The sequence below is a fragment of the Hypomesus transpacificus genome, unplaced genomic scaffold (assembly GCF_021917145.1).
Source record: "Hypomesus transpacificus isolate Combined female unplaced genomic scaffold, fHypTra1 scaffold_412, whole genome shotgun sequence".
Taxonomy (NCBI): domain Eukaryota; kingdom Metazoa; phylum Chordata; class Actinopteri; order Osmeriformes; family Osmeridae; genus Hypomesus; species Hypomesus transpacificus.
This window is the reverse complement of record NW_025813930.1, coordinates 1-60,863: the sequence shown is the minus strand read 5'-3', so window position 1 is coordinate 60,863 and position 60,863 is coordinate 1. Positions and strand designations below refer to the sequence as shown.

The following is a 60,863-nucleotide window of genomic DNA, read 5'->3' as shown; positions in this document are numbered from 1 at the left end:
CTCTATCAATAAGTCCTGACTAGAGTTCCAGACTAGAGGTTAGAATGAGTGTTTTTTTGTGTCTTACTGTAGTGTACGGCCTTCAAAACAACCTGGCCACACTAACAGCAGTATCCTGGCGCCCAACGGACTCAGCGCACACACAGGTACAGGAAGTAGGAACACACACCCCAAACTGTCATGAAGTTGAGTTCACACAGATTTAGAACCAAGCAAACCAAGGGGCAAATGTACTGTACATATTTACAGTTCTGTATCTGTGTTTACTAGTCTATGGTGTGCAGAAGAACGTTACCAGTACTGGAGTGTCTGCAACTACTGGTAAGTCTAAAGGAAAACAAACAGTTTAACAATAATAATACCAGTTTTCAATCAATCAGTCAGTCATAAAAATCTGTCATCAGTGATCATCAAATAGGAGTACATTTTGACATAAAAAAACATACGTATCTTAATTGGTTGGTTTATTGGTTCATTGCATACATACATATCTTAAGATCTCCATATAGTCTCAGACCAAACTCAGGCCGGTACTAATGCCAGGTATTTACATTAGAAGTGTCTCTGAGGCAACAGTCCTCCATCTCTGTGTACTGTGGGGACCATGTAACACCCCCTGCATGTCTACCCACTGTGTACTGTATACCAGGAGAGAATTTTGCTCTGTTGGCATTTGCTTATTACATTTTTGATTGGACGATGCGTGTTCGATTCCTTTATTACATTTTGATTGGACGACGCGTGTTCCGTTCCTCCAGTGGCGCCCGGCAGTCCGACAGGAAGTGACAACGTCTTTGCCAAGGACTTCAAGTTCATGCTGCTGGAGAAGGAGAACGCTCCGGTCAAGAAGGAGACGGAGAGGATGGTCTTGAGCAAAGACACGGGCAAGCAGTTCTCCAGCACAGCCCCCACTACTGGTGAGACTAGGCACTGCACGCAGGCTCCAAACAGGCACCACAGAGACAAGTGTTGAGGGGTCACCACCACGCGTGTGCTTTCGTAAAGGGCGTTTGGCATGGATAGTTTGACAATTCTCGTCTTGATGAAGACGCTTTCTTAATCCATTCCATCCAAACTGCATTCCCCAAATTTCTGATCCATCCAGTCTTCTACTCTGAGGACTCTCTGAAGAAGGAGAAGAAGAAGATGGTGTCCAGTGTTGTCGACACCACCGTGGATGTCTGCGGTGAGGCGTGGAACGGATCTATCTTACTTGTCGTGTCGCACCGTGGTGAATGTGCCGTTAAGACGATGTCTTCTGTTTCCCACAGCCGGGACATTGAGGGCGTCCACCAAGGACAAGGCTACCTACGCAGGTGGCCTCTTACTTTATTTTGGCGATGGACATAACAACTGTGCTGTATTTGTAGTTGTGCTTGTTGTGACGAGTTGTGCTGATGCTGGTGCTCTCTCTCTCTCTCTCTCTCTCTCTCTCTCTCTCTCTCTCTCTCTTACCCTCTCTCTCTTACCCTCTCTCTCTCTCTCTCTCTCTCACTTCTTCTCCAAACCCTCCCTCCCTCTCTCTCAGAGATCCGTAAGGATGAGTCCGGGATGGGTCCAAGTTTCTGTTCCTGCTGCAGCTGGTGGAAGTGGCTGTTGGGTCTTCTCCTGGGCCTCCTCTTCCTCCTGGGGCTGCTGTTCGGGCTCATCGCCCTGGGTAAGGAGACCCGAGAACACCCCTGGGCGTGGCGGAGGCCGCCCGACTCTAATACATCCCTCCTCCATCGCTCTCTCTCCTTTCTGTCTCGTCCTCACGTTCTCCATCTCTCGCCCCCCTCTTACCCGCCGCCCCTGCCTCCCGCCCCCCCCCTCCCCACCGCCTCCCCTCTCCTCCTCCCAGCTGATGAGGTCAAGCGTCTCAAGGCTCGCGTGGACGCCCTCGAGGGCTCCTCCGGCAGTACCAGCCGCTTCTCTTCCTCCTCTGCCTTCAACATCATCGACCCGCTGGAGTCGTCCTTCATGGACAAGACCTCGGCCGGGTCCACCCTGACCCGGGCGGATAACAGCATCAATCTGGGAGCGGCAGCACCGCGCGGAGGAGCTGGGACTGGGGGAGCCGGGGAGGGTTATGACAGGGCTGACCTGCAGAGGGCAGTGCAACAGATGGTCAGGGCTGAGCTCCGCTCGGACGGCGTGCGAGGTAAAAGAAGAAGAATGGACTTGTTTTCTTTGTTTGTTTTGAAGACAGCGACGTTAGATGTTCGTGTAGTGGTTTTGAAAAGGGGGTAGAGGTTTTAAAAATTGTGCTCCAAATTGGTTGTTTTTAAACGTAAAACTGTTTTTTCTGTGTTTACGTCTGTGTTCTGAGATACATTTTCTTGTCTGTGTTACAGAAACACTGGCATTCTCCATACAGGGAGAGCCAGGACCTAAAGGTACAGAATCTATCCAACATCCACTAGTATTATTAACAGACATACTTACACATCTCTGAGACTTATTTTATATTTCATGTTTACTTACATGACTGTTGTCTCACTACAGGCGACCAAGGGCCTCCAGGGGTCAAGGGTCAGTAACACGTTGTTTCCTGCTTCCTAGCCAATTGAATAGTTTCTCTTAGATGTATTATTTATTTATACACTCTCATACTGAAGGCACAATCACTGTAAGAGAATCACATGATAAAATAAAACACCACTTGTGCTTTCTCAGGTGATAATGGTTTCCCTGGCCTACCAGGTAAGATTTGAATGTGAATTCTGCTGGACACTTCCATTCTGTTGAAACAACCTTAGATTTTAGTTTATTAGTTAGTTAGTTAGTTAGCTAGTTAGCTAGTTATGTAGTGAGGTGATGTAACAGTCCCACACAACTCATGAATCCATGTCAGTATGTTATCATTGTTCTGATTGGCTCTGCTCCTTCCTCTTAGGCTCTCCAGGTCAGATAGGTCACACAGGATTGGAGGGGCCCCGAGGACCCAAAGGAAGTGCAGGTGAGGATCAAAGAGATGGACACCATTTTGTTTTCAGCCAATACAACTAATCTAGTCCAGACCAAACATGCCAGTCCCCTCTCGATGTGCCCAGGTGAGCCTGGTACGGAGGGCCCGGCCGGCCAGAGGGGCCGCGAGGGGGCCATGGGCCCCCGTGGAGAGACAGGACCCTCAGGATTAGGAGAGAAGGGGGACAAAGGTGAGGTGATGTGGAAGCTTTCATGCACGGTTCTCATGAAGCCACCCTAATGTGATCTGGGCCATGGATTGGCTGATTATCATGATGCTCTAGAGCTCCAATGACAACGACAATGTTTTTTTGTTATTGGCCTGAATCTTCTCCAGGCTCTCCTGGGGAACCAGGAAGTCCTGGACCTTCTGGCAACTCTGGACCTGTGGGACCCAAAGGTGAGTTGAAGTGATGCCTCATTACTCTTTGTAATGAGTGTGTTTAGTCCAGGAACGAACCTATTGATTCCAGATCACCTGGACAAGTTTTGCTGTGTGTTTCAGGTTCCATGGGGGCCCAGGGTGCCACTGGAATACCAGGTAAACCTCACTGTTCTTCTTCTTCTGTCGTTCACCCTTCGGGCTTCATAGTGGTAGCCCCTTTTAAACATCCCATAATACTGCCCCGAAGAAGGCCCGTCATCGTCCCGACGTTGCTTGTTTCTACTGAGCCGAGACCTGAGCGTCCTCCTCTGTCTTGTCTCCCCAGGCACTCCCGGTCCTCAGGGCTTCAGAGGAGAGACGGGGGCTCCTGGACCTAAAGGTACCGTGAGATCAACTCAAGATAAGATCATCGTCCTGAGTGTGGGAAGATAGTATTTGACGTCAGACGCCACTGAGTTGATAGGCTTGAGAGGAACGGTTAGAATACAAGGCCACACAAACTCTTAAGTTTAGGATACGCCTTTGGTTTGAAGTAAGGGTTCTGTTGTTTAGGTCTGTTCTCGGCCATTTGCGATTGTTCTCTCTCTCATCTGTCGTTTCGGTTTGTCCTGCCGTTGTTCCCCCAGGTGAGAGAGGACCAGTCGGACCCGCTGGGAACAAAGGAGAACAGGGAGAGACAGGACCGCGCGGAGCTGCAGGTGAAGACTCCCCCCTCTCTGACCCTCTCTGTCCCTCTCTGTCGCTCTGTCTCTCTCTCTTGCCTTCCTCGCTCCCTCTCTTGCCACCGCCTTGTCTCTCTCTCTCTTTCTCCTCCCTCTCACCTTCTGACCCTGACTTCCTCGCTCGCCCTCCCTTTTTATCTCTCTCTTTCTTCCTCTCACCCTACACCCCGCTCTCCCTCTTCCTCCCTACCTCTCTCTCTCCCCACACTGGCCGTGAACAGGCTGACTGGGGTGCATGTCATGTGTGTTTTGGGGTGTATCTCTGATGTGTGTGCCGTCCTAGGTGACCCAGGCCAGAGAGGAAACCCAGGGCCTGCTGGAGAGAAGGGTCCCAAGGGGTCGACAGGTGAGCGGGCAGACCTGTGCTGAGTGTCTCCAGGTAAACTGAACCCCAGTCAGTGTGACGTTCTGACACCTGTGGCTTTGTTGGACAGGTTCTCCAGGTGCTGATGGGGAGAAGGGCTCTCGAGGTAAACACAACCAGAACTACTAGAATGAGTCATCAATACAGTTGGTTGATTGATTGATTACATTGTATTTATTTAGCAGATGGTTTTATCCAGTGTAACATACACATGTGCACGGTAGAAATTATGAAGTGCAAAAGTACAGAAAGTAAAGTGATTAACTGATTGATTGATTGGCTGGTTGATTGATTGATTTGTCTCCCCTACAGGTGAGCATGGGCTGATTGGGTTGCCAGGTGCCCGAGGCCCCCCGGGACCCCCTGGAGATCCTGGTCTCCCAGGTAATCATCTCATCATCTCACCGTAAAGATGACCTTCATAAAGTTACACTGGAGTCATTTACAATAGGATTCACATCTGCACTTGCAGTAACATTATGTTTACATTCATTCCAGGAGTACCTGGTCTTCAAGGGCCACCAGGTATGACTTTCTGGAGGATGTTTATTAGATATGATGATTGAAGTGTTTCAATATCACATACTGCTTCACTGTTTTGTAACCCTTGTCTTAGGTGTACCAGGGAACCCGGGTGTCTCTGGAGCTAAAGGTAATACAGGTTCAGTCCATCAAGATTTATATCATATCCTTGACAGCATGGAGAGTAATGGTATGAATTCCCCCTGAAACTGTTTCAGGTGAAGCCGGTGAACCTGGTCGAGTCATTAATGCAGGTGAGAGATAGTCAACAGAAATGGCCGAGCGACACTGTGTGTGTGCGCTTGCTTAGCGAAATGCTTAGCTGCCATAATCATGTGATTGGACAGGATTTGAACTTGTGACCTTTTGATCTGTAATCCACTCCACCACTAAGCTATTCCTATAAGAGGTGAACATAGGGATATCCATATTGGACTGGTACATCCTCATCGGGGTTTGATTGGCTAACCCCTCTACGTTCTCCGGTGTGGTGTTTAGATGGTGCCAGTTCGGTTGGCATCCCTGGCCCCGCCGGTAGCCCTGGCCCCCCCGGCCAAACTGGCCCCCCCGGACTGTCTGGTCCAATAGGACCAGCTGGACTTCCGGGTCAATCCGGTCAGAGACTTCACTCTGCACACACTGTCACATTCATACAGTTAACATACTTAACATGGACTTAAACAGACTTAAATAGACCAAAACAAAGTAGACTTAAATCATGGAACACGTGACAGTATATGTAACATAGTTATAGATTTACAGACCTGTTATATAACATTTGGGATAACTTTGTTTTTCCATACTGGAGTTCATTACTTGATGCTTATGTTGTTTATGATGTATTTGTTATTGTACTGTAGGTCCTAAGGGTGACAAGGGGGAGGATGGAGCTAAGGGAGAGAAGGGAGCTGAAGGAAAACAGGGCGAGCCAGGTGTCTCTGTCAAGACGGTGGAGCCCGTCAGTGTCAGTCAAGCTGAGAGTGAGTCCCTCTCTCTGCCAGAGGGGAACACTCCCCCTGGTTCATACAAGTCCTTCATTCCAATCTATGCCTACATTAACATCCGCAAGCAACATTCTCTCCTCTGAATCTGTTTTTCCGTCATACATTTGTACACGCAGTTTTGAGTTTGCCATTAGGCATTCCCGTACATTGTCTCTTCATCGTCGCTTGTTTTTCACGGCTCAAACAGAAGTTCCAGTCGTGGCCGGCCCCCCAGGTCCCCCTGGGCCCCCTGGGCCCCCAGGAGAGCCAGGTGTTGAAGGTCCGTCAGGTAAGACATCAATGCACGCGCATGGTCCACGCACAGACACATATCCCAACCAAAACCACCAAGAGATAAAGAGATCCATATAACGGGGCCTGAATACTGATTGATTTTTCAGGCAGATGCTCTCTCATCTGTTCATGTTATGCTTCTTGATGGACAATTGTCCTTGTTTCCCTCCAGGTGATCCTAAAGAAGGACCCCCAGGGCCCCCAGGACCAAAGGGTCCACCCGGGGCTCCAGGTGAGCCACAAGTGTCCACTTGAAGTGTTCCTTCCTGTTGGAGTGTTCAGGAAGTGTGTGAGCTAAGCCCCTCCCCCATGTCTTCTTTTCTATCAGGTGTTGGCACACCTGGGCCCCCTGGGGAGAAGGGAGAGCCAGGCAGCTTTGTACCCACCTCAGGTAGGTGACACACACACACACACACACACACACAACAAGGATCTCCCGGATGTTGAACTGATCTGAAAAAAAGAACTTGTTTGTCATTTGGGTTGTGATCCATTGGTTTTTTGGGTGTTCCATCAGAAACCTTCTTCTCCGGACCACCGGGACCAGCTGGTAAACCTGGTCCTCAAGGATCTCCTGGTAGGTCAGATGCACATTCAGGACCACTTGAATCTGCTTGCAAAGCAATGCTTTTTTTTTAACACTAGTAGCTCTCTTAAACTCATCAACTTGTCTCTAGGTGAACCAGGACCACTAGGGTACCAAGGTAAGCAGGAAGGGGGACACAGCCCATATCTTTACTGTGCTGTTCGAAGATGTGTAGACCTTTGAGCAAAACTGAGAACTATCTTTCATTAAGTGGTTTTTATTGATAGCATGGATCTTGACTGGCTGTTTCAGGTGAACCAGGCCAGCCAGGTCTCCCAGGAGTCCCCGGTGATCCAGGCGTCGGTGAGTCAGTGTCTTCTGACAGAAAAGCTGCCATAGATGCAGAACATCCGCATGTGTTCTGCTCGAAACCGGAATTTGATTTCAGAACCCGGAAGTCGATGGTTCCGAAGTGTTATCCCAGTGTGATGTCAGTGTGCTATCAGTGTTGTGTTTAATGCCCCCCCCCCTCCTCCTCAGGATATCCAGGCCAGCCTGGCCCCCAAGGACCTCCTGGAGCTCAGGGCCCGAATGGGGAAAGTGGACCCCAGGGTCCCCCAGGGGAGGTGGGGTCGGAGGGGCCACAGGGTATTAGAGGTAGACAACACTCTCTTCTACACACCTGATGGGTTATTAGAGAGCTTTTTTTCCTGATCATATGTCGCTTTTGTGTGTTTAGTATTGCAGTGAGTGTTGTTGTAGGGATTTCGTTTGTGTGTGTTTTCAGGTGAAGCAGGAGTTCCGGGCGCACCAGGAATCCCTGGCTACTCTGTTGGTAAGATCCATCCATCCATCTCTACAGTTATCCATCTCTACAGTTATCCACTCATCCATCCATGCAGTTCCGCAACCCTGACCTTTTCATAACTTTCCATCATCCAGGTTCCTCCAGAAGTGTTGCCGGATCTCCAGGTCTCCCTGGAGCCCCTGGCCCCCCCGGGGCCCCTGGCAGAGACGGGTCTGGACCCCCTGACATGGGCCAGTACATTGCAGACTACCTCCAGAGTGAGTAGTGCAATACTTTAGCCTCTGAAACACAATGCTACAGTGACTTGGTTTTGTGTTAAGAGTGTTGTTTCGTAGTAAGTGTAACGTTGTGTCGTGTTTTCCTGAGCTGCAGGTGACAATGTCAGGCAGTTCATGAGCGGTCCTCAAGGTCCTCCTGGCCCTCCGGGGCCACCGGGTCACCAGTCAGTAGATGACTTGGCCAACCGTGTCATCTCCTACATCCAGCGTACGTCTCCTCTTCTGTCTAAGCAAACCCCCCAAAATTGGCAGCATTTTGAGCATCTCAAGACCATCTATAGATATACTTTCTAATGATTGTTTTACTCAACCCTGTTCCTTATCCAGGTTCTGGAATAGGCAGTGGCACCCCTGGATCCCCTGGATCCCCTGGATCCCCTGGGCCCCCCGGAGCCCCTGGAACCAGCTCTGTGAACGACATCATCAGCTTGATGCAGAGTACGTCAGCTCTTTGACACAAAGAAGTAGGAACGCAAGTGTTCATTGAAACCTAAGTGGGTTTCCTTCTCATAACCTGGCAACCCCGTTCTCGAAAGACTGTTCCCACTGTCCGTATTCTCAACGCATGTCATTAGGATTAGGGTTAAATTACATATGGTAAACAGGCTAACTGCCACAGACTTCTTCCCTGGAAAGACTACAGACATGGGATGAGATGTGATCAGGAACTGTGCTTGTCTTCCTGTAGGAGAGGAAGTGCGGAGGTTCCTCATTGGCCCTCCAGGCCCACCTGGTGCCCCCGGTCACCCCGGTAACCCCAGCGCAGGTTACTATGACTACAACCCTCGGGATGTGGCAGGCAGAGTGCTCACTCTGCTGAACGGTGAGCAACAACCTACTTCCTTCCACTTCCTGTCACCTGGTCTGATGAAGTGCATTGTGGTTCGTCATTTGGATTGTTGGAGTGTCTTGTGATTTGTTGATTGGTTTGTGATCAGACAGTAAATACTATATAGTATGTATATGTGTAGTTAGATAACTATAGACATAAAGATCCTTGTGGAAATTGCGGATTGTGATTGGTGGTGGTCTCCACGTGTGTGTCACCAGAGCAGGGGATGGGGCTACCTGGACCACCGGGGCCCCCGGGCCCGCCAGGACTACCTGGAACTTTCTACGGCGACCTGGCCGCTCTGCGGCAAAGTGAGGACGACATTATGTTTTCATCTCCTTTAGCTGTTTACTCTGGGTTATACAGACACAAAAAATAACTACCCAACTATCCAACCAATCCATCCATAAAACGACTAACATCCAAACACAGGTTGACACGACTGCTGTGCTGTGTTTGTCTGCTGTAGATTCTGAGTACCAAGGTTTAGCCGGTGTTCAAGGGCAGCCGGGGACCCCCGGGATCCCGGGTCCCCAAGGCCCCCCTGGGCCTCCTGGACAAGGCACCTCCAGTGGCTTTGGCTACAGGCTGGAAGACATACGAGACTACCTACAAAGTGAGTTTAGGCTTAAATGTGTTTTTAATGTGCAGCACTGCAGTGTTGTTCAAGTGTGTAAGTGTGTATGCAAGATGTATAAACGTGACACGGTTTAAATACAGAACTGGATGCCATACTGTTAGCTACTGCGTTGATTGACAATACGACAAATCAACTCAAGTCTATTTTCCTGCCCGTTGCAGATGTTGGTTTCCAGGGTCCCCCAGGCCCCCCGGGGCCCCCGGGTCCAGAGGGCTCCAGAGCTCTGGTGTCGTACGCAGAGAACACACATCGAGACGCACTCCACCCACAGCTGCAGGAATACGTCAAGAGTAAGTTCATCAGTCTACCACCCAGTGGACTGACAGTCGCACATACAAAAGATGATAAACATAGATTAATGCAGGGGTGGCCAACCCTGGTCCTCGAGAGTCTCAATCATGCATGTTTTAGATGTTTCCCTGCTCCAGCACACCTGATTCAAATGAATGGTCGTTATCCAAGCCTGAGAATGACCGTTCATTTGAATCAGGTGTGCTGGAGCAGGGAAACATCTAAAACATGCAGGACTGAGGCTCTCGAGGACCAGGGTTGGCCACCCCTGGAATGTGTTATTCTTAACTATGTAATGCTATCGATAGAATGTGGCCATTATAAAAACATGATGAAGATGTAGTGGCCGATGACTTTGATATTGATACCATCTTTGATATTGAAAATACCATCCATCTCTGCACGAGGACCTTGATGGAGCCTGACAGCCTAGATCAGAGTGTCTCCAGCCCCACGCCTGGATGTTTAGTCTCCCTGGTGTGTCTCCAGGCGATGGTGGTCTGAGGGGGGGGATGTTTGGCCTCCCAGGCCCCCCAGGTCCTCCTGGACCTCCGGGGCACAAAGGTGAGCAGGGGGACCCAGGCAACAGGCACCTCCTCGGCCACAGGACCGGCGAGGGACGGAGGCCGGCAGACGTGGAAGACTTCTCCGACATGGCGGTCAAACTGACCGATTACATCAAGAGTGAGTGCGCACCCAAAACGGTGACAATGTGGATGTCACAAGGGTTGTATTTCATATACCCATCATCCTCTTCCTGCCCCTGCAGCCCATGACTTGCTGAAAGACACTGTGCCGGAACGTTCTGAGCATGTTGTCCAGGGGCCCCCCGGCCCCCCTGGCCCACCGGGACCCCCCGGGTTTAGCCATGGGCTCGGTTCCCATGGAAATGTCACTGAACTGGTTGAATACATCAAAGGTTAGTTCATAATCTAGTGACACTTTTGATACTGGAGCAAATTCATTGTCTCAGAATAATGTATGGTACAATAAATTTGGGGGTTAAAAAAACCCCATTGATTTCTGACAGGCAACAACACTACTACTTCACTCACTGCATTGTGTAAGGGGCAAACTGTATTTTCTTCTTTATCCTTCCCCAGCTAATGGAGCCATTATGGGACCCCCTGGGATACCAGGCCAGAAGGGAGAGATTGGATTTCCCGGACACAAAGGTTATTTCATTCAATATCTTGTCTCCATCATCACATGTCAATGTCTGGGCAGGCAAAACCCCAAGTAGGCAGGGTTCTACAGTGCAAAATACTGCATCATAAGACTCCACCTAGTTATGCAACAATAGACATTCTAACTCCACCCTCTGGACACAGGTGAACCAGGACAGCAAGGCATCATGGGAAGGTCTGGCCTCGCAGGGCCTGAGGGGCGGAGAGGGGAGAAGGGCGAGAGAGGTAGGGAGAGACATCCATTACTCATGTGAACACTGGCTACACTTAACCTTTAGTGTGAAGAAGTCATGAACATCTTGAAGTCAGTTTTCTCCGTTGTCATGCACTAGGTGTATACACACCGGCGACCCACAGAAGACGCAGGACCGTAGGTGTCTGAAAAGGAGAAGGGTTATCAGCAGGATACACCTTGGGAAGCGACCTTTGATCGATCAAAGCCATTTGAGAAATGTAAAGATTATTCACAAACCTATGAATGCAATGCGTGTGTGTCAGTGTGAATATACTGGCTGCAGGACCGATGTGAACTCTAGTTTTCGACGGTTGAACGGGGTTGTCCTCAGCTGACGTATACAGTATTGATGAAGTCAGGGATTTTGTATATTGTGAATTATGTTTTTCTTTATGGGTGAAACTGTGTTTAAGGTCCTGGGGGTTTTCAACTTCCCCTCTATGCATGCTGATGGGGAAACAGAATTGGTAAAACGTTGAACTTGAAAGGGATTGTTTAGTTTTTTCTTCTTATGCTTTGTACTATTTTTTTTACACAATAGAAGCCATGGTGATGATGTCGTCTGAATGTATTTTAGTGGTACAACTATGTAAAATAAAGTGATATTCTTTCTAGTTTGTTGATGTTGGGATCAGAACAGACACATTTACAGGAAATTGTTTATTTACAATACAATGCCAATCTACAGTACAGGCATACTAAAAACTATATCTGTAACCTTCAGCTTAAAAAAATCATATTTTTAGGGTCATTCTTCAATTTCCTCAAACATTCATTTCAATTATTATACATTTCAGAAATCAAACTGCAATCATGGCAAGATAAACATAACATACTGACATTGATTTTTTCCAATTATACGTTTCCTTCATTTGAGATTTAATATTGCGCAAATTTAAAACCTACAATACCGATTTATAATGGGCTTTAGTAGATATGTTGTATCCTTATAAATAACTAGTGGAACAGTATCTTCATGTAGTGAAAGGTGCACAGCACCCCTTCATGACATCAGGATTTCTGCTTTGTTTACATCAAAACAAAAGACCAATTATAAAATACCAATCGACTGACAGTTACTTCCTGCAGCCAATCAGAACAGAGTGAGATGGGACCAATCAGAGGTCATGATGGCCCAAACCAGTCAGGTCCATTTTTTGGAAGTACATGATTGCTATACAACTTTTTTTAAAACCTCATTAGAATTGCATTTAGAGACAAACATTTCCATGATGTATTTTTTCCCATAATGTTTTGAAACATCAAGTGAAAAACGGTTAAGTGTCAGAACATCTCCTTCATCTTTGTTTGATGAAAAATATTTTGTTAATTCTGGACATGATACCGTCAATGAAAGTATAAAGGCCAAGAGAGTTGTCCAACTCCGAAAGGTAGGAATACAGTTTCTTCATATGCATCGTCAACGTACTAAGGCTATTAGCTAGTTTGATCAAATATTTATTTAATGAAAATAACTTGACTGCTATGCAGGTATATTGTGCAGTTGAACGTCTCAAGATCCTGCATTTTAGCAGAATTAATGATAAACACGATTTGAAAATCAAACTAACTGCCTGTTTTATAACACAGACTTTTATCTACTGGTAACGCCACAGAACACAGGCATTCTGGAACCACAGTGATACCTTGTCTTTGCATATATAAACACAGTTTCAACGCTTTCTCCGCAATATGCAAAAAAGAAAAGATGAATGTCAAAAAAATATCAAATTTCAAGAGTTGTTAAGAAGTCTGACAGAAAGGCATGCTAATAAAATAAATCTGACAAACTACTGTAATCCTACTACTGTGACTATTCAATGTACAAACTAAAAAAGTATTCCAGAAGATAATCATGTAAAACGTTTTAGAGAGCTGCATTCAAAACCATGCATTACAATGCGGGCACTAATCCCCATTGAGAACTGCAATTGTTATTCTACTGAGCTAATTATGATTGCATACAAGATATAGGATTCCTTCATCAAGGTTCATCCTAAAAACCTTCCAATACCAGAAATGGTCAATTCTATTCAATAATATTATTCTTTGTCTCTCACATAGACCTGAATACAGAAGTTTAAAATAAGTGGTGTATGACTGCCATCCTTTATTATCGTACAAATACTTAGTCGGACCAAAACTAGGCAGCAAGTGTGCTTTGTCAGTTACTGCTGAAATTCAAATAGCCAAATTACCCAGGCACTGGATTCTTCAAGAAAAAAACGCAAATTAAAATGAAAAAGGACAGCATCACTGACATCACTTGACAAAACACTGAGAGTTCAAAGCAGTTAAGAACCACCAGTCAAAGCAGTTAAGAACCACCATCACAGTCAACAGTCTGACGTTAAGGAGAAGAAAAAAAAAAAAACCTGTAATGAGGATGAATCCAAAAAAGGGGGTGGACTTGAAATGGAAGGGCCAGCAGGTCACCTGCAGCTTCTTGAGACTCCTTCTCTGGGCCTCCAGAGAGAGACACACTGCAGGAGCACGTCACATGACGCCTGAGGGCCCTCTGGGTCCCCAGAGGACACGGGGGCAAGGCAGCACAGGTTCAGTCTCTTCACTCACTCATACTGTGTGTGTGTAAGCATGTGCATCTACTGTCTTGTAGTTGCACAGTGTGTGTGTGTGTGTCCACTGTCAATTGTGTGTGAGCATTGTGCATGTCAACAGTGTATGGAAGCCTCCTTTATCCATGTGAGCATCGGAGTGTGTGTGTGTATATAACATTTACATTTAGTCATTTAGCAGACGCTCTTATCCAGAGCGACTTACAGTAAGTACAGGGACATTCTCCCCGAGGCAAGTAGGGTGAAGTGTCTTGCCCAAGGACACAACGTCATTTTTCACTGACGGGAATCGAACCGGCAACCTTCTGAATAAGAGCCCGATTCCCTTACCGCTCAGCCATCTGACCCCCTATATAACCTTGTGTGTGTGTGTGTGTGTGTGTGTGTGGGGGGGGACCCGTGCCTGGCACCAGCAGCTCCCTCAGAAGCCTGTAGAGTGGACACTGGGGATGGGGTAGAACTTGGATATGCGGCTCTGGGACGAGGGGTTAAGGCATTCGGAATCTCCACTCATCTTGAAGAAGACTTCCTGTTCCTGAAGCTTCCGGGCAAACTCCTCCTCCAGCGCCTTGAACAACAACAACCGCAATCACAATGTGGGTCAGCAGCCAATCGTGCCGTGGACGAGCTCTAACAGTGGGTCAGTGTTGGGTCTCTCTGTCCAGGGCAGGGTTCTCCAATCCTGGTCCTGTCCTGCACGTTTCAGATGATTCCCTGCTCCAGCACACCTGATTCACCTGACCAATGAATGGTCGTTATCCGGCTTCCACAGAGCTTGATGACGACCCGTTCATTTGAAACAGGTGTGCTGGAGCAGGGAAACATCTTAAACATGCAGGAGAGCGGCCCTCGAGGACCAGGATTGGAGAACCCAGACCTGGGGGCTAACAGGCAGACGGGGGGACGGGTGGGGGGACGGGTGGGGGGACGGGTGGGGGGACGGGTGGGGGGACGGGTGGGGGGGTGGGTCACCTTCTTCCTGGGCCGGAGCCTCTCCCTCCACTCCCTCAGCTCCTGGCTGTGCTCCTCATCCAGCTCCTTCAGCTTCTGGGTCTCGTGCTCGATCAGGAGGTGGCACTTCTCGTTCTGACGGAACACGCACGCGGGTGCACACACACACACACACACGAGTTAGAGGCCGCTTCTTCGCGATTCACAGAGGTGTGTGTAAGAGAGAGAGACAGAGAGAGATTGAAAGTGCTCATATGTGTGTGTGTGTGTGTGTGCACCAGTGTGAGTGTGCGTCCTGCCCAGGCCTACCTGCAGCTGCTGCAGCTCCCTGACATTGGCGTCACACTGCAGCTGCAGGTCTCTCATCTGGTTCTCATGCTTCTGCTGCTGGTGCAGTCGCTCGTTCTTCTGACGCTTCTCCTCCTGGGTGGCAAACTAGAAGACAAACACACACTATTTTCTATTTTGTCAAATCTTCTTTCAGTCTTGAAGGTTGGGAAGTAGGAAGAAGGTAGGAAGCCATGACTGAAGGAAGGAAGGAAGGAAATGAAGTAAGGAGGGAAGGAAGGTGTAAAGGAAGAATAAATGAATGAATGAATACTAAAAACAAACTTTAAAAGCTAAAGGAAGGAAGGAAACAAAGAACCCAGTGGGTCAGGAAGGAAGCTAACATGGATGCCGTCTCCCCTCACCTGTTTGACCTTCTCCCTCTCCTGCTCGGGGGTGATGACAGCCCCGGTGATCCGCAGGCTCTTCTTGAACATGGCCATGCGCGTCTTGGCCTCGCTGCGCTGGATCTTGGGCAGGCGCGCCCGCTCCTGGGTCTGACGGCTCTTCAGCTCCTCGATCAGACGCTGGTTGTAGCGCTGCATCTGCTCCATCTCCTGCTCCGTGCACACACACACACACACAAAGAGAGAGAGACTTCATATTATCCCTGTAGAAACATCCATATTAACTCTAACATCTCACTTTGCTTGTAGTGCTCTTCAGTTCGTAAATGGAACTTGGAGAGCAATTAAAACAATTGTTTTGTTATCGTATGAATGGACTTTATGTGCTTTTCGCTAAGTAACGTTATCATTTGACATGGGACGACTTCTTCTTCTGTTCTGTCTGTCAGACGGGACTTACCTTCTCATGCCTCTTGAGCAGCTGGTGTCTCTGCATGAAGTACTGATCCTTGAGCTGCTGTTTCAACAGTTGGTGTTTCTCCTGCAGGTGGCGCTCCTCCAGCTCCCACATGGCCGCCTCCCGCGCTGCAAACACACACACGCACACACACGTTAGTATGTGTGAAAACACACCGAACACGGAAATACTGCTCACATTTTAAAACCACAGACATCCTTATCACATATTTGTGGTCGTCAAACTGGATCAACACCATAGGTACCTCCTCTCATGACCTACTGACTACTTTAATACCTAACTGAACTTCCTCCGACACTCTAAAGTAGGAACATCTACATGAGCTCCCACAACTCTGGCTGAGTGGGTCTTCTGGAGGGTATGTTTAGGGTAAACCCAGGCCAACGTCTGAGCTCTGGGATCAGGAGTGGGCCCGAGTTAGCGTGCAGCAGCTCTGCGTTCAGTTCAGTTGAGGGTCAGGGAATTGGGGCCTGGGTCCGTCTTAGCAGGAATTAAAACACAAGACCCCCTCCCCCGGCTTCAAAGAGGCCGTTTGTCCTTTTGCTGTGTCACTGTGAACAGCAGGTGCTGGTTGTGCCTTGCATTGCCCTGTAAGCCTACACTTCATGTTGCTTTGTTCGCAGTGAAGGAAAAGCAGGAGCCTTGTCTCAATGCAGCTGGATGGTAATAGCCAACCCGCCTTTGGCTCACAGGTAGAAACCGTTTAACTCCACTATAGGTGAGGTACAGCTGGTGGCACCAGTTAGTCCACCTAATTATACATTTGTAACTGAGCTAGTGTAACGGGTGTGAATCCGTGAAACTCACTCCTCAAGTATATAACAGGTCACCCGCGTCAATGAAGAGCTAGCTTTTCGTTGGCATAGCTGGTAGTGGTCGCGCTTGGCAAGTCAGAGGTAGCATGTTTGAGCCCAGCGAGTGGCGAACATCGGCCTGCAGACCTAGTGACGGAGCGTGGCCACGTCTGTTACGTACCCGTCACACTAGCTACAGTATACATTTGTCTTTCAGCGAGCATGCGCTCCGAGCCGTCTGTACCTCGGAGGAGCTGCTGCTTGTGGTTGAGGCAGTCCCTCTCGATGGTGGCCAGCTCGTGCTTGTGCTGCTGGATGATCTTTTTCAGAGCGCTGTCCAAATCCTGCTGCTGTTTCTGGAGGAACTCCTGCTCCTGAGCACCGAGGGAAGGAGAGGGAGGGGTGTTAGTATGAAGGAGCATCACTTCCTGTTTGTGTGGAACGGCACACCTGGGAAAGTTAAAACGGCAGAGGCCAGAATGATCACGCCAGAGAACACGCACACCAAAAGGAGATTCTGGCCGTTTGATTGGCTACACCAGTGTTTGTTAGCTTGGATACCTTGTAGGAATATTGAAATTAACCAAAGAAAAAGGTGACAGGAGAGATACCCATGACAGTGGCAGATCAGCAAAAAATGTATAAAAGAAAATGTTGTCCAGAACCCCAACAAGGGAATAGTAAACCTCCCTTTTCCCCTCATTACTGGACTTTGAGATCCCCAGACAGTTTCATCCCATCGTCCGTATGGGCAGGAAGGTTTAGCATGGCCATGAGTTAGTATCAGGCTAGCCACACTTCAATTCACCTGATAAGATGCTAAGTAGCTAAACACCAGTGATCAAGTCAACAGTAAGTGTTTTCTTTACAGGTTAAGAACACAGTCTGATGCTATAATCAACACCATCTGGATCAGTCATGTATGGTCGGATGCTAACTATAGATAGCTTTGCAACGTCAAAGAGGTAATACGGATATTTTTAGTATGAGTCACAGGTTAGCATCTTTTTTACCCCGGTTCCAGTTTCATTGCATGGAGATTAGCACTGAGCTAGCAGGACAGGGTGGCAAGATCACCCAACCATCTGTGTAACAGGTCCTTGAGGGGCTAAATGTTAACATAGGAGTTTACCTCAGGGTAAGCGTGGCTTTATCTGGTGTGCCAGAAAATCTGACAACATGCTGTCGGTTAGGCTACAGTAAGGTGGTATTTTTATGTAGACCGAAATCCATTAAACTCGTACTGGTTCTATATATGAATTTTAAATATTTCCACTTTGTGACTTTTTAGCTGACTCAATATATACACTGTATTTTCATTCAAATCAATCACATTCTATGACCAACATCGGGAGCTCTGGAAAATAACAAGGACAGAAAGAGAAAGATCACCCACACAACAACACACTTCAAAAACACCCAAGAAAAAACATCTCTCCCTCAATATCGATGAGTCGGCCCACTGACAACAAGGAGAGCTCTGAAGACGTCCGTCAAACCCACCAACAGGCCTGGATCAAACACACAGGGTGCGTTTCATTTGAATCAGAATTTGGCACTGCGTACCTTTAGCACCGCTGCCCAGTGGTTCCGTATTCAAGAAGTAAACTAAATAAAGTTCACCCAAAGTATTGGCGAATAGTATCTGACCCAGGTCTGAAAATGAAGATGAACAGTTGTTGGGGGGGGGGGGGGGGGGGGGGGATTGCTTGAGTTACATCCTGTATGGGAGCTTTGACAAGGGTACAGGAGGACTGGAAAGACTGAATCATGACATGGGCCACTCCCTAACCCTTCAAGCAGGAGCAGGTTACACTCCTATTGAACAACACCCTCTGTGGGCTGCATACTTTTCACCCAGAAAACCTGGATGGCCAGGATCAACCACAGAAAAGCCCTTAGGCCATAATCTTTGAAGGTGAATCAATATATTCATAGATGGATACTTAAGAGGCTGGAGGAGAAGTTAAGTCATAAAATGTAGGATTGTTTCGAGGCGTTTTATAGTAGAAAAGGAGAGAGGAGGTCATTTCCTGGTATTCAATGCTTTGCTGCTATCCTGGTCGACACAGGAATACAGTTCCCTTTAGAGAAACAAGTAGTGGGTAATTGACGTTCTAAGAACCACAACAACACCACAAGTCTACTAAGAAGGGAATATCTTGAATGACGGAAACGTATGTACACCAGACTGTTGGTAAAGTTAGTAACCTGTAGCAGGGAACTCAGTCCAAGTTGGAAAGCCACACCGGAGTTTAGTGCCAGCTCATGTTACCTCTTCAGATGGGGTAAGGATCATGTCCTCTTTTATACGCCTGATAGCGTTTCTCCGCTGCTTGGAGAACTGCTCCACTACCTGTTGTGAATGCCAGCAGCAAATGGACGACAGGGGCGTGAAAACATGCATTAACAACACCTAAGGCTCACTTGCAGTAAACCAACATGTTGCCAAGTAACCAACCTTAACCTTTACCATCACCCAACAGGGCATATGAATGGAGTTTCAGAACTGGACGCTTTGTCATAAGCAGCTGTTGCGTAACACTTGTAGTTAATCCATATCAGAGCGCGTCAGAATAACACAACCCTAGTTCACCTTCCCAGAGCCCTGCTGTGATACAGTTGCTTAGAGTGATGAGAGTTGGCAGGGCTGGACTGATTAGGGTTACTCAAGGTCTATTACATCATCATTACAACATCTAGAATCGAGCAGCTCAATGGGTTCCCCATCAACACCAGTGTCTATGAATAGGTCCTGAGCTGTCATGGTGGCAGGCTTATCCTCTCCCTCTTTATTAGACTTGTGGGATTTTGGTAAGAGAGGTGAGATAAATACTGTGTCCATGTCCATATTGGTCATTTAACTTTCTCTCTTTTTTATTTATATTTTTGTTCTCTCAATCACAAACACACACACACAACCTTCCCATCCAAATCCTCCCAACCACACGCTCTTGGTTTCCCACCCCTCTCCCTCTCTCTCCTCACCTCCTTCTTGCGGTTCTTGAGCACGTTCTGGAACTTGGACAGCTCCTTCTCCTGCTCGGCCTTGATGCGCTTGGCCTCGTCCCTCAGGCGGTTGGTGTGCTCCTGCTCCAGGCGCTCGATGGTCTGCTTCTGCTGCCTCTCCAGGTTCTCCACCTCCTGGTCGTACTGGCGCTTCTTACTCTGCGGGGGGGAAAAGAGGGTGAGGGCGGGTTGGGTCCGGGTGAACGTGAAGGAGAGCTTGCGTTTGCCTTGCTTCCGAGGTTTTCGATCGAGTGAGGACATTTTTGGTTTGAAAGTCATCGGCTTTTTCCCGCTGGGGCTCGCAAAAACGTGGCTCCTGATTCTGGCTGATGCTGACGGATGGATTACGTTCCTGCTCCGGGGGGAAACCCGGCATAAAAATCCTAATATCGCGATTCTGTCTGAGCACAAAATCTCATGTAAAAGATATTCACCGTTGCCTTTCGGTCGGATCCTGGGCAATGCATCCCTGCCTCTCCCTCTGTAGAGAATACATGCTTTCTCCGGCTTGTGGCTAGCCTCTAGTTTAAACTGAGTTTGACTGACAGGTCGATTTAAGCAGTGGCCAGGTCCAGGAATAGGTCCTGGGGGAGTGACGATGCAAGAGCCGCCTGGGAGGATTAGAGGCATGGAACTCCTGGACTGGCACAAACTGGTAGAAACACAGACCGGCTGGGCATCAACTGGGCAGAGCTGAGGAGGGTCACACTGGGTAACTCCAGGAATAAGGAGCGTGCTGGGCAGGACTGAATCTAACAAAGCAGAGCTGGGTAGGAGCGGGTCAAAAAATACCATACCAGAGGTCATGCATGGAAATAGAACCAAAATGTAGGTCTATTTAAAAGACTCATTATGACTCAAATTACAGGGATTTAACAACTTGGCTTCAGGCTATTAACTTGACTATTGGTGAGAGAATCCCTCCTAGTTTTCCAATGGCGGTGTCCCGAGCTCTGCCCACACACAGGGCCCCTGAGGGAGGGAGGAGGGACTCACGGTGGTTTCCTGTTCGAAGCGTCGGTAGATCTGCTCCTTCTGCTGCTGCAGCTTGTTGCTGAGCTGCTGCTGGGCCCTCTGCTCCTCCTTCTGAAGGAACCTCAGCTCCCGCAGCTCCTGCCGCCTGGAGGGGGAGGAGGAGGGGGGGAGAGAGGGGAGGAGGAGAAAGGGGAGGAGGAGAGGAGATGGATGAGAGGAGATGGATTAGGGAGAGAGGGGAGAAGGAGATGGAGGAGAGGAGATGGGTTAGGGAGAGAGGGGAGGAGGAGAGGAGATGGGTTAGGGAGAGAGGGGAGGAGGAGATGGAGGAGAGGAGATGGGTTAGGGAGAGAGGGGAGGAGGAGATGGAGGAGAGGAGGAGATGGAGGAGGGGGAGGAAGAGGAGATGGATGAGGGGAGATGGGAGAAGGAGATGGAAAGGTGGGAGCGGAAAGAAGGGGTAGGTTGAGGAAGGGAGAGAAGAAAGGAGGACATGAGGAAAAAAGGACAAAGGCAAAGATGGAGGATGGGAGTGGAGGAGCGAGGGAGGGAGGGGAAGGAGATGAACGAGGGTGGTGAGGAGGTAGAAATAGAAGAGGAGGGGGAGAAGGAGGGGGGTGAAGCGTTAGAGAAGCAAGTGATGGTGCAGGAAGTAGCCTCAGTGTAATCTCTGCTTTGTTTGTCAGAGGAGGGTATCAAGCCACACCACATTCTCAGTAGAGCTTATGAGATGCACACAGCTGTAAAAATAGATCCCTCATAAAGGTAAAATAAGGTATGTGTAAAACGATGAGTCATGTCCTGATTATTAAAATCGAGTTAAAACATTTGCACCAAACATTTGCATAGTTTTGCATGGAAAATTCCCATTGTGTGGAGACAGGCAGTTTACCTGAGGAACCTCATCTCCTCGTTTTTGGTGTCGTTGTCGGTGACAATCTTCGAAGTGGTCACGCTGACCTCGACCCCGTCCACCATGAACTTCCTGGTCTTCTTCAACGTCTTCTTCTGGCGTTTGGTGTCCTGGCATGACAAAATGGAGGCAATCGACGCGGTGTATATACACATTGTATCTGTGGTATTCTTTTCGGGAAGGTAGAGTAGCTTTGCTAACCTGTATGGACACAGTTCCAGGCTCCTTGGTTTTGGTGAGGAAACTAGAGATGGAGAGGTTGAGGTCTACGCTGCTGTTATCGGCAGCCGAACCGCTCCCCGAGTCCGAATCCCTCTCTTTCTCGTTCTTCGTTTTCTCCGGAACAACCTTCTCCACCTCCACAGGTGGTTTATCTTGCTCTCTCTCCTTCGCCCTCTCTCCCTTCTCTTCTCTCGGGGCCGCTGGTGATGAAGGGGACGGCTTGTGCTCGTCAGGCAGCGTGAGGGTGACCCTCAACCCTCTGGTGAGCTCCTCGTCGGTGGGTTGGGCCGGATCTTCCACGGTGTCCATCTTTTCTTTCGTGACCTGCGACCCTTCAGCCTCGTTGGTCTGGACCTCGGCCGTGTCCAACTCCTTCTCCTCCTCACTGGCTAGCTCCAACTCCTCCATCTCCTTTACCGGTGGGACCGGTTCCTCGGGTTTGACTGGTTTCTCCCCTTCTTCCGGTGAGGCGACTTCTTCTGCTTCCACATCCATCTCCTCTTCTTTCTTCGTCTCACCCAGCTTCGGTGTCGCCTCTCCGTCCTCTACTGGAGTGCTCGGGGTCTCCTCCACCTTTACCACTTCAGCACGGGCAGGAGGAACCTCCACGGAACTTGTATCTACAACATGGTTGCCTGCTGGTACGCCGATGGATGAGGGGAGAATCACCTCAACCTTCTCAGGGACAGACTCCAAGATGGAGGGAGACAGGGGAGTCTTCTCATCTTCAGAACTTGCCACACTAGTGTCTGATGGGGCGCGCTTATGACCCTGAGGTAAAAACACAGGGGGGGATTTCGTTTCACAAGTTCAACCCACTCGGTTGACATAGTTGAATATTCAAATATAGCATAACATAGCAGCGATTAGAACATCTCTGGCGACAGAGAACACATTTGACAAAATTCAGGAGTCAAATATAAACGTAGCGTGAGCTTAAAAGCCTTTTCATCACGTCAGGTTGTCACGACAACTCTGTTCCAACCCACCAGCTGTGTCTCCGTGTCCTCCTCCTCCTCCTCCTCCTTGTGCTCCTCAATCTCCTCCGTCACCTCCGCCTTGGCCTCGGCTATCAGCTCCCTCAGGGGTCTGCTGTCCGTCACGCTGCTCACAAACGGATGCTGCACACAGCACAAACCAGACGCCATACTGAGCACACGGAATAAGACCCTTTTTTTATATTTTATTATTCTTTTTTGTGGCGTTCATCGGTCGATTTTATTCAGAGTGATGTGCAGGGGGGATTTGGACCTGGGATCTATTGATCTGTCGTCAAATGGGATACTACTGAGCTGTACCCATTCAATTTTTTCCGACATTATCTAGGCTATTCTGATTCAAACATATGCGCAAATGGCATTTTTCTTTCATGCCTGTTCCATTCGCTGAATGAAATAGTGTTGAGATCAGAACGGGAAAGCAGACAGAATGGTGCTGACTCCACAAATCTACTTACAGTTTGTTGCACAAATGATGTTAATGCCCAGCTTTTGAAATCTCTACAAAGACTTCTCGAAAGAAAACAAAAGCAACCAACTACAATGCAACAGACCTACCTTCTTGGGCTTGGACGCCTGTTGCACATAATATATCGCCGGCCTGAAAACATGCAGCTTCTTGGACATCAAAACAGAAAAGGGTGGCAGACTGGTGTTCTGTACTTTCAATCCCATTTAGATGTTTCGCTTTTCTACCCAGAAAAAAATACAATCCTCCTATTGTATCCCGCTGCCGCAGAGGCACGACTGTGAGGGCTGACACTAGGAACAGACTCCAAACACGACTTATCTCTTCACTGTCCCTCCTGTCACTCTCTTAAGTCGGTAAGTAACCTGGCCCGCGTCGGCTGCGGCACCTTAAACCCTCTGGAAAAGAAAAGCCTGTTGCGCTGACGTAGGCAGGTGAGAGGATAGGGAGGGGTGAGCCGCGGAGGAGGGTGGGAGAGGGAGGGTGAACGAGGCGTTAGCCCGAGGTGTCCAGGCAACACAGATGTCCACAGGGTGAGCAGATGTCGGCTCAGGCGGGCCGTGGGGGGGGGGGCGGGGGGGGGGGGGGGGAGAACGGCTGGTCACTAGGGAGGGGGAGGAGTGGAGATGCGGGGGGGGGGGGGGGGGGGGGTGAGAAGGGGGGGAAGGGTGCTTGGGCGAGGCTGGGGGGGCGCTGAGTAAAGGCCGACTTCACGCTAGCTACGTGTACGCATACGCACATGTCTTGCGTTTGTTTGGTGCGTACCTTCTGCACATCTCCCTAGGTCTTGAGTGTTCGAGTGTGTGAATACCAACAGAGCTGTACCTCTATACTTGCAGTAGCTTGTGAGACGGTTAAGAGAGGAAGAAAGTGTGTACAATGGATGGAGAGGGGGCAGGTGAGGCGAGGGTTCATTTACCTGTAGAAGCTGAGCTGTGTTCCACCTGTTGTCCACGTTCTTATCCAAACACTTCTTCAGGAAATCGCTGAACTCTGGAGACCTGAGGAGCAACAATGGAGACATGTTTCATTTAGTTTACATCCAAGTCATTTTTACCTGACACTCTAACCCAGGGGTGTCGAACTCCGGTCCTCGAGGGCCGCTGTCCTGCATGTTTTAGATTTTTCCCTGCTCCAACACACCTGATTCAATTAAATGGTTTGTTATAACGACCCTTCATTCAAATCAGGTGAGCTGGATCAGGGAAACATCTAAAACATGCAGGACAGCGGCCCTCGAGGACCGGACTTCGACACCCCTGCTCTAACCTGATGGTTTGTCTACACAGACATCAGAAACAAGTTACATGCTCACTCTCTCACGCTCCCTCTCTCCCTCTCTCTCACTATGTCTCACACACACTCTCTCACTCACTGTCTCACACACACACACCTGTCCTGTGACACTGGACTCACCATCGTGACGGCTGCATCAGGGTAGGAGGGTCGGCCTTGGCTATCTTCAGCAGGACTCTCATGGGGTTCATCTCGTGGTTGGGCGGTTCGATCTGGGCCAGCTCGATCAGGGTCACCCCCAGGGACCAGATGTCAGCCTTGTAGTCATAGGGACGGTCCTTGGACGTTTCACACATCACCACCTCTGGAGCCATCCTGGGACCAATGAGAATTGAGGATTTTAAGAATAGTTTTTGTAAACGTTTTCTTTTTTTTACTAATGCAGTGCATTTTTTACATTGTGCAGGTTTCTGTTTCGATATGTATCCATGAAAAAGTGTGAATCTTCTAGAACAGTGGTCTTCAACCTTGGTCCTCAGGGACCCCTTGTCCTGCACATTTTAGATGTTTCCCTGCTCCAACACACCTGATTCAAATGATGGGTCGTTATCTAGTTATGCAGAAGCCTGTTAACGACCCATTCATTTGAATGTTTCTTCCTTTGTCGTGGGTGACTCACCAGTATGGCGTCCCAATGAAGGAGTCTCTCCTCTGCATAGTTTTTGTGTTTTTGGCCGACACCCCAAAGTCAGCTGGAAACCACATGTAATTACAGACAAACAAATAAGACACTGAAATGCAGACAAAGCTAATTTCATCAACAACAAACCCTGACAAAGCATTACCACCGATTAAAGCAAACAGGCGACTCTATGCTAATCTCGTTAGCGTAAAACAGAGAGACCTATGCCGTAACAGTGCTTTCATAACGCCTACATCTGGCCGATGACGCCAGGTTGCGTTCACGCTGACCGCCACTAGTCACAGAGTTTGTCCCGCCGGTGCGTGCTGACATGCGGACGTCAGCCATTTGTTTCGCAACCGCCTCGGTGTCAGGTTGCGGGAGGACACACTAGCCCCCCCCCCCCCCCGTGTGTGTGCGTAATCACCCTGTTCCCTCCATCAGTGATGACTCACACCGGGAATGATCTGGATGCCTCACGGCAGCATCTGTGGCAGCTTACTGTGCACAGCACTTTGTGAGTCAGGGGAGAATACAATAAGCTGCCTCATGCTGTCCAACCCAACAAGCTGGCTGTCTCTACACTCTAATATGATGCTGCAGGGGTTGGTGGGAAGTTAGACTGTGGCACATGCACTGTCGTTGTGATTAATATACTTAGTGTTATTCCCTTAAATGTTGACAATGGGCAGTGTGTTCAGGGCTTGACATTCTGTGTATGTATAACAAGTTTCATCTAGATATCAGTCTTGTACACTGAGAACACAGGGGGAACAGATTTTCCTGGAGACCTAAGGAAAATGGACCCCCCCCCTGTAAATTACAGTCTGGCCATTTATAAAGCACTATAGTGATGCTGGTGATGTATGTTACTGTTATCATTATGTATAAGGCAAGTTTCATCTATACATCAGTCTTTTACACTGAGAATACAGGGGGAATATACGTTTCGATAGTTTCTGCATGACATTTATAAAAGTGGCCCATCAAAAACAAATGCTGGAGTTGCTTAATATACTGATGAAATCTGGTCATCCTAAAACATTCTGTCCTCTGTCGTCCCGCAGTGTTTCAAGCAAGTAGGATTCAACACGTGTGTGTGTGTGCTGTGTGTGTGTGTGTGTGTGTGTGCTCTGTGTGTGTGTGTGTGCTCTGTGTGTGTGTGTGTGTGCTCTGTGTGTGTGTGTGTGTGCTCTGTGTGTGTGTGCTCTGTGTGTGTGTGTGCTCTGTGTGTGTGTGTGCTCTGTGTGTGTGTGTGTGTGCTCTGTGTGTGTGTGTGTGCTCTGTGTGTGTGTGCTCTGTGTGTGCTCTGTGTGTGTGTGTGCTCTGTGTGTGTGTGCTCTGTGTGTGTGTGTGTTCTATGGCTCCTCTCTCTCACCCAGCTTGACGTCTCCGTCCAGAGAGACGAGGATGTTCCCAGCCTTCAGGTCTCGGTGGATCACCTTGTTGTCATGGAGATAGACGAGGGCCTGGAGAGTCTGCTTGCACACCACTCTAATTTGAGGCTCCGTCAGGGGCCTCTCCAGCTCTGGACACACACACACATTCTTAGAATTCCTTGCTCAGTCACACACACACTCTTCCTCGTAGGCACTAATAAGACTGAAGATCATATTAGGACTAAGCTGGTTTACCATTTAGAAATGATCGAATGCTGTGCGTGGGAGGTCTTTTTTTTGGGGGGGGGGGGGGGGGGGGGGGGGGCACTGTATGCCCACGCCACGGGCGGCATATCAGCATCCCTGACGTCGAGTTTCGGCTTTTGCTGATTCGTTTGAAATACGTTCGCGAATGTTTTATTTTAAGTGTGGGCGCTGCAAAGAATGCTGACTCACCCAGCATCACTGCGTCCACCGCTCCACCTGCACAGAACTCAATCAGGATCTAGAGAAAGAATGAGAGAGAGACACAGGAAGAGAGAGAGACACACACAGAAAGACAAAAATGCTTTGTTGATACATCTCCAACATGACTGTGAGCTGTATTTCCAATAGCTAAACCACAGAAGGGAACAACAACAAGCATTGTACTGAGCCTGACAGGAACAGTGTCACACCATGTCCACTGTTGGCATGGACACGAGTCAGCGGCGCGATACCACGTACAGTAAGCCGCCGTGGGAACAAAGACACAAACAACATTTGCAGCGTTAATAAGCGTACGGGGCAGTAATCCCTGTGTTTCCCCCTCAACACACAGGTATCCATGTTACAGAGTTCCTTCCTTCCCGTCTCTGATCTGGCTTGCCGGCCTTCCAATCCCATTCACAGGGGTCTTACAGGTTCTCAAGGGGCATGCATCCACTTAACTCTACCCATCCAATCAGTTACTTTACAATCAACAAGCTTAGCCAGAGACTTGATCACATGACCTACAGCACCAACTTGACCAGTAGCCTGTCTGCTACCCTACTTTTCAGTCCCATTCAGAGGCTGTACATGTGTCATGACAAATTCTTTAGGGCCGGTCATCTCTTTTGGCCCTGCCCTAACTATCTGAGACAATTCAGGAGTTACTGCAGAATGCTGATCCCTTAAAGGATTTTAGAAGTTCTCAAGATGGCCGCTGGTATAAGAGGATTGGCCAGCAAGAAAGCCGGCCGCTTTGAGGAAGGGCTTGTCCGTAGCGCCTCTAGCCCCTGGACAGGAACGTATCCCTTATCGTCAAACAGATTTAGGAGGCTTAATGCGCAGTGCATATAGTTAGCGGGTTAGCCTTACAGTAGCTACAGTTAGCTAGCTGGCTAGGTACTTGTGAGAGCGTGTTAGCGTAGCCTAGCAAGAATCTCGAGCCATTGCTGACAACAATAACGTAATAATCAATTGTTGTATGATATCTGGCATGGGATGAGTCATAAAGGGCCATTAGGTTGTTTTTATTTTACATGATCTGTTGGCACAGGAATACTGACAGATGCGATTGACAGTTAACACTTTACTTCCTCATATCACATCCTGCAGGCTGGTTGACCAGTCCCCCTCTTGAGGTTTAGACCTAGAGTTCAGGAGGTCACTGGGTCCAAGCAGCATTCTGTGAACGTTTTTATTTACACCCTTATCGTTCCCATACTATCTTACTGATGCACTTCAGTGGAAACAAAAACATCCTTCAATAGCGTTCTGCCTTCCGTGAAAAAAAACTAAACCCAAGAGACTGCTAAGAGCCATGGTCCTTCAGACAGTCTGGTCCATTCACAAGGGGCCGGATCGTGTTGTCTCTCTGTAGGCGTGCTGTTGTTTTAACACTGCTGGCTGTGCACAATAGGCCCCACAGTGGAGTCTGTACAGTGGTGGTATACACAGAGGGACCACAGAGCAGCGACTGCACATGTACACAAACACACATACATACACTGAGGAGCCATTCACAAGGTACCGAGGACATACGTGTGAGAGTACCCACTAACAACAAAGGTCATAGGTCAGTGATATTGCGGACGGGAACGCGTGAAGTGCGATCATGCGTGAGCCGTGGTGAAAAGTAAGGGCGGGAGGGTGAGTGAAATTCAAGTTGTGCAAGAGATGTGCTAAGCACAACAATATCTCCACGCTGGCCCCTTCGTCTCCTATCTACACGGGAGAGTGCCGTGTAAGCCCCAGATCAAAATCAATAGACAACCTCCCATTTGGACTGGAGCCATTGTTCAGCAGACAATGGGGAGGAAAGTGGCTGAGCACTGACTCGATAACGCGCTGTAACCAAACACCCAGGTAATTATGACATTTTCCTCATGACTGGAGACAAGGCCTCGGTGGACGTTCGTTGCTGGGATATTTTTTATGCCGGCCAGAGCTTCCTACCTCTTATTCTTCTACTTCTAGAACACCCCTCTTTTGTTCCATTTGGCCTACTTTGCTGAAGACTTGTATCAGATAGCACAAAAGTTGCATTAACCTCCTAAATATAGATTTCTTCCGCCGCCCGTTATTCAATAAAACAAGGCTTTGATCTTGCCTGAGAGGTAACTAACGATGTGATTGAAGATTCATACAACATACTACAGCAGAAGTGGTACTCTACTAGCTTGTATTACTTTAGCGTTCCTATATACATTCACATTTACCTGCCACTTCGTTTAAAGCAATGTAGAAATAGTGCATGCGAAAGTAACTGCAGAGTGCATATCTAAGTAATTTACAATGACTAAGTGGAACAAGAAGACTATCCAAGGACTGGATAACGATTTGGCTAATCTCTGCACTTCCTTAGTGCAGTCCTGGATTATTAATGACCACTTTCCCTCAGCAGTGTGCAGCAGACACCGACTACCACAGGTGTTCCCTGGACACAGTCACCGGAGGCCTCACTTATCTCATCTCATGAGCATTACCGAGAACATTTTGACATTTCAACCTCACTGAGAAATAAAAACAGAGCAATAAAAACAGAGATATGCCTATCTGTCGACTCCCAAAACAAACAAAGAAGACATCTCCATACACTTCTCATCCGGTTTGATGATTAACCCCAATGATTTCATTTCATCTCGCTGCTAACGTGGACTTTGGCCCGAAAAGTTGACGGGCCAGGTATTTTGATCATCAAGACTCACCTCAGCCTACAAAAGCAGAGGAAGAACAATCGACATCGGCTCTTGACTACAACCCCCAGCCTCCTCGTGGTCCCACTCACCCACAGCTTGCTCTCATAGTAGAAGGCATCCAGCAGCTTGACGATGTTGTGATGGTCGCAGGAGGCCAGGATATCGATCTCCACCATGTAGTCCTCCAGCTCCTCCTCGGTCTTGGTGTCGATCACTTTGGCTGCTGCCAGGATGCCTGTCTGCTTGTTCTGAGCCTGTAGAAGCAGAAGAAGAAACGTGAGGAGGAGCAGAGAAGGGTGGGGGAGATGCAGTCATTTGGGGTTATTTTGGAGTTGCGTGAGAGGAGGATTGAGAAATTCTGCGTTGTCCTCTCCTTAGCACCTGTGGAGACTAGACTGCGGATGAGCACATTTTTATTGTACAAAGCTGCACTGGGGAAGTGGGGCTTGTGATATGTTCCTATTCACATTTTATATGTTTGCTTTGGCCCTTCTGGAAGCAGGATGTGCTTGAAGAGGTCGTTGTGGCGACATGGGATACAGCCACTTCCTCGTGACTTGGGCGTGTCCTGAGGTCAGCGTGTCGGCCATGGGGCCGTTCCAACAGCACGTTCCCCCGCCCCCCCCCCCCCCCCACATCCAAAACACAATTAGTGTTCTGGAGCTTCTACCATTTCACTACTGTGAATCGATGGGGAGGTTGGAGTCGGTCCAAGAGTGAGTCATCACCTAGACTACAGACAGGAAGCAGGGTACAGTTACTCTGCAATTTCCAGGGAAGGCCTTCTCATTCCCGACCGACTTCTGTAAGTTGGTCCAACATTGACTCATCCTAATAACTACAAACGAACGCTGTTTCATTGGAAAAATGTTGCTTCAGATTGAGCCTATTGTGGCCACATAAAAACATCACAGGAGCCTGAACAAAACTAAGTACCGGGCCTCATAATAAAGCCATTACACATGTTCCAAAATAGAACACAAGGCAACAAACATGGTGGTAATTGGGTGCTCAGTTGCTCCTAGACTTGGCCAGGACCATCATGGGAGATCACATTCAGTGTCACTCACACAAATGGACCTTTTGGATCTGCCCATGCATTGAGGTCACTGAAAACAGAGGCATTATTAAAAATAATGAATAGGAATTTATCTCACACCCTGGTTTTCCTGCAGTTGGGGTAGAGAGGGGGGAGAGAAACAATGGCTTTGCTGGCTGTGTGCTGTGTGGCTATCGCCTTGCTTAAGTATAGGAAAACAACGCTGTAATTGTGTAGGCAATAAGGTCCAGAGGTGAAGAAAGATGCGATGACAATTTTCAACACTGGTATTGGCACTTTGATTGGGTCGAGACCAATGAGCTATTCTACAAATCGTACAAAGGTTAACATGTCAGCGCAATCACAGAGCACACTACGTGACTGACTTATCCTCACAACCCTTTTCTGGATAATTGTTTACATAATGTGACTAATGTGATGAAGCAAAGATGTCCAGACAGCATTGACCCAGTGCACTGTCGACTCCTTACAATAGAATGCTATTAAGTACCCAATAACCTACCTTGTATACTTTACCAAACGCTCCATCTCCAAGTTCGCCGATAATTTCCCATATCTCCTCGGGATTCTCGTCCCGGTGGACGTGTTCATATTGCTTCTTTTTCTTCTCAGCACCCAATTTGAATATTTTACGAAAATTAAAGAATGACATGCTCATGTCTAGGGTGCTTCTTCAGTTGGAAAGGTGACAAAGGAATTAATCTCTCTGGTGTCACTGAGGCTTGTATTGGGCCTATTGCATTCTACTGTATGGAAACGAATAGGGAATGTACAGTCTTTGAAGAGATCTTGAAATCAATATATTGTAGCATATTCATTCAGTTAAATATTTACCAAAAGTTAATAGTTGAGAATTTCCAATCAGTACCATCAATGGCAATGTCATCAACGTTATCCGAGTTTAAATAATAAAGATTCTTCGCACATCATGGTTTATCCTTTCCTGTACCAGCAACAATGTAATTCGCATATTTTGTCATTGTATCCGTTCGGATAATGGACTTTCTCTGGGTAAAGTACCACGCGAAGCTCTTGTTGTTCTCCCAACTCTGAAACAGACTGGCCCGAAAACGCAATGCTCTGGATATCTTTTCTTAGACAAAAAGCTATACTATTGACGTCTTCAAATAATTAAATTCCAAGGGAAAATTACACATTTCCTCAAAAGTCAAACAAGTGTGGAAACCGTAAACACTAAACGTCGGTACGTTAAATCTTCTTTTCCTTGGCGAAGCACGGGGTCTAGTAATCTAGCGGATTTGGTGTCAAAGGCGCGTTCATGAGCGTGCACAAATGTAGTTCTTTCTGGTCAATTGAGGACTGGAACAAACTCATATCAAGAGCATTGCTGCCCCCAACAGTGCTGGAGAGTCGGTCAGGATCCGGACCTATAGGAGTAGTCGAAGATTGTAGCTAAATTATAATAGCACAACAATAAAGTTAAATCATGTTTACGTGTGTTTTTCATCTAATGAGCACGTCTACAATATTGTGTAACTCGGTGATCTGTAAAAAGAAAGATGCCTTTGTGCGATTGTATTTTTTGGGAACTACATGTCCCAGAAGCATTTGTAGAACGTACACGTGCACGTAAACGTAGCAATCGTTTCCGACACTCAAAGTTCATGATGAACAACATTGTATCAAAATATTTGACTCACTCAACTCTAAACAACTATCTGGCAAGTAAACTCAAACATCAAAGATGGTTTCAGCAACTAAGTACGCCTACACCGATACGTTTTGGGTGTGTTAATCACTGAATTCAAGTGACAAATTAAGTTAATCTGGGGTTTGTTTATTCAGGATATGCTAGTTTTTCATATGAAGGTAAATTAGGTTGTTACGATTTGTGTAAAACTGGAAGTAAGCACGGATTGAAGGAGTTCAGAGCGCAGAAAAGATTTGTATCTTCGAAACACGATTTTCATGTTATGTGCACACGAGGGCAGTCCATTGACCAGAATATCCTGAAGTGATTGGTTAGCGAACTTTGCGCGTGATCAGTAGTTAAATTAGCTAGACTAGTTAGCTTCAGCTAGCTAATTTATTACATTATGAAATGCAACCTGCACCGATGGATCCGGGCGAGGAGCCCCCGTCTATGCTTTGGGGACTGGACCCAGTCTTCACCGCCTTCGCCAGATTGTATATCGAAGACATCCTTCAGATGAGAGAGAGCTGTCAAATTCCTGGTATGGCATGAAGGAGAGTTTCGCTTTCTTGTTTATAACATCGGTTATCAAGGTAGCTAGGCTAGCTATAGCCTGTAGGCTACTGTAAAACATGTATGTTTCATAGTAGCTTTAGTATCATAATGTTGTTAATAATCGTTATGCTCTACACACGACAGGAATCTACTTCTACAACTCACATCCAATCTACAAAGTCGATGTTCTTGGGACTGTGGTATATAAAAGAGAGAGAGAAGACTTCTTCTGTTATGGAGGTACTGTATTAGTGTGATGCGAGTTGGCCTACGCTTTGAATGTCTTCGAAGTTTGTAAAATAGGATTCATATCAGAACCGGGTCTTTATCATAGATTATTCATTCAAATCGTTTGTGGGTTTTAATTCTTAGTCGATGATGGCACTGGTGTCATAAATTGTCTCTGCTGGAAGAAGGAAAAGTGGAGGGACCAGACTGATCCTGGTAAATGTAAGTTCCCATGTCTGGTTTGTGTAACATCGCAGTGTGCAAAACAAACGTCTCAAACAAATATCATTACAGTTCCATAGATGGATAAACAGTACTTTTAATCATCCCCTCTGGAAATCACAGCCGTTATCAGTCACTGACAGGTCGTTGTCTCATCCCTAGCCTCCTCCACATCCCTGGGGGACGGTCCTGGAGGCTTTAACCCAGTCAAGGAGCTGGAGAGGCTGCGACAGGCCCAGCGGACCAGCTCCCACCTGGAGATAGGGGAGCTGATCAGAGTGAGGGGGCCAGTCAAAACCTCCAGACAGCAGAGAGAGATCATGGCCTCCACATACTGTGAGTGGGAGAGGGTAGATACACACACACACACACACACACAGTATTTTGTGTTAGTGATGATAGTGCAACTGGGAACAGCACAATTACTTGAGTAACACACACACACACACACACAGGTCCCTGGAACAGTTCCATTAACCCCAACACTTGTGTGTGCGTGTGTGTGTGTGTGTCCAGACAAAGTGAGTGACCCAGTGATGGCGGTGCAGATAGCTTGGATGACGGAAGTCCCAGGGCTATACAGACAGTGCTATGATAAACCATTCAATCTGGAGAACAGCGCTCAGGGCCCCCAAACTGCAGGGTAAGTGGTCCTAAATACTGCCTGTTGCGGTTAATGCAATTTGAGCTCATTTGCTCGACCCCATGGCTTGACCCTGTTTCTCCAATCCAAACGGGTTCCAGTCTTTTGATTCAATTACTAGCGATGATGCATAGTCTACAGAGGAGATATCTGTTGATTAGCTACCATTGATGGACAGTCATGGGTACTTCAGTTAAAAAGCAAGGAAACGGTGAGTAATGGCTGTGAACTGCTCTAATATTTGCCTTTTATTCTTTCCCGTTTTGTTTTTGATGACTTTGCAGTGGCTCTGCTGCCTTTTTGCTTGGCCAGGCTACTCGCGTGTTGAAAGAGTACCTGAAAAAGAAAGAGGTTTCGAGGCTCAGACCGTACGACGTTCTAGACCTTCTGCAGCCTCTGGTGACCAGCCGACCTCAGCCAACTGCCGCAGACCAGGTAAGCTGCCACAGCAAACACTGTATCAGCATTGTTACTCGTTGTCACTCTCAATCAGAATCAGAAACAGCTTTGTTCAACAAGTAAGGTTGCACAAAATTTCCGATGGCAGGAACGTTTAGAAAGGTAGTACAACATTGGACTTCTCCCATCTATTTGCTCAAAATTGTGTTTGTGGTGGGGGTTTTTTCAGGTTAGGCCACAGGTAAATAGCTCCCAGGTGTCTGTTAAACAGGGTCCTACATCAGTGTGTGGGTTAATCACTTGTTTCTCAGAGGGTTTCTTCATGCTCTTTGGTGATGTTAGGAGCCGGTGGCGGGCCCGTCGGCCTCCAAGCGTCTTCGTCAGCTCCTGAAAGAGAGCCTGCAGGTGCTTCAGGACGAGGGGGTCGTGTTCCGCAAGGTCAAGTCCCAAGATGAGGTTTACCACGTGCGTCACCGCCGCCGACATCCTCCTCCTGTTTGTTCAAATTTGAATCCATGACAGTTGCCCCGAAAGCATTGCATTTGGGGAGTGGGGGGTCAAATGTGTTGAACTCCTTTTAGGTGACCGAACGGGACAAGGAGCTACAAATGACAGCCAAAGACATCGTCAGGGAGGACTCGAGAAGAGAGAAATGTGAGGTTTATATTCATCCTGTCTGCAGACGCACGGACATACCTTGCGGTCACTGACGGTCACTGTTTCTCCCACAGATGCAGAGAAGGGCTGCCATGTATTGCACATCCTCTCTGGGGTGAGACAGAGGTACAGCCCAAACATGAGCAAGTCAGCCATAGAGCTGGTCCTAAAGGCTCTGGAGTGTAACAGTGACATCATAAGCACCAGTGAAAACCACTACACCATCCTCTAACCCCACAGAATTTTTTTTTTGTCTTTTTTTTTTTTCGTCGGCAAGTTTGTATTATTATCACATAATCACATGGCTTTAAAGTTATTTATTGATGACGTTTCTGTAAATCCTATTTAGGATGAAAATTTGAAACTACGTGGGTTTTATCAGAATACCTTGCATGTTATGTGCACAGGGGGGCAGTATTTCGTTGCTAATTAACTGTAACGTGTAAAGAGACACGCTGATTGGCTATTTCGGAAACATCTGTATCCATATCAGAACCTTCATTAGGAAAGTCTAGGCTACTGACGTCAGAGCCTTGTAAGCAGACAGTTACTTTGTTAGCCTCGTACTTTTGCGTAAAATTAAACATCGGTGGAATAAACAGCAACAACCAAGTGGGCATGAGACTTAATGAAAATACCATCCATTGATTAATATCCATATCATGTGTATGCTATCCAGTGATTATATTCTGTGTTTTCTAAATGGAATAAAATAAACTGAGCACAATGCAACAAAACTCCGTTTAAGTGTATTGTATCTGTCAGCGAATTCAACTTTTCTACGGTGTTTCTGTAAGTCACTATGGAGCCTATCTGATTTTATACACTTAATTCATGGGCACCGAATATCATTTCTTGTCCTTTTAGAATTTCGGTAGCAAAAAAACAAGGTAGGCTACTTTTATATGACGTAAATAATTTTCTTGTGAACGACATGTTTTCGCAAGCTACTGTAGCCTACTATATTCCAAGTAGCTCATACGGTTCTGAAGCCCATCCCACATGATTCCCCAAATTCGCTCGGGGTTTGGCTGCTTGCTTGTATCTGCGGCTTCCGGAGGGTGAAAAGCCGGCTTTTTGCATTCACTAAACCATATAGCCTACAGGTATTGCCCCCCCCCCCCCCTCTCAGTTAAAGGTTCTGAGGACGACACAAAGGAACTCGCTCCACTTTTTCAATTTGAGGTGCCCGCCTCCTCAGCATGAGACCGCTGGCCAGTCTTGATGTGTCCAGCGCGAAGATCTCGCATTAGGAAACTGCCACCATGCTTCAGTGACAAACAATTCTTGATTTAAAGAGACTGTGATAAGTTTCCTTTGGGATTGAGAGGCTACATTGCGTCAAGCGAGTGTTATTTGTCAAACGGTGAAACATCAGACTAATCGCGCAGGAGCATTATCCGACAAAACACCAATTCAATGACAGTCTTTTCGATTTTCAGCGTATCTTGACTGGCCGGTGAAATACTACAGTATTTTCTATCACCTATCGTTTGTGTGTGCCTAGCCATACAAGACATCAAGATGCAGTTTCGGACAGTGTTGGATGTAAAAGTCGTGGACGTGGAGAAGAGACGCAACCCATCCAAACACTACGTGAGTAGCTATCATTAATTCTGCAATAGCTATACCTGGTCCCGCACAAATCCTAGCACTGGAACTGTCACTTATTCCCAGACTGACCGAGGGCTACAATACTATGGGATTATATCTCAGTATAGAACTAAACCCCAAGTCCATGATGCTTCATTAAGGTTCTAAATTGATTGCGTCACGTCAAAATAGGCTGTCATGGTATAATAGTATTATGAAATCGTCATCATTATTGTCAGTCCTACAAAAAAATAATTAAAATATTAAATGTCTTTAGAAACACAGATAGTTACTCTGTCTGACATATGGTGGCCATCATAGCTCACTGGCACACTACTGTATCACGTTTTCAAGTGGAACTAAACCAGTTTTCCAGACCGAAGGATTTCCCAGAGGACGTTTAGGGCATGGTGTAACGAGCACAAACAACCCGGAGGGTCGCAAATCAACATCCTAAGACCTGACAGTTTATTAGGTTATTGCAAATTGAAAAACTAACTGCAAAAAATTGTCATTAGCAAATACGAATGACTGACTGATTCAATGTTCTCCTGCCTTCCAGAAACATGGATAGTGTACATGCAGGCCAATGACAGAGTAAATGACATGTACAGCCTTGTGTGCTCATTCCCTGTATTCCACGGCTGTCTCTCTCCCATGCAATTCACAACATATTTACCCATCAAGACATGCATACTCTCAATGTTTATGACATCAGTGAAATATGCCTGTATGATAGACATTATAATCAATAACTCATTTGTGAAGTGATGGGATATCTTGAGATCTACTGCACACGCAGCCTTGTGTTCTATACATAGCAAATCAACAGCTGTCATGAAAACATGATCACGCTTATACACTCACTCAGTGCAAACCTTCGAGTCCTTACAATCACAAGCGATTTGGATTCAAAGTTGCGCATACGAACAGTCCGTGTAAGGTAGCTAACCCTACGGAATGTAAACAAACATGTACACACGTTTCCACAACACAGCATCATTGGATCACAGGGGTCAGAGCACAGTGGGCTACGAGACAGACTGAGCATGGCGTGATGTTGTGGGGTTGTCACGTCAGCCTCCCAGACCAGTGTTCTGCTGTGTCAGACTTGTGTCTCAAAGGGCCCTGTCTCTGGCCTCGTTTCCCTAGCTACCGTCCCCAGAGACGGTGGCCAGTCACTGTGAGAAGAAACCAGAGAGTTAGAGAGACAGAAGGAAGGGGGGGTGGGGGTGGAGAGAGGCAGGGAGGGTAAATAAAGAAAGGGGGAGAGAGATGGATGAAGTGAGAGAAGGAAGAAAATAAAGAGAGAGGGAGGGAAAATAAAGGGAGGGAGAGAGATAATGGCGTGAGAGGGAGATAAAGAGAGATGGATGGAGTGAGGGAGGGGAAAGACAGCAAGAGAGGAACGGAGAGAGAGAGAGAGAGATGATCACAGAGAGTGGGATTAGGGGAAGACAGAGAGGGAGAAAGAAGGAAGAGAAGGGGCACAATACTTATGTAATTGGTCCTGTTAGAAACCAAAGCCGAGAAAGCTTACCCAGGGAGAGAAGGGTGTGAATAAAATACAAGTCCAAGCTTTCGAGGAGGAAGTGCCGTCTGGTCCTTAGGGAGACAGAATGGACCTCTGAGTGGCTCCGACACACAGATTACACCCCAAAACACTGCTTCCTTCTTAACCGGGGGGGGGGGGGGGGGGGGGCGGGGGGGGGGTGGGGGGGGGGGGGGGGGTGATGATAAAAGAAGGCAAGGTAAAAAGAGGACACAACTGTGTTGACTTAAGCAATTCTGTCACAGAGCAAGTCCCAGTCCCAGTGCATGAATACACAACACACAATAGACACTCAGGCTCCTGATGCCAACAGGCTAGTGTGTTTTATTTATCTCTGTGAAACAGGTCCTCAGAGTGATGTTTCACCACTTTAGTATTTATTGGGTTATCAAAAATACAGCGTGATATCACAGGGCACAAAGAAAGGTCCCTGTTTTCAAATGCTTCAGACCTGACTTAGGAACGCGTGTTTAGAGGGCACTTTTATGAGAGTGGCTTTATGGACAGGCCATTGTTTGGGGACGTTTGATGACTCCAGGCAGGACCTAGCAGGAAGGAGCATGGTGATCCTGCATGGTGTGTGTGTGTGTGTGGATGGGGGGATGTGGGTGTGTTTGTGTGTGTTGGTGTGGAGAGGGGATAAGGTATGGAGGAAGGAGAGAGAATGAGTGTGTGAGTGTGTATGTGAGAGAGAGAGGGAGAGAGAGAGAGACAATTATGGAGTCCAACAGAAAGTACCACGGGGCTTCGGGGCTCAGTGTGTGTGAGTGCGTGCATGGTGTGTGTGTGTGTGTGTGTGTGTGTGAGAGAGTCAGGGGCTGCATTGCTGACGTCTATCAGTGAAGTCATTGTGCAGAGAGAGCTGTTCTGTTCACACGGGCCTAACCCTGTCAATGACAAGAGGCCTTGAGAGTGAGTGTGTGTGTGTGTATGTGTGTATGAGTGTATTAACTCCGGAACGGATGTTGTCCTTTCACTGTTATTACCAGCGCACATGTTGGTGACTGTTTCATGTCTCAGCCACAACCAGATGCTGTCAGAGATTGTGGCGCGTTTTATTTGCCCCGCAACAGTGGGAAAATCTTCATCCGCCTCATTCGCTCCAAGTCCAAACCTTCACTGTCGTTCAAAATCACCAGCCCGTGGAAGCGCCCATTCGAAACGTGCAGCCTTCCAACATGTCGTCCAGCTTTGTAGACGCGGGCAGAAGTAAAGACTCATTCTGGAGAGTTTGAACATCTCGCAGCTGCACGCTGTTTGTGTTCAACAGACTGCCTTTCGCACCAGAGATGACGTTCACGACGCAGGGATTGAATACATGTGTGGCCGTCATGTATAGGCTGAGGAAGCTCTGACAAAATGTCCTGGGAAGCTGTACTTCAACCCAGCAAGACCATTGTACTGTGTGTGGGCTTGGCTAGTCAAGCCTAGGACTGCAAGACTGGTGTTGGACCTTAGTACAGCAATCCTTGAATAACCTTTTCTACCAAAAAGGCTTCTAATGGAAACTTAAGTCTGAAAAGAGAATCCTTAAAGAACCCTCTTTAAAAAAAAAAAAGGGTTTTCAGATACAACTGGTTCTGTGTAGAACCTCAGCCCTTCAAGAGGAACCCTATTGGAACCCAAGGTTCTAAGAGTGTACAGGCTGACTAGCCTGACCAGTGTTCTCTATGAAGTGGTAACAGTGTTCAACCCACACGTTGCAGGAGAGACAGAGATTCTTAGATCTGGTGTTGGGCTTGTCATTTGAGCTGCCCAGTGTAGATTGGGAGTGATTCAGGCACAGCCAGTTTTAATTGTTCTCTCTCTTGATGAGAGAACAATTAAACATGACCAAGCTGAAAAGAGGAAAAGGGGGTGGGTTAAAGGAAGTGTTCGCTGAATCGACACTTTTCCTCAACCCCCCCCTCCCCCCTCTTTCAGGAAACTGCTGTTTGCCCGACCCGCACTTCCTGGAGGCTAGAGACGGGAAGACATGATTGGGTGCTGAAAAACCGGAAGAGTCCACAGTTCAGGGAGGTGGGGTGGCCATGAAGGATAATACTGGGAACTATCTGGCAGCTGTTATGCAAACCTGACCCTCAAGGGGGTTTCCATGCTATAGTTCATGACTGGATCTGTTGTGGATCATGGTTTATAGAGGCCCAAGCTCCCAGCTATGGTCACCCCCATCTTGGCATTAAAACCTTTTAATATATTATTACAAAACTGCCACAACCTATTAGTAAAGGCACATATTTAGCCTAGCTGTGGTTTGCTTGGAAAGACATCACTCCGCTTGGCCTACCCAATAGTATTTCCATTCCTTCTCCACTTTGTAGTTCAATCCCTTCTACGTAGCCATGTGAAAAAGAGTTTGGGGTTTTTAGGGAATGATGTCTACGGTAAGTTTGAGATGTTAAGTTAAATATAGTTTTAGGCGGGGTTGAGAACAGTTAGTGGCTAGGCCCACAGCCTACAGTAAGTCCTCAGCAAGCAGTGCACTTCGTGGCTTCTCCTTCTGCTTCTAACCGTGAACCTTACAACAAGGATTCCACTGACTGAGTAAGTTCTTTAATCTGTCCCCCTCGTCATTTAACGCACAATGTAGTTGTTTTCTGTGTCTGTGCCACATATTGCAGCTTGTTATTGCAGGGGGCTGGTGGGGGGGTGACTCACTTATAGAACGGTTGAAGAAATCTGTCAGTGTGATTTTTTTTTATGATTCATGATTTTCAACAGTGGAATGTCACAAAATAACCAGAGCTCCAATTTTCTCTCTCATAACTATTCATGCCTTTGTGCGTTTTCTCTGTTGCTTCAATACCCACTCTTGTCTCCTGATCTTTCCCCGGCATGGAGAACGAAGCATGAATAAGGTTCTCTAGCCGTATCTGGGACGCTCAATTCATCACAGATGTGTAGGAGTGTCATCTCTGTCTGTTGTCTGCCGTCTGAATCTTTTTACCTTCAGCCTTTGACTGGCTTATCAAACCCTCTCGGCTGGAAGGCTGGTGAAATTTTGTGTTGAGGCCATGGGGCAGTTGGAAGAGGAGGTGCTGTAATATTACCTTTTCCTGACAGGTCAATAATATATCGGTGTCTTAGACATTTTCAGAACACATTTAATCATGTTGTTTTGAGTTACCCTACCTGTTTGTCATTGGTATTCCTCGTTTGGACAATGTGGTCTGTTATATGGGGATTTATACTCAAGGCAAGCCATTGTTTCTAAATACCTCCACACCCATTTCAGCTCGTAACACCTTCCTGCCTCTAAATCCAGATGCAGGATGATTTACCACAACAGCTAATTGTTCAGATCTATCTGATCCAGCTTTATGACTGGACTGTCAGATATGGTTATGCAGGAAATGTTTAATCTGGTTTAATACGTCTAAGATGTTTGTATGGTTGAGTGTGCCGTGATGAAAGGTAGTATCTCGCACAGCATCAAGGCCTTTACAGGCATAGCCAACCCGAGCGACTGTGTCTGTAACTTTTTTTTAAATATGTTGTTTCGAATTGCTGCCATTTTTCATTGGTCTAGACATTGCATGGCTTTGTTGTGTTGCAACAACTTCCATCTGTGTGATAAGATCTGACCTCTATCTCGGAATGACAAAGATCTTACATTCCTCAAATGTTTTGAAAGGTAACGCTGGGGACCATTCGCTGTGTGTGTCTGAATCAGAAAGGCTTCGGATGCCACAATAAATTAAATAAACCAGCTTGTCTAAAAAATGGTGGAACTTTTGTTCCACATGGATTGTTCTGTGACTCATTTGGGGTTCTATAAAAGAGACGATTTAGATCGTTTTGGCAGTGTAGCACACTCACGACTAAACACACTTGGCAATGTGACTCAACCCCACAACATGTCTGCTGTCTATTTTAAACGTTGCAGAAATACGTGACGCTTGAAGAAAAAAAAAAAGAAGCGGAGTAAATGACCTCTGAACCATCACACTGGATAGCACCTCAAATTCAACGGCCTGGATCCAATGAAGGACTCCTCCCCAGGAAGATATATTGAAATTGAACAAGCTCATTTGGATGGATGGTATTCTCTTAAGAATGAGGTTTATTTCCCAGATGGTTAGAAACGCTTTGCACATTAGACATGAAGTGTATCGAAGCAGTGTTCTGGAGGACAAACAGGCTCTGGTGTTTTAACTGGTTGCCCGTGAAGAGACAGCCTATTTTCGTGCTGGAAGGGGCATTAGGTTTAAGCTTGATATTTTGGGCGTGGACTCAGGATGGTTCTGTTTTCCACTGTGGTCGGTCTGTGTTACCATGACAGATCCATCTGCTTCTGGGGTTTGGGATTTTTTTTTCTCCCTGAGTCTGCATCTTTTCTCCTCAGTCTGGCCCTAGACAAGCAAGGTTGAGCTCCACGGTCAAATTAAGTGGTCAAAAGGCACAGTAGTGGTGTGTGTGTGTGCATATGGGTGTGTGTGTGTGTGTGTGTGTGTGTGTGTGTGTGTGTGTGTGTGTGTAAAGGAAGATGATAATATCCCAACATGCCGTTCAGGTCACAAGCAGTTTATAGAACACACACCCACTTGAGGTAGGGGAAGCCCACACACTGAGATATCTGTGGTCAAACACGCCACACACACGCACGCACGCACACACACACAGACACACACACAGACACACACACACCGGGAAGCACAGGCATATTCTCTAGTCCCCTCCCTTGCACATGATGTTAGCTTGATAATGTAAGTCCATATCTGTATGGATTGCTATGCACTGACGGGGGGGAAATATCCCAACTATTTGGGAGATGAACACTAACCATGTCTGAGTCTGTTCCTCTATCTGAATTGGGAAGGCCTGAATCAACCCTTCACTCATTCCTCTACACAATTTATCTGCTATCTCTCAAATCTTTAAGTATGTCTTGGCTGTATCTGTGGGGTCATTTTTATTCTGTATTGAACATGCACCAACTCAAATACCAACATGTTATATAAAATATGCTATGGCAAAGAGGTATGCCATCTGGAAAATGTCATAACGGCCCTATTAGCTTTATGTCATCACACAGCAGAAGAAGTAATGGCACATATCAGTTTTGTGTCAAGAGCCATCATCCTTCACACACACACACATATACAAGCACACAAACACACACACCAACCCTCTGGCTCTGTGTTGGTACCAAGGCCATACGAGCATAGCGTGACAGCTATTGTAGTTAGCGCCGGCATTTGGGAATGCTAAGCTAACGCTTGCCCGTTTCATGGGAGAGCAAACGTTAGCATAGCATGGCCTTGTGCCAGCAATAGCTGGTGTCTCTCCAGTAGCAATAAGCCCTTAAACACTGTTCTGTAGACCTCTTTTGTTTCGTACGGCTGGTTTTCATACGTCAGGGTCTTTCACTCGACCAAATTCATCTTGAGCTAGCATGGCAGATCTTGGCATGTTGCTACGGCCAGTGCAAAAGATCAATCAGGAGGATAGCGCTTGGTTAGGTCAGGGTAGAAGAGAGAGGCCAGAATGAGAGAATTACTGAGGCAAAGTCAGTAATCAGTTCAGGTTTCATTTTCAAAGGCTTACTTGAGGTAAATTGGTCTTTTGTTTTGCAACTTGCGACTACATGAGCAAATTGTTGTTGCTGTCTCAATGGCTTGGCAGCGTGACTGTAACATTTTGTGAGGACGTAAGGGCAGTTTCTTAGGTGGCCTTAAGTCTTTAGTTTGACCAAGTGGCAGAAGTAAACATGTTTGAAATGCTTATTGAGTATGAAATATACTGCATTGAAAGTCCACAAACGTTCAACCTTTTGTGTGTTTACAGAAAAATTACTCCAAAACAATATTGAGGGCAACTGTAGGTCACAATGTCTTTAGCACTATAGGCCTACATTAGAAACAATGAACAAACTGTAGATTTACTGTAGGATGTAGATGTGGTCCAGATATGAACATAAACATACAGAAGGCCGACAGTAAAATGCCAGACTACTCCAATCAATTTAAACAATGACTTTATCCCAACTCTTGACTGTGGGATGAACTCGTAAACTCTTTCACTAGAAACTCCAGGCATGAGGAGAAAAAAACAAATACAAGTCTGAAAAGATTTCTCAAGTCTATCTTAAGAATTCTCCATCATCAACTCTTAGGTCTGGCCCCACTCAAACCCATCTGGACATCCGTGATGGGAAATGGCCAAGGCCCTTGATAGGCTTCCTATGTTAGTATGGGTTGGAGATGATATCATCATCAATTACCAAGCCTTGGGTGCAGGACAGGGCCGTATATCTGATTTCGATTCACCACACTAGCCGAGGCGAGGGCAGAAGGTCAGTGTGATGACTATGAGAATGAGATCACCATCTTGTCCAGCCCCCGATAATGTTCACTGACAGACAGATGGGTGTGTCATTGAACTTTTTGTGATTTGTGCCTTGGTGTAGCCTGAGCGTGTGTGTTTGTGTGTGTGTGTGTATGTATGTATGTACTGAATGTGTGTGTATGCTGAGGTGCATATTCATGATTGTGTGTGTGTGTGTACGTGCAGTAGGATTGTGTTGGCTGACAGTGAGACAAAATATGTGTGTGTTTTGCATGTGTTTGACGGAAAGGGACAGGGAGGTGTTTGTGTGTGTGTGTTTGTGTGTGAAAGAGAGAGAAGAAGAGTGAGAGAGTCTGGAGGGAGACGGCATGTGTTCTGTGTTTTTAATGAGAATCCGTGGCGCTAACTCTCCGTTCCCCTCTCTCTCTTTTGACAGGTGTATCTCATCAACGTCACCTACTCCGACACCACCTCCCACGTCATCTACAGAAGATACAGCAAATTCTTTGACCTACAGGTAAACCCTGTCACTCAGCAAACAACACAACCCAACACATCTCACCATGCATGTTCCTGTAAAAAAAAAAGAAAAAAAGTCAGAGTTGATTTCGCAGACCAGCAATTTTTTTTTTTTCTTCTTCTTTTGTGTGTGCCCTCACTATCGCTAGCTGTGAGACTCTTCACTGAGGACGTCAACTCCCGTGTTCTCCACACCTCTTTGGTGAAGGAATCAATGTGTTTTTCTGGTAATTGGCCTGCGCTTGGGGGTGGCACTGTTGGAATCTCTTAGCCTTCACACAGAGAGAGAGAGAGATGGAGAGACAGAGAGACAGGGAGAGAGAGAAGAGAGAGAGACTGAGATTGACTGAGAGAAGAGAGAAAGAGAGAGGGAGAAAGAGGGAGAGAGAGGGAGAGAGAGGGAGAGAGAGGGAGAGAGAGGGAGAGAGAGAGAGGGAGAGGGACAACGTAGCTCTATGCTTTGCTCCGACAAAGACGCTCTCATCTCAGCTCCTGCCGTGGCCTCAAAACGTCACGGAGCTGACAACCTATTTTATAGTACAAGCAAAATAAAAGTTGATTTAATGTAGCATGTTTTATAGCGGGCTGTCTGCGGGGATTGGGAGCAGGGAGGTGATTGGTGGGCTTTTCAAATATAGGCTTACACGAGTCTCCTGTTGGTTCTGCCTGCAAGGCTTCTGTGTTTAAGATGTCAAGGCCTCTCTTAAAGACCTTTGTTTTCTTTGGATGAGAGTTCGGAGTGCGGTATAAGACCCTGCTTCTGTGTCCTTCAGGTGGATTCTTGTGTGTGTGTGTGTGGGGAGAGAGGTTTTGTGTGTGTGTGTGTGTGTGTGTGTGTGTATGTGCGCTCAAGTGTGTGTGCATGTGTGTGTTCTTGGAAAGACTGTCTGCTTCACTTTTTCTGCTTCACTTTTTCTTTGTGTGTGTGTGTGTGTGTGCGTGTGTGAGTGTGTGTGAGAGCGAGCCCAGTGTACTATGCACCCTGGTCTCTCTGTCTGCGAGCTGATATGTTGTGTATGTGGCAACAGAAGTTTCGGGGTCTCCGGGCCATGCTGGTGGGTATGAAGAGACCCATAGAGAAAGACTCGTGGGGGCACATCTCAATAGACTTAGTGTGCAGTTTTAACAGGAAATGATGTTTCAATCAGGGGAGGAAGGCAACCCTCCTGAAAGGTCCCATTGATAACCACTGGAGCGCTGTGCGACGGAAAATGGCCTCCCCCGCGCAACTGATTACTCCCAACGTGGAATAAAGCGAAAGTAGGAAAATAAACAGCCAGCGCTGACTGATGGGGTCTTGTATCTCAGTTTCACCTCCTGAAACGTCGGGGAGATATAGGTGAGCGCTCTGGATGGATGTCTTCCGCCTGAAGGTGTTAAGGCCTCGCAGACTTGCCTAACAGTAAACATAAACAAGCAAGAGGCCTCAAACTGCACCGGGAGGAACTAATGATCCCTAATGGGTCGTGGATGGTTTGACACACAAATCACTTGGGCTGTCACCTGCTCCAAGATTGATTTTGTTAGCTCTGTTAGGTGGAGGGGAGGCATAGGTTAGCAGGCCGTGTCCACAGTTTATTGTGTTGCCAGAGAAAGCAGCACTCGCAGCTTGACAGAAGCTGGACTATTCCACCCTTGTGATGAATGATGCCCAAAGAGGAGTTCTTGTATAGCACCTTGAGTCGGAATTTGACCAAACTTTAATACAAGTATGCAAGTAAAGGCTCTTTAAGTACATGAAACCCTAGAAATGGTAGTTTAGATCCACTATTCCTATTTCTCATGCCCGTCTTTCCCATTAGAACGCATGCCAATTGTTTTGGTGAGCCATACCTTTGTGAACCTACAAAGCTACAAGCTCCCCTAGTCTATAACACAGAATGAAATGGACAAGAGAACTGTAGCCTTCACCTTTGGGGTCTTATTAAGAAAAGTCTCCCGCCTGGATGTATACACTGGAAAGAGTCTTTTATCGCTCTCCTCCTTTGATCGCCGGTTTCATCCTGTTGTTTTTACAGAATCCTGAAGCACGTCGTGTGTGTGTGTTGTTAGTGTGTGTGTGTGTGTGGGTTAGTGTGTGTGTGTGCCCAACCTGGAGCCCATCCTGTCTAAACATTTATCTGGTCTCAGGATCCTGTTGTTACTAGTGCCTTCAGCAAGCCCCAAGGACGTGCGTGGCCGGTACAGCACCTCTGTACCCTGGTCCCAGCTCTCGTACAGCTCTGACACGTCTCACTAACCTCCCCGAGGTACAGACAGCTAGGTTCCAGCCTTCTGAAAAGACCAAGTGACGGAGAGGATTTTCTCTCTTCGTATCTCGTTTGAGATTGACAATATTAATACAGGGGCTTTGTCTGCTGTCTGTTAACAGCGTTGTCTATGCGGACCATTCAATGTATACATGCATTTTGTAGATATTCGCTAATTGCACACACTTCAATATATCGCCGACGTAACGAGAATCCATTGGAGGCTTGTCATTCTGTGACCTTTGACCTTTGACTGTGGCATTCAGGTTTCAGAGAACCAATAAGCTCACCTGGTGCCAATAATGCATTGTGTGTTATGGGTTTCAATGAGCAAAGTAATTACAGCTTTTCCTGCTCTCTTCGGTGCATTTTCTAATCCAGTGATCTTGAGAACGCATGAAGGAGTCGGTAATATGGAAAATAATGAGTATGTCCCCATACTCGTCACTGAGTAGCGTCCATTAGTCGCAAATAGAAATTATCTGTTAATTTAAGTGGGTACCAGTATCACACTACAGGGAGACGGTGTATACCTACTGTTCCATTATGTTTAGATGAAATTGTATCGCTCAATTTCAGGGTCTTTGGAACAGGGGACTGTATTTCTGAGGGACGTCTTCGATATTCTTGTCTGCTTCCTTTCCTAATTTTTTTGGGGGGGGTCGCTTGAGGGCTTGGCAGGTCCGATTGAAAGGGGTGCAGCGTGGAAAGACACGGATGAATGAGGTGCAAGGATGGAGAGAACGAGTGGTAGGCAGAATTGAATGTAAATTGCAAGTTGTGTTGAGTGACAAACAAAAACTCTCTTTTCGCTCTCTCCTACACTTTTTATTTGACAATGGCTGACACGATAACGCTGCTTGAATGAATATTTCAAGCAGCATCATTTAGTTTATTTGTCGATGTGCCGCTCAAAGCTAACAAGCCGCCTGTGTGGCTCCTTTCCTGCCTCTTGAAAGTTGTTTCTTTCCACCCATGGCTGCATCACGACCAGCTTACTGAGTTCAGGATATGACTGGATCTTCCTGAGTGTTCCTGTTCACGTGTGGCTCAGTGTGTGTGTCAGCCAGATGTGGCCGCTCAGTCAACCAGTCTGGGATGAACTGGGCGTGGACCAGTTAGTACAAAAACAGGTCTTTTCCAAGGACAAGGAACGGAGGGATGATGAGGATGATGATTAAGGAGGAAGAAGATGACGATGAAGGAGAATGACATTTGGATGATGAGGAGGAGGAGGATATAGCTCGATGTAGATGTAGTAACGTGGAGATAGTCCTGGACACATCATAAAGAGAAATGATTGTGAGTCGTTCGATCGCATCCGGGCCTTCGCGGAAGGGTGAGGAGCGATGATGAGGAGGAGGAAGTTTGAAGATCAAGAAGAAGATACAGGATGAGCCAGGCAGCTATTGTAAATAAGAATAAGTTCTTACAGACTTCTGCCTCGTCAAATCTATGTAAAATTAAAAATATGCACTGCAGGTTAAACGATGATGACGATGCCCCTCCTGACACAAGTGACAGTGCCCTCTGTCTGCTGTGCTGTCTGGAACATGGATGGTATTTTTACACGGCTCTCGTGTGGTCAAACTCCGCCTGAGGAACAAGGGCTCGACAGTCTGACTCGTCCTTTTTACGAGGCCTTGAAGAAGTTTTTTTTTAAATTCTGTTCACACAAACACTCTCCTTCCCTTTCTTTCTGTCTTTCTTTCTGTCTTTCTCCAAAGTTAGTATCAAACCGTGGGTCCTGGATGAATGTTTAGTTTTAGACCGTTTTCAGGGTTTCCGACCAAAGTTTCAGGATCCCGGTCTTGGTTTTAATATTTTAGCATTCACGTATTGATTAAACATACATTTTTCAAGGATAGTCGCATATTTTTCACTGCAAAATACGCTTATGCATAAGATGTCTGTAAATCCTACAATTTTGTTTGAGGGAGAAAAAAAAGTCTCAAAAGCCTGGTATAACTCCAAGGCTGCCTCAGCTGTATATATTCAGCTCAGAACAGTAAATCATACAGTAGCTACAGCCCAAGTCTTTGGAAGGAAGGTCGTCCAATATGGTGCTCTCTAACCTCTAAGTGGGGTTATTTGATTGAAACACATGTCTGGACCACAAGCATTATTGGTATGTCATTCCCCAAGGATAAATTGCTGAATAGCTAAAGCTCGGCCTCGTCCTTGGGTTGATCTTTGGATGGACTGTGCTAGGCTAGCTATAAGGGAACCCATTGTCTTCGAGCAAGGATGAAGGATAACTTTATGAGAGTGAGAGTGACAGTGAGAGAGAGGGAGAGGGAGAGGGAGAGGGAGAGGGAGAGGGAGAGGGAGAGGGAGAGGGAGAGGGAAGGCCGAAAGCGAGAGATAAAGAGAGAGCAGATAGTCTGAGTGAGAGAGAAGGCCGAGGGAGAGAGGGAGAGGGAGAAGCTGGAGTCTGCGTTCCTGGCCCTGCAAGGCAGAGGAAGGACACCTACACACGAAAGACACAGGCTCTGTTCTTGTCCCCCGTTACAATCGGGCACTTCAGCGGACGGCCCGGGTCCTCGCTGGGGCAGGCGCGGTGGGGGGATGGGGTGGGGGGGGGGAGGGAAGGGGGAGAATATGCAGCGCTTCCCACAGGCCAGGCTCCCGGATCAGGAGTCTAAATTTAGGATGAATAAAAAGACCCAGTTCAGCTGCTTGTGGGACGTTTCCATGGCTCAGAAGCACTGGTGGGACTGAGAGGTGACTGAGGCACGCTGAGGGGAAGGAAGGGAGAGAAAGGGTAAGATATATAGAGAGAGACAGAGAGACATAGAGAGAGAGAGAGACGTAGAGAGAGAGAGAGAGAGAGAGAGAGAGGGAGAGAGGGAGAGAGGGAGACAACTGGTGGAGGTTGAAGACAGAGCTGCAGGTCTGAGCCAAACCTCAACAGTTGATTTGAGGTTGAAAGTCCAAGGCTCTAGGCTCAGTACCCGTAAGGTCATGCGTGTTTATGCTCGTGTGAGTTTATGAACTTTAGTCTCCTGTGTTTGAGGGGAATTCCTTGGAATCAGTACATGTGCACACATGCTTCACCCGTGTCTCATGCATACTTCATCCTCAGATGTCAGCACCTATACTGTGTCTGTCATCTCCCTAGTACTCCAATCTCTCACTCCCTTCTCCCCTTTGACAGGCCTTAATCTGTGTCATTTAGTTTCCCAATAATTTACAGTGGGCAGAAAAGCCTTCCCTGAGTACATTTGCAGCTTTGTCTATTGACAGCTATCTGACAGTTTCCAATATAACAGCGGCAAGACTTTGTCTGCGGTTAGTTATTTTGCAAGCATTTAGGAATACACTTCTCTCTAGCTGGCAAACAGCTCGCTAGTTTGCTAACTACTCGTTATGTTGCTAACAACTCATTTGCTGGCTGACTAGCATCCTCTCTCTCTCCTCTCAGTTCTTCCACTCATGTTACAGCAGAGTTTCCTAAAAAAACAATTTGGTCATCATCATTGTAATCATTGGTAAAGTATGTTCAAGCTTATGTATCGCTATGTATCTAACAGTCTTTCAATATGGTGTTTTTTCTTCTTCTTCCCGTTAAGGCACACCTCTTTATCGGAGACAACAATCTTGTTTTCCCTCAAATGACATTTTTCAAGTTCAGACTTGGATCACAGACATGTTTTCGGTGAAGAATCCTGATCTCCAGTAGCCGACTCAATACTCCCATGTTATAGCTACACCCTGCAGATGTTTAGCTTCATTTTCCCCCCACCAAGCAAGCGGAGCAGCCCATGATGAAGCCACGGCAGTGTAGCATTTCCACTCAGGGAACGGGGACCCACTGACATTCAACTGTGAACACAAACTGATGAAGTTGATTGTTCATATTGTAACGTCTCCCCTGAGAATTTCTCAGAGGGAACTCTCTGCAATTTCTATCTTGTTGTGCTAGCTGTTCACAGTACTCCCTTATGGACCCCCCCCCCCCCCCCCCCCCCCCCCCCCCCCCCCCATGGTGGAACAGTGTTCTGTGTGTAACATCCTTGGTTCCCAGCATGCCTAGCTGTTAATGACTAGCATGTCGGCAAACAGCATCACGGATCTTTATCTCCTCCTCTTCAGCTGGGTGACCCTGTACTGGGGAGCAGCATCACTCACACGCTCCTCTTTCTCTCTCTCTCTCTCTCTCTCTCTCTCTCTCTCTCTCTCTCTCTCTCTCTCTCTCTCTCTCTCTCTCTCTCTCTCTCTCTGTCTCTGTCTCTGTCTCTCATATTTCTCTTTCTTTCTCTCTCTCTTTCGCTTCCTGCTATTTTCCCCTCTGTCTGTCTCTCTTTTCCTGCTATCCCACCCCCTCTCTCTCCCATGTTCCAAGGCATTCTAGGACCTGCTCCACCCTTAGGTCAAAGGCATTGGCACTCACAGCCATTGGTGTGGGGGTGTGTGTTGGCGAAACATTACCTCTGCTCTCTGTGATTACCCAGTCAGTCATTCTATTACAGACAATCCCATTTCCCTTGCTCTCCGCCTGTTCGTCTCAATTGGATTACGTTTGATAGTGCAGACAGGCATGGCTCTGAGGGGACGAGCCCTCAAACGAGAAAAACCCCTTCTAGAAAATGAGACGAAAACCACGACAATACAGGACATCCACCCTCATCGACATTCTCAACCCTGCCTCACTTTCCTGATGGAACGGAGGCTTTGAATGGAGCAGAGGGCAGACATGACAATATAAGGATCGCACGTCTGTCCGAGGTTCTCTTATCAAGCAATCTTTCCCATACAGTATATTTCTCTCTCTTTCTCCCTCTAAATGTCCATGGGGATTAGCACAGTGTCCACCCTACTCCTTTCCCCTCCCTTTCCCCCTCTCAGAGCCTGCTGTCCGGCCGCGTGGCCCAAGGTCTGGCCCTGCATGGAAACTGTGAGAAGTTAGCTATGCTAGTGGATGCTAATTTAAGAAACGCTAGTTGGCCTCCGGGGCTGAATGCTAGCAACAGGTTGGGATCCTCCCTCTATACTCTCTCTCTCTTTCTTTTTTTTCTCTCTCTCTCTCTCTCTCTCTCTCTCTCTCTCTCTCTCTCTCTCTCTCTCTCTCTCTCTCTGTCTGTCTCTCTCTCTCTCTCTCTCTTTCTCTGTTTCTCGCTCTCTCTTTTCCTCTCTCTCCCTCGCTCTCTCTGTAGCTTACTGTACTGAAACTTGGCTGGCCTACTTTGTTTAAAAACTGGAGCAGTCAGCATGTGAGATTAGTTTTTTTTTTGGGGGGGGGGGTGAAGGAAGCAGGGTGTGGCTGCTGAGAAGTGGCCATTATTCTGCTATCAAGGTGAAACCATTTGGCGAAAGTGTTGCTCAGCGATTTGAAAAGCATGTGTCGCCAACACATGTTAAACAGTCAATGACGGCCCACAGAAGAACAGAGGAAATGCCTTGTTGTTCTTTAAAAGCCCCACGACACCGTCGAATACTCATTGTGATGCGGGGTTAAACTGGGGGTCGGAAGCCAAGGAAGTCGAGTTCCGTTCGGCGTCGTACAGTACAGTGCTCTGAGGTCTTCCTCTCCTCCAATGTCAATATTGTATTAATCTCTTCAGATGGGGATTCGATGCCTGTGTGTTTCCTGAGCATGGGAACGCAGTCGTGGTTACTGGCTTTCTCACTGCTAGAAGCGACACGGAACATGGTCATGCAGCTCTTAATGGCTATGCATTTCTTCTCTCGTTTATTTTCCAGTCTTTCTCACGCTCACGTTCTTTCAACCCCTGGGGTTCATGTGTTTTTGATGTCCCTGTGATAGTGACTGTGTTAAAGATATTCATCCTGGATAATCAAGATATTCCATCTACTTGCTGATGAATAAGATCAAGAGATCCACATTTATTTTTTTATTTTTTTGCTTTGTAGAACGTGATTTTCCAACTCCACCGAGAGGCTACCACAGTAGATAAACAACTTATTACACACATTTAGTCTATCATTAAGTCTTTGGTTTGCTTCTATCAGGTGAAGAACTACAGTGTTAGACTGGAAACAAAATGAACGGTGTCATAAATCCCCAAGGGTGTGTTGCTGTGGAAAAGACCACGGTATAGAAAAACTCGATAACGACATTGGAACAACTTTCCCCCAGCTTGGACTGCCAAGTCCCCCAGCTAGGAATTCCAGGCCTTAATCCCTGGGAATACTGAGGCCCCGTTCCATGGGTGGACGCTGCAGGGTCGGTTCCATCCTCTCCCTCCTCCAACCTCCCGTCCGTTTCAGACTGGATCTGAAGCCTGGAAGGGGAGAAAGGGAGTGGTGAAGGATGGAACGACAGATGTTACTCCGTCCTTGCACCTGTTGCCTTAAGGGACCCAAATTGACCCGTGGGGGAGAAGGGGGGGGGGGTCTAGTCCACCTTCTGCCCTACTGACTTTGCCAGAATGTTGCCAATTTCCAGGCAACCTGATCCGCTGTCATCCCCGCCCCTATCAGGTACAAGTTAAATTGAGGTTGTGAGCTATCACACTCCGTCCGGATAACGTGCGTCGCCTATCGCTGGCAATGGCCGTGATTTGTCGAGATTGAATGCCAAGGTGGCAATTTATATTTAGAGGCGCAACTGTGAATGATTGTGGTTGGAGAGCCAGGCAGCTATCCTCACACACACACACAGATATACACACACATATTTACACACACACATGCACACACCAGTGCCCTGCTCCAGACATCTGTCTCTGAGAAACTGGATCGTGGCAGGCACTAAGGCATGTCCAGGCCTGATTCATGTACTCCTCTAGATCCTCTTGTCCCTGTGTCTGACTGCAGAGAGACAATCACCAGGAAGAAAGAAAGAGACACAGAGTGAGAGAGAGAGTGAGAGAGAGAGTGAGAGAGAGACAAAGAGAGAGACAGAGAGAGAGATTGCACAGACAAAGAGATAGAGAGGTGCAGAGAGAGAGGAAGTTGCAGAGAGAAAGAGAAAGAGGAGCAGAAATGGAGAGAAGGATACAGAGAGAGAGAAGAGTATTATACAGAGAGAGAGAAAGAGAGAGCAGTGTCGAGGGACAGAGAGAGAGAGAGTAAGACAAACAGAAGAGAGAAAGACCGCCTGACTTCTGGCAGCACCAGCACTCAACAGTCAAGGATGTGTGCCAGTGTTCCCCTTTCCTCCTCCCTCCAACCCCATTTGCCACCTTGTTTACACCAATGGAGCCCTAAAAAAATGACTTTAATTACGGGATAATGGCAGAGTTTCTAGAGAGAAAGAAAGAGAGAGACCAGGAACGTAAATAAAAGCCTCAGCTTCCTCCTCTACAAGCAAGATTGGCTTAATTTGTTTTCATCCTTGCTGCTTAATGAGAATGGGCTTGATTGCGTTTGCTTGGATTGCGTGATGTCCCTTTTTCAGTATGCTCTTGTTGCAGTAGACTTTTGGTCAGTGCGCTTTCTCAACCCGAGGGCACAATGACATCGTTGTGTCATGCTTGAACACACGACCGATAAAAATAAAATAAAAGCATTTGGTATCTCCTTGCAGCTCCTCGACACAACTGTCACAATGTTGCCGTGGAGAGGGTGAGTTCACATGGCTTTGGGTGGCACGTGGGTCGTTTTAGAAGTAGCGAGTGTGTGTGTGTGTGTGTCCAGTCATATTCTGACACACACACACACACACTGCTCTTTAATCTGACAGTTCAGCAGGGGGAGGGGGGGGGGTAACCCCTTCCCGCCTCTCTTCCGAATCACATGACCTTCCAACAGGAAGTGATGCGTGCAGTCCCCCAGTCCCCCCCACCCCTAACAGCAACAGTGGACCCTCCAGACGGCCCTCTACTCATTCCCACACGCCCATACATGGACAGGCTATTCTTAGGAGCTGTGAAGATAGGAGGAGTGGGAGAATGCGCTTGTACATTGTTGGAGGCGTCCAGAGGGTGTTTCAGCACAGCACTTTCCTCCCGGCTCACGCTACGCTGCCGGTGCAGCTCCTCCAACAGCCGTGCTGCCAGTTCATGTCTGGCTAATTGAACTGAATAGATAGTCAGCAGTGTTTTATCATGGTGGAGGAGGGGTGTTGTGGTTGGGGCGTCTCTCGCTCTCTCGCTCTCTCGCTCTCTTGCTCTCTCGCTCTCGCTCTCTCTCTCTCTCCCTGACAGGAGAAGAAGAAGCATTCCTCTTTTCCTTTTTTACCTGCACTCCTCCGACACTTAGTGGTCTAGCCCTGCTCCGGCTCGTCCAATCACAGCGCCTCGGAACTCTCCCTCTCATTCTCTCTATGCCAGTTACCAAGGAGACAGAGTGAAGTCGGGGGAAGTGCTGCCATGGTTTGGAATGAGGCTGGAGTCTTCGTTCTTCTTTTGATAACGTCCTGGGATTTCTCCATGGCCGGCTGCTCCTGTGTGTCGCGTGTCACGTGTGCGCAGACGTATTGCTGTGTGTGTGTGTGTGTGCGTGTCTCTTGTGTGTGTGTCTGTATGTCAGTGCATATTTATGTGTGTGTGTGTGTGTGCATACACACACACTGTGTATTTTAGGGTGGGGTCAAACTAACGTGTTTACAAAGGCCAATTTCTTACGAAGACTTAACCTCGATACAAGCCAGCTCCTGTCTCCACACACAGAGTTATGGGGTGGGGGTGGTCGAGTTGAGGGATTCAGCATGTTGGACGGGGAAACTCGATGAACTCTGTGACCCACAGAAGAGAACCTGACGGAGAAGGTTCTAGATGGAAGCAGACAGCAGCTGGAGGCTGTCCGGCAAGATTGGAGGACAGGTTCACTAACTCCACTCCCAGCCGCTCCCCCCCCCCCCCCCGCCTACACACCCTGGCTTCCTCAGCATCTCCCTCCTCTTCTCCCCACACGTTGGTGTCACTCTTGGCCTGCAGTGTTCTTCTAGAAACTAGGAGAACGGTTTTTAAGTAGGGTAATTAAGCGTACTTAAACCACCCGCACTTTTTCAGCATGGCTTTGGAGAGGAACCGGGGAGGAAAAGGCTACTTTGAGTCCCTTTCGTCTGTCGTGGTTGTTTTCTTCCCAAATCCCAGCAGTCCGTGACCTTCCGAGAGCTTGGTGTTTATACGTGCAGTCAGCGGGTCCCTCTCCCTTAACCCGCAAGGCTCCCTCCACAGCTGGTCCAAAGTCACGCCTCATCATCCTCTTCCTCTCTTCCTCTTCTCTCCTCTTCACGTCCTCTTCAATCCTCTCTTTGTCTCCTCTCCTCCTTTCCTGTTCTCTCCTCTTCTCCCCTCCTCTCCTCCTCTCCTGTTCTCTCCTCCTCTCCCCTCCCCTCCTCTCCTCCTCTCCTGTTCTCTCCTCCTCCCCTCCCCTCCTCTCCTCCTCTCCTGTTCTCTCCTCCTCTCCTGTTCTCTCCTCCTCTCCCCTCCCCTCCTCTCCTCCTCTCCTGTTCTCTCCTCCTCTCCCCTCCCCTCCTCTCCTCCTCTCCTGTTCTCTCCTCCTCTCCCCTCCCCTCCTCTCCTCCTCTCCTGTTCTCTCCTCCTCTCCCCTCCCCTCCTCTCCTCCTCTCCTGTTCTCTCGTCTCGCCCCCTCACTCCAGCCGAGGCCCAGGTCTCACCATTGACCTTCTCTAATCTCTTTATCAATCATTGATGACAGGTAAAACAGGGTAAACAAGGATGGCTGACACTCTTGCTCATCGTGACCCCGGAGCCTGCACACACACACACACACACACACACAGAAGACACACACACACTCGCACACACACTCCTGACCTCTGCAGAATGCCTTCCCCTGCAGCCTCAAAGCCTGTGTCAGCAATCCTGCTTCCTACAGAACGTGACGACTTTATGAATAAATCGACCCACGTTGACTTGGCTCGCCCTCACACGCACTGACACACACACACACACACCCTTGAATAGTACTGTCACTGTTTTTCCTGGTCCATTGAAAACCATCTTCCAGCTCAAGAAAGGAGCGGAAACTTTGGTGTCCCGGGGTGAGAAATCTCCATCTCTCTCAGCGTATTTAGACGTTTGGAATATAGTCCGCTCGCTCGATACTTTGATCCGCTGAGAACGTCAGAGCGAGGCAAAGCCTCTGGGCTCATGTCTAACCACGCTGACGAGCTCCTGCTGTGCTTCTCTTCCCTCAGATGCAGATTCTTGACAAGTTCCCAATCGAGGGAGGGCAGAAAGACCCCAAGAAGAGAATCATCCCTTTTCTCCCAGGTAGGACACAAACACACACACACTCTCTTCTGTGTTAATAATGTATGAGTAGCACAAGCATGGGGTGTCAATAGGAGGATACTGGTGCCATGGATCTGTCTGCTGACGAGGCACTTCCACAAGTGTGTGTGTGTCTGTGTGTGCGCATGTGTGTGTGTGTGTCTGTCGGCCCATAGATACTATTATCTCCACAGGGACAGTAACAGGGACATCTAATCCTAAGGCCACCTACTGTACTGTGCAGTATGGTTGGCAGCCAGAGATCGATGTGTGTGTGTGTAAGGCTTTCTGGAGCGAGTCGATGTGGAGGGCAAGGAGGGTTGACAGGCACGGTGCTAATCAGTGCTCATCTGTGTGTGGAGAGAGAGAGAGAGAGGGTGAATGAGACAGAGATCGAGACAAAGATGGGGTGACTGATGGAAGGGAGAGAGAGAGAGACGGGGAAGAGAGAGAAAGATAGACGATAGGAGAGAGGGAAAAGGAGGGGAGAGAGAACGAGACATGGTGGAAGTTAGAGAAGGAGGGGGAGGGGGAGGGGGAGGGGGAGAGAGTAGGAGAGAAAGAGAGAGATCCTGGGTGGGAGAGAGAAGGATGGAGAAAAAAAAGACAGTTGGAGAGAAGAGGAAAAGGAGGGGAGAGAGAGAAGGAGAAAGACAGTGGGAGGGAGACCGGAGGAGATTGAGAAGAGGGAGAGGGGGAGGGAGGGAGGGAGGGAGGGAGAGAGGGCTCCTGCTGTGTGAGTGAAAGGCTTCCGTCTGTTGGCTTTATTTTGGTAGAGGCTGTCTTTAAACCTCATGTCCAACACATGCTGCCTGCATGGAGGCTAAACCAAGCCCTCCCCCCCCCACACACACACGCATCCCACCCATACACACACTCACACACACATGAATACCCACATACACGTGTAGGCAGACACACTGACTAGAGACAAGCACTCAAGGATTGCGGACACTCCTACATAATGTCAAATATACAAACTGTATACACACACACACACACACAAACACAGGGGAGCATCAAAGGCTTGGACCATGGTAGAGGTCAGTAGTTTGACATTGATGTTATTTATATGTTGGCCTTTTATCAGATCAACCCCTCTGCTCCACACACACACACACACACACACCCACTTGCCCTGTACCCCTCCTATCATCAACTCCCTCACACCCCTCTCTTCTTCTTCTGGCTTTGGACTGGACAGGAAGGTGCATTTCATCACTTCCTGGGAGCTTCAGTTGCCATCCCTCGCCCCAAAGCTTCTGTGGGTTTTTGAATTTGCGGCCTTTGACTTTAAGCCCACTCATAAGGAGTGGTAGATTGAGTAGATACAAGACCTTCAACAACTCTTTACGCATGACATTTAATTTAGGCTTCTGTCGGTGGGTCAGAAGTCAAACTGGTGTCACTGACACCTGGTGGCAGGCTTGGGAACTGCACATGCAAGTCAGGGGGACCGCTTGTGTGACCGACACATTTGTCAAGCTGAATTAATAACTGTCTTCCTCTCCTTCGCTCTCTTCTCTGTACCCTCCTTGCTCCCTCTCTCCCTCTGTCTCTCTCTCTCTCTACCCTCCTTGCTCCTTCTCTCTCTGTCTCTCTCTCTCTCTCTCTCTCCTTCTCTCTCTCCTTCTCTCTCTCTCTGTCTCTCTCTCTCTCTCTTCTCTGTACCCTCCTTCTCTCTCTCTCTCCTCTAGGTAAAATCCTGTTCAGAAGGAGTCATGTTCGTGATGTGGCCATGAAGAGACTGCGCTTCATAGATGACTATTGCAGGGTGAGGAACGCCTGGATCACTACTGCTGATCACCATCTTCTGAACATGTAGTACTTTTTTTTGTGGACACCTGTGACTGTTTATTACATTTGGGTCAAGATATTGGTTGCTTATTGGAATATTTATTATCCTCTGTGCTTCTCCTCTGCCATGTGGAGTCAGGAGTTATGGACTTCACATGCACCTTAAACATGCAGTATTTACTGTGAAATAAGTGTGTTAATATTACATGTGCAGGAGAGAGGGTCGAAAGAAGGAAAGACTACGTTGGAAAGACGGTGTTCTTTTTTGTCTAGAGCTCTTTGTTCACCCAACACTTAGAAAAACTCGTCTTAGACTCCAGCCTTTGGTCTATCGTCATCCAAAGGTTCAAGGAGATTCTTCCTTATCACTGCCTTCCTTATCTTTGTTCACGCTCTCTCTCTCTACGTCTCTCTCTCTCTCTCTCTCTCTCTCTCTCTCTCTCTCTCTCTCTCTCTCTCTCTCTCTCTCTCTCTCTCTCTCTCTCTCTTTCTCTATTTTTCTCTTATTCTCTCCCTCACGTTCTTTGTTTGTCTTTCTCCATCTCTCTCTATATATCTCCCTCTCTCTCCCCTCTCTCTCCCCCCTCTCTCTCCCCCCTGTCTCTCTTTCTCTCTCTCTATTTTTTCTCTTATGCTCTCCCTCACGTTCTTTGTTTGTGTTTCTCCATCTATCTCTTTCTTCCTCTCTCTCCCCTCTCTCTCACCTCTCTCTCTCTCTCAGGCGTTGGTGAGACTTCCTCCTCAGATTTCCCAGAGTGAAGAGGTGCTTCGTTTCTTCGAGACCAAAGCAGACGACCTCAACCCCCCAGTCGAGTAGGTATCAGAAACAGACACACACGTACATGTTACCCCCCAATACCCCCAGCGTTTGACCCAGTCAGTTTCTATGTGTTCTCGTCCTGGCTGATGTGTGTGAGCAAATGATCCCTTTTTAAAAAGGTGTGTGTTGTGTGCTTCTGTGTGTAGCTGTTTTTCTGCAGTGTGTGTGTGTGTTGGAAAGAGTAAGGGCTGTGGAATTCTTATTTCCGCTTCTGGTTCTTTTGAGAGTGGTAAGTTGGCCAAGCTTTGATGCCACCAACTACTTTTCTGACTCCTACTGGCTCTCTCTGTCTCTCTCTCTCTCTCTCTCTCTCTCTCCTCTCTCTCTCTCTCTCTCTCTTTCTATATATGTATGTTTATATATATATGTACAGTGTTTCTCTTTCTCACACACACACTCTTTTTCCCAATCTTTATCCATCTAATTATCTCTCTGACACACACGGTCTCTTCCTCTATCTCTCTCTCACAAATACACTTTTCACACACACACACACACACACACACACACACACACATGCTGTGCACAAACCCACACGCACACCTTTGAAAAAAATAGTTGAAGTTCTCTCATTTGAAGTATTCCCAAGTCAGTTCCTCCTTTTTAAGTCACTGATTAGTTGATGAGGAGGAGGATGAGGAAGGTTGGAGAGAGGGAGAGAAGAATGGGCAAGGAGGAGAGAGGGAGGAGAGAGGGAGCAGAGAGGAAGTACAACAAGTTCTTCCTTTGCGAGATGCCCTCTGGGTGCTTATGAATTAGGTAACACTCTGCTTTCCAAGTGTGTGTGTGTGTGTATGTCTGTGCGTCTATGTGTGGGTCTTCACACAGTTTGTTTAGGATTGAGTGTGTGTGTTGTGTGTGTGCCTGGGGTGCCTGCTCCCTCGTTCCAGACTCGTTCGGCTCCCTCCTCCTACTCCGCCATCTTTCCGTTACTTGTCTCATTCTC

The 60,863-nt window shown here is 47.5% G+C and overlaps 4 protein-coding genes across 5 annotated transcripts; 3 read left to right on the top strand and 1 right to left on the bottom strand.

Annotated features, from left to right (window-relative positions):
- Positions 1-68: 68 nt before the first annotated feature.
- LOC124464744 (collagen alpha-1(XVII) chain-like) lies at positions 69-11,627 on the top strand. Its single transcript, XM_047016566.1, has 44 exons — positions 69-146; positions 271-321; positions 759-917; positions 1,106-1,186; positions 1,272-1,316; positions 1,529-1,657; positions 1,841-2,140; positions 2,334-2,375; positions 2,485-2,511; positions 2,656-2,682; positions 2,876-2,938; positions 3,033-3,137; positions 3,284-3,346; positions 3,452-3,487; positions 3,657-3,710; positions 3,958-4,029; positions 4,337-4,399; positions 4,488-4,523; positions 4,730-4,801; positions 4,916-4,942; positions 5,034-5,069; positions 5,158-5,193; positions 5,438-5,554; positions 5,800-5,919; positions 6,131-6,211; positions 6,389-6,448; positions 6,545-6,607; positions 6,734-6,793; positions 6,894-6,920; positions 7,055-7,105; positions 7,283-7,399; positions 7,530-7,577; positions 7,685-7,807; positions 7,923-8,036; positions 8,156-8,266; positions 8,517-8,651; positions 8,879-8,971; positions 9,130-9,276; positions 9,462-9,590; positions 10,081-10,275; positions 10,361-10,510; positions 10,695-10,766; positions 10,923-11,003; positions 11,111-11,627. The coding sequence occupies exons 3-44, from the start codon at positions 815-817 to the stop codon at positions 11,158-11,160; spliced, it is 3,561 nt and encodes a 1,186-aa protein (XP_046872522.1). The 5' UTR covers positions 69-146; positions 271-321; positions 759-814; the 3' UTR covers positions 11,161-11,627.
- Positions 11,628-13,910: 2,283 nt separating this feature from the next.
- slkb (STE20-like kinase b) lies at positions 13,911-31,918 on the bottom strand. 2 transcript variants are annotated; one of them, XM_047016562.1, is made up of 19 exons: positions 31,096-31,918; positions 29,623-29,787; positions 26,826-26,874; positions 26,369-26,518; positions 24,988-25,060; positions 24,489-24,683; positions 23,992-24,073; positions 22,595-22,726; positions 21,585-22,376; positions 21,363-21,493; positions 20,492-20,615; positions 19,475-19,654; positions 18,762-18,842; positions 16,731-16,860; positions 15,675-15,799; positions 15,233-15,424; positions 14,850-14,975; positions 14,562-14,675; positions 13,911-14,157 (listed from the first exon to the last, which is right to left on the bottom strand). In XM_047016562.1, exons 1-19 carry the CDS (start codon positions 31,249-31,251, stop codon positions 14,011-14,013), a joined length of 3,144 nt encoding a protein of 1,047 aa, XP_046872518.1. In that variant the 5' UTR covers positions 31,252-31,918; the 3' UTR covers positions 13,911-14,010. The 2 variants fall into 2 exon arrangements, with proteins under 2 accessions (XP_046872518.1, XP_046872519.1); XM_047016563.1 differs by lacking the exon at positions 18,762-18,842 and having other exon boundaries at positions 31,096-31,915.
- A 263-nt stretch (positions 31,919-32,181) lies between these two features.
- On the top strand, positions 32,182-35,678 carry stn1 (STN1 subunit of CST complex). Its single transcript, XM_047016565.1, has 9 exons — positions 32,182-32,788; positions 32,947-33,042; positions 33,175-33,252; positions 33,415-33,588; positions 33,769-33,895; positions 34,180-34,330; positions 34,637-34,759; positions 34,876-34,948; positions 35,026-35,678. Exons 1-9 carry the CDS (start codon positions 32,656-32,658, stop codon positions 35,181-35,183), a joined length of 1,113 nt encoding a protein of 370 aa, XP_046872521.1. The 5' UTR covers positions 32,182-32,655; the 3' UTR covers positions 35,184-35,678.
- A 290-nt stretch (positions 35,679-35,968) lies between these two features.
- LOC124464745 (SH3 and PX domain-containing protein 2A-like) lies at positions 35,969-60,245 on the top strand. Its single transcript, XM_047016567.1, has 5 exons — positions 35,969-36,547; positions 44,821-44,901; positions 57,225-57,300; positions 58,998-59,074; positions 59,819-60,245. The coding sequence occupies exons 1-5, from the start codon at positions 36,476-36,478 to the stop codon at positions 59,912-59,914; spliced, it is 402 nt and encodes a 133-aa protein (XP_046872523.1). The 5' UTR covers positions 35,969-36,475; the 3' UTR covers positions 59,915-60,245.
- The last annotated feature ends 618 nt before the right edge of the window (positions 60,246-60,863 follow it).

What these genes read in the sequence shown, in the direction of transcription:
- LOC124464744 (XM_047016566.1), top strand. Translation starts at nt 815, where the DNA reads ATGCTGCTGGAGAAGGAGAACGCTCCGGTCAAGAAGGAGACGGAGAGG. An exon ending in AGGGCCTCCAGGGGTCAAGG is followed by an intron (nt 2,512 to 2,655) that starts GTCAGTAACACG and finishes GTGCTTTCTCAG; the next exon opens with GTGATAATGGTTTCCCTGGC. An exon ending in TGGGGAGAAGGGCTCTCGAG is followed by an intron (nt 4,524 to 4,729) that starts GTAAACACAACC and finishes TCTCCCCTACAG; the next exon opens with GTGAGCATGGGCTGATTGGG.
- slkb (XM_047016562.1), bottom strand. Translation starts at nt 31,251, where the DNA reads ATGAGCATGTCATTCTTTAATTTTCGTAAAATATTCAAATTGGGTGCT. An exon ending in CTGATGCAGCCGTCACGATG is followed by an intron (nt 24,074 to 24,488) that starts GTGAGTCCAGTG and finishes GTTGCTCCTCAG; the next exon opens with GTCTCCAGAGTTCAGCGATT. An exon ending in TCCTTACCCCATCTGAAGAG is followed by an intron (nt 16,861 to 18,761) that starts GTAACATGAGCT and finishes CTCGGTGCTCAG; the next exon opens with GAGCAGGAGTTCCTCCAGAA.
- stn1 (XM_047016565.1), top strand. Translation starts at nt 32,656, where the DNA reads ATGCAACCTGCACCGATGGATCCGGGCGAGGAGCCCCCGTCTATGCTT. An exon ending in AGAGAGCTGTCAAATTCCTG is followed by an intron (nt 32,789 to 32,946) that starts GTATGGCATGAA and finishes TACACACGACAG; the next exon opens with GAATCTACTTCTACAACTCA. An exon ending in GGACTCGAGAAGAGAGAAAT is followed by an intron (nt 34,949 to 35,025) that starts GTGAGGTTTATA and finishes TTTCTCCCACAG; the next exon opens with ATGCAGAGAAGGGCTGCCAT.
- LOC124464745 (XM_047016567.1), top strand. Translation starts at nt 36,476, where the DNA reads ATGCAGTTTCGGACAGTGTTGGATGTAAAAGTCGTGGACGTGGAGAAG. An exon ending in GCAACCCATCCAAACACTAC is followed by an intron (nt 36,548 to 44,820) that starts GTGAGTAGCTAT and finishes CTCTTTTGACAG; the next exon opens with GTGTATCTCATCAACGTCAC. An exon ending in TCATAGATGACTATTGCAGG is followed by an intron (nt 59,075 to 59,818) that starts GTGAGGAACGCC and finishes TCTCTCTCTCAG; the next exon opens with GCGTTGGTGAGACTTCCTCC.